General features: G+C 41.2%; 1 protein-coding gene across 1 annotated transcript; it reads left to right on the top strand.

Annotated features, from left to right (window-relative positions):
* Positions 1–29,183: 29,183 nt before the first annotated feature.
* Positions 29,184–49,648, top strand: LOC127236384 (contactin-associated protein like 5-3-like). Its single transcript, XM_051204009.1, has 3 exons — positions 29,184–29,214; positions 32,626–32,730; positions 49,414–49,648. The coding sequence occupies exons 1-3, from the start codon at positions 29,184–29,186 to the stop codon at positions 49,632–49,634; spliced, it is 357 nt and encodes a 118-aa protein (XP_051059966.1). The 3' UTR covers positions 49,635–49,648.
* The last annotated feature ends 22,441 nt before the right edge of the window (positions 49,649–72,089 follow it).

The raw sequence follows: 72,089 nt of genomic DNA, 5'->3' as shown, positions 1-72,089 counted from the left end.
TAAAGGTGTCTCATTCCTTGCTACTCTCAATGCTCACCTTCCACTTTGTCTTGACGTTTTCTGTTTCTCGGCATGATGGTTTGCTAGTGTACATAGTGCATTATATCACTCATTGTGTTTGTGTTAGTATATCACTCAGCACCCTTGAATTAGTTACTTTTCTCCTTGCTATGAAAAGATTCCTTTCAGGCTCAGTTATGGGAGGGAAGGGTGGGAAACGTGTGAAGCATCTGGGCACATTGCATCCATATTCAAGAATCATGAGCTGCTGTTCAACTCACTGTGTCTTTATCCATTAAGACCCCAGAACACGGAATAGTGCTGCCTATATTTAGGATGGGTCTTCTTGCCTTAATTAACCCAGTCGAGAAGATCCCTCATAGATACACGCAGAAGTTTGTCTCCTGAAAATTTTAGATGTTGGGTTGAGAGCCAACATTAGCTACCACACTAAAATGTATCTCTCTCTCCCTTCCCCCCTTCCCGTGTTACAAGAAGTTTTCCCGCCAGCCTGGACCCACAGCCATGTCAGTGCCAAATAACATACAAAGACATCTCCCATCTTTCCCTTCTTCCTTCTCTTCTGTGTGTGTGTGTGTGTGTGTGTGTGTGAGAGAGAGAGAGAGAGAGAGAGAGAGAGAGAGAAAGGTATATGTATGACTATATGTTCTTGTATTTGAGCAATTGTATTTGTATATGTATATACCTAAACAACAGATGTCAACATAGTGTGTCATTCTCAATAACTCATCATATTACTTGCGTGGTAGGTCACCAATTCAGCTAGACTTATAAATCACCCATTCAGATGTTCATCAAGCCCCAAGAATCAATCCTGTCTTTCCCTCCAATGTTAGGATTATAGATGAGCAATGCCAGGCCTGGCTTTAATGTGGATGTTAGGAGTTGAAGCAAAGACTTCATGTTTATGTAATAAGCATCTCAACTACTGAGCCAGTTAAGGACAAGCATATGTCTTTGAAGGTCACATTGAACCTATGGCATGTAGGTGATATGTTTATAGATCCACTATTACACTGTATCTCAAAGGCAAAGTGGGGATTTTTAAGAAGGAATTTCTGCTTTCTTTAGCATTGTTGTGTTTAAGCATGCAGGGTTGTTTGGGGAAGAAAAGGGTTCAAAATAGGCATTTTGTGAATGGAAGGAAAGTCTGAGTAACAGGCTATTGTTAGAATTAATGTGACAAGAAATTCTACTCAACACAAGGATGATGCCTCAGACTCTCTGGCTCCACTCTCGAAAAGCAAACATGTTAAGATTTTGAAGGACACCAAACTAGCCTTTCACCTGACAAATAATTTCTCACTGGATACTTTGGAATCTATGTTATATTTTAATGATGTCTCTTCTCTATTTCACAGTTTAACCATAAATGTAATTTTTGAATTTGTTTCATTCATTTTATATTCCAACCACAGTTTCTTCTCCCTCTTCTCTCCTACCCCCAACCCACAGTTCAGGTCATCTGTCTCTGTGAGTTTTCCTGTCATGCTCTTGACCCTAATCCTTCCTCCCTTCTTTCAACTGGACTCCTGGAGCTGGTGCTTGACTGTGAATGGCTGCATCTGCTTCCATCAGTTACTGGATGAAGGTTCTATGATGTCACCAATCTGATCGCCATACAGGCACCCTTCCCACTATTGCTGGCGTCTGCTCTGGGGTCATCCTTCTGGATCCCTGGTAATTTCCCCTTGCACCAGGCTTCTCCCTAATCCCATAATGGCTCCCTCTATCAAGATATGTCTTTCAAAACACTCCCACTCCATCACGCCCCCAACTCCACCATCTGGTTTCCTTATGTTCCCCTCTCCCAACCCCTCCCCTTTACCACCCCACACTCTCCAGTTCACCATTCTCAGGGAAGTCCATATGCCCCTCTTAGGGTTCACCCTGTTACCTAGTGTAAGGATTCAGTACAGGCATCATGCTGGCCTGCCCCTGTCACCTGGCAAAATGCACTCAGGCGAGTACCCTGGTCAGCATGCAGGTGCAAAGGACCCCTTTAAAAGAAAGACCCCTGCCAACTTATGCTCTCTTTCACACTGCCTTTTGCACTGTTCTTCCGGGGCAGACTGGACTTTCCCTGTCTCCCTCTTCTGTCCTCTCTCTCTCTGCATGACAGGTTTGTTCCTCCGCTCCAGTCACCCTCACCTGCCATTGGATCCAGCAAGGTTTCTCAAGCTTTATCATAGTACCTAACTTCTCTGGAGCTGGGGATTGTAGCCTGGTTTCCTTTGCATCATATCTAGTACTTAATGAGTGAATACATACCATGTTTGTCTTTGTGGGACTGGGTTACTTCACTCAGGATGATTTGTTTTTCCTAGTTCCATCTATTTGACTGAAAATGGCATGGTGCCATTGCTTTTTTACAGCTTAGTAATACTCCATTGTGTAAATGTACCACATTTTCCTTTATTCATTGTTTGGTTGAGGGGCATCTCAGTGGGTTCCAGGTTCTGGATATTATGAATAATTCTGCTATGAACATAGTTAAATTCCTGTAGTATGGATTGAGAATCCTTTAGGTATATGCCCAAGAGTGGTATTGCTGGGTTTTGAGGTAGATTAATCTCCAATTTTTCTCATAATTGCCAAACAGATTTCCCAAGTGCCTGTACAAGATTGCATTCCCAGCATCAGTGGAGGAGTGTTCCCCTTACTTAATATCCTCTACAACATAGGCGGCCAGCAGTGTTTTTGATCTTAGCCATTTGGACAAGTATAAGATGATATCTCCGAGTTGTTTTGAGTTGTATTTTTCTATAACTAAGGATGCTGAGCAATTTTTTAAATGTCTTTTGGTCTGGTGAGAGGTCTCTATTTAGATCCATAGCCCCATTTTTAATTGGCTTATTTGATATTTTGATATCTAGTTCCATGAGTTCTTTATTTTGGGGATCAGCTCTCTGTCACATGTGGCATTGGCGAATGTCTTTTCCCATTCTTAGCCTGCCATTACTTACTGTGTCGTCTGCCTTACAGAAGCTTTTCAATTTCAGGAGGTCCCATTTATTGATTGTTGCTCTGAGTGTCTGTGCTACTGGTGTTATATTTAGGAAGTGGTTGCCTGTGCCCATGCACTCAAGGCTACTTCACACTTTCTCTTCTATCAGCTCCAGTGTACTTGGATTTATGTTGAGGTTAGAGTTGAGTTTTGTTCAAGGGTAATAGATATGTCCATAAATTTTAAATCTTAATTTATTTTCAACTAATCCTTGTCAATTTTCTGATGTCTAGGCCAGACAGTTTAGTAGATGTTTGATATGTACCTTGGAGACGAAGCAAGAGTAGACTAAGAAGAGAGGTGACCCTGAACCCTGAGTCAGTCCATCAGAAAGCAAAATGAGACTCATCATGTCCATGGGTGATCCTGAGCTCAGAGCATGGGTGATCAATATAGTCTGTATCTTTCTGATAATGGCTGTGTACCTGATCACTGCCAGAGTTCTGTCTACTTCTCACTCACCCTGGGTCTTGGTGGTTGCCTGCCTAACTTTGTGGGTTCCAGAATCTACATGATACAGTACCTCTTCATTTCAAACAACCTTCCAGACATACTCAGAATGATTTGTTCAGTAGAAAGTCAACATTCATTCTACCCTTTTCTTAAATGAATGCGCTGAATCCCATATCCAAGCAGGGCAGTTATGGAAGAAGACAAATAGAAGCATGTACCTGCTATGCACATTAAAGCCCTCCAGTGTATGGGTTACTGTCAGAAATTAGGTGCCATGTACAGTAAGGTATGTGTTTAGATAGCTCAGCCTTCTCCTCTAAGTCAGATGGTGATTTGATAAGAATATATTCAGTGGTCTCTCTAGTTGCTTTTGAGGATGAAAATCATTACAAATATTGCCCAATACTTTCCTCTTTATTCAAATCAGTAAGCCCAATTTCTAGGTTGCTACAGATTAATAATTTCACATTAATAATATAATAATATAACTTATTATTCTAACATATTTTTATAATTTATTCTTTTAAATTTCATTTTATATTACAACCACAATTTTCCCTCCAACATCTCTTCCCACCTCTCTTGCCTCCCCACCAGCCCACCCCCAGTCCACTCCACCCCATGGGTAAGAACTCCCATGAGAAATCAACAAAATCTGGCATAACAGGATGGGGCAGCGCCAAGCCCCTCTCTCATGCAATAAGACTAAACATGGCATCCCACCATAGGGAATGGGCTCCAACAAGCTAGCTCATGTACCATGTTTGTATAGAGGTCCTGCTGCCAGAGGCCCCTCAGATAGTCCAAGTTCAGAACTCTCTCCCACATACAGAGGGACTAGTTTAGTCCCCTAGCGTCTCCACAGCTATCAATCCTGAGTTGGTGCGTTTCCACAATCTTGGTTTCATTATCTCTCTAGATGTCCCCATTTTGATCTTGACCTCTGTTGGTCATATATTCCCTCCTCCCTCTCTTCAGATATATTCTGGAACTCTGCCTGGTGCTTGGCTGTGGATCTCTGTGTCTGGTTCCATCAATTCCTGGATGAGGGCTCTATGATGATAGTTGAAGTATTAACCAATCTGATTACAGAGGAAGGCCAGTTCAGGCATCCTCTTCCCTATTGCTAGCAGTTTTAGCTGGGGTCCCCCTTGTGAGTTCTTGAGAACTACCATAGCACCAGTTTTCTCCCTAACCCCATCGTGGCTCTCTCTATTAAGATATCTCTTTCATTGCTCTTCTACTGCATCCCTTTCCCACTTCGACCATCACATTCCCTCATGTTGTCATTTCCCCTCCTCCCACCCTTACTACCCCCTATCCCCAGTTTACCCACTAGATCTCATCTGATTTCTCTTCCCAGTGTGATCCATGCATCCCTCTTAGGGCCCTGCTTATTGCCTAGCTTCCCTGAATCTGTAGATTGTAGTCTGGTTATCCCTTGCTTTGCGTTTAATATCCACTTATGAGTGGACATGTACAGTGTTTGTCTTTCTGAGTCTGGGTTATTTCACTCAAGATGGTTTTGTCTAGTTCCATCCATTTGCCTACAAATTTCATGAGGTCATCATTTTCCAGAGCTGAGTAGTACTCTATCATGTAAATGTACCACATTTTCCTTATCCATTCTTGGTTTGAGGGGCATCTAAGTTATTCATTTTCAGGTTCTGGTTATTACTAATAAAGCTCCTATGAACATTGTATTGCAACACACCTTATGGAACATTGTACCATAATAGTATTCTAAACTTAACACAACCTACAATCACCCAAGAACAAAGTTTCAATTGAGGAACTCTACAGATCATGGGGAGGTTGACTTGATTATTCATTGTGGTAGAAGGATCCAGCCCATGTGGGAGCCACATTTTCCTGGTTTCAGGCTCTGGAGTAAGAGTGTGGAGGTATGGCTGAGCACTTACAGCTGACAACAGGCGGTGATCTGACTGTGTGTGATGTGATACTCTGAGTTCTTGCCTTGACTTCCCCAAATAAGGGACAATAACCTGGGATTATAAGCCAAATAGTGTTCTTTCAGAGTATTCAGCACAGTAACAGAAATGAAACTAGGACAAGAACTTCCTCAATTTTGGACACAAATGAGAAGAAATTAATTGATGGGTCACAGAAAAGCAGGTTATTCTTAGTGTTCTAATTCAGAAGGGATGGCTTATAAACTATAGACACAGTCCAAAAGCCTTAAATAATGACTGAAAATGTACAGCCACACTGAAAGACAAATGAGCAAGTGACCCCAAAGCATTTCCAGGAAAAAAAAAACTCAAAATGTATAAAAATAATGTTAAAAGTACTCAGTCATACTGAAAATCAATAGTGTATATTTAAACAGTGACGAGAATTTGTTTGCCATTTATTACGCTGGCATGAAGCACAGAACTGTATAAGATCAGTGATGGGCATTACTGGAGAGCCAGATGGCAGACAGTGTCAGAGACTAAAACTTCCTGCTTGAATGAGCAGGGAGCTGATAGGACACTAAAAGAGTTCCTCATGGGAACACATTTGGGAATGGTGCAAGCAGTTCCTTTGTGGCTTTAGACAGGCTTAAGTTATGGGCCCACGTACTCTATTTGTGAGCAGGGATTGCCCAGTAAAGATCCCAGAAGTAAGAACTGGCAGGCAGGAGGTACTGTCTGTCTCACTGTTAATTCACACTGCCCCAGATTGTTGAAAGTAGCCTTATAGACCAGATGCAAAGGAGGGGATCATAATGAAGTAATGAAGTTACAGGGCTAGAGAGATGGCTCAGTGCTTAAACTCTTAAACGTTGCTCATCGGGAAGACCTGAGTTCCTTCCCACCACCCATATTAGGCAACTCATGCCTTTAACTCCAGCTCTAATGGATCTAGTGCCCTCTTCTGGATACCACAGGTATCTGCCCACAGATATGCACATATACAAGAAAACACACACACACACACACACACACACACACACACACACACACACTATTTAAAAATCTTTAAAACAAAATCTTAAAAATAAGAAGTGGGCTGGTTTGGTTCAAGCTATTATTTCTTCTTTGCCTGTTGCTCTACAATTTGTTCAAAAATTCAATTTTTCAGGTTAAATATTAGCAATGTGAGTGTAAAATACATATGGGACTTATAGGGGTTATCATCATTATCCATAGAGAAGAGAATGGAATTACTACAAGAATAATAAACAATAGCAAAGAAGATCATGAAGAAACTGAGCCTGGTGATCACACCATTCAGTTATACACCTATGTTCAGGTTTACTTATGTGTATGAGGTGTGTGTGTGTGTGTGTGTGTGTGTGTGTGTGTGTGTGTGAGATTTGTATATGTGTGTGCTTGTATGTATTTATGTACACATATTTTTAGGTCTGTCTATGTGACATATGCAGGTATGTGTGTTGGTGCTAGTGCCTATGCACACTACAGTGGCTAGAGAGGGAAAGGTCTTCAAGTGTCCTGCTCTATAAGTCACTTTGTCCCTTAGTCACTTGAGACAGTCTCTCACTGAGCTAGCAGCTAGGCTGGCAGGCAGCATCTCTCAGTGATCCTCCTGTTTCTTCTCACCACAGTGCTTCCATCCCAGGCAAGCACGTGGCCATACCGGCTATACTCTGCTTAATATATGGTGCTAGAGATTCAAATTTGGAATTATGCTTGAACGGTAAGTGCTCTTACCCACTCAGCCAATCTCTTCAGCCCTCACTTACTGATTTTCTTAAGATAGGGCACAAAAAGCTATGATTATTTTTATAAGAACCTTTAATTTTCTCAAAAATTTCAGGAACTGAATTTTTACATGAATTATAGCCAACCATCCCAGGTTGCCACGAAACACAGGGCTTTGAGAGAGTAGATGGAATCTTAGTTCTTTTCAGTGTCTTAATGCCAATCCCTTCTTAACATGAACATACTTCAAAAAAATAGTGGCATTTATCTTTTCTTGATCAGAAAATAATGACTTGTATGATGCCCAAGGGAAGGATGCCCAAACTACATGTATATTATCTTACAGTGTTGAAGACATTACCTCTGGTGATGAGGAAACAGAGGTCTGCCTTATGAGAGACCCTGTTGCTCATGTATGAATGGATAAAAGATGTATCTGCTGCAATGAGGAAGAAGAGAATACATTAGATTTAGGGAATTACACCTTCTCACTCCCTAGCTAATGCATCATCCTTTGTCAGCCTCAGTTTTCATGTTTTACAGTCACTATGATAATTGCCATGTTAAGGGGCTAAAGTAAGGTCTTGTGACTCAATTTGTGGGACAGGGTGAGTGCACAATTGCTCCCAATTGTGACTGTCCTGCCACACATTTATGTGACAACGACTTCCTAAGTACTGCTCTCTGTATCAGTTACTTTTCTCACTGTTGTAACCTGACAAAGGCAACTAAGGAAGAAAGGGTTTGTTCTGGCTTACAGATGTGGGAAAGACACAGCATCAGGACCATGGGACAGCTGGCCACATCATATCTCCAGGCAGGAAACAGAGACAGATGAGCGCTGGTGCTCAGCTCATTTCCCCCTGTCTGTGCATTCCAGGACACTGGCTATAGGATGGTAAGGCACACATTGAAGCTAAGCCTTCCCAGTTCACTCAATCAAAGATAAAAATCTCTCACAGGCATGACTGTGAATTGATATCCTGTCAAGTTAGCAATCAATATTAGCTATCACACCCACCAAATTTCCAGGTTAAGACTACATGTCTATTCACAGTGCTAACAAACAAAAGAAAGTCAGCTGTCACAAAACCATGTTTAATGGACTGCCATCGGGGTTGTCTTGACACGCCAAGCTTCTGAGCAGCATCTGCAGTTCCCATCAAAAAACAGTCACAAAGCATCTTAAAAGATAAGACATATAAAGAAAAGGTGATGGTAACAAATTAGTAAATGACTGAATTAACATCTTATCAGAGAAGGACTTCGGAGTAAATCTATTAAAATATCTAACAAAATTATAAAACACTTTAGAAAGACCATTTCAACAGGCTAAAGTATGGAGAGAAATACAAAATTACAAGTGACATACCATAATGGCACAAGGTCATATAGCATGGACTACACAAAATTCTTTAGACTATCAGCTACTACAAGAACCTGTGAGATGTTGACATATGTAATCCCTTCCCAGACACCATGCTCCAGAGATAATATTGTCTGAACAAGATTTCTGCCCTAATTCTTTGCACAGATTTCTCTGTGAAAGAGATGTTGGACATACAAACTCCTCCTACAAATCATACTGTAGGCAGAATGGTAGGTAGAGTGACTTTCTGTAGGTCTGATTGAATGACAGCTAGCTAGAACTTCAGATTTCAAGTCAGTTCGTAAGCACCCACATATTTCTTTTCTGAGTGTTAACATGTGTGCAGGAGCATGCCTGTCTGGGTACACATTGAAGTGGGTGTGTGTCTTTACACATCATGTGAGGGCTCCACTTCTTCATCCCTCCCTCTTACATCCTATACACATACAAATGTGTATATTTAATCAATACTGGAACATTTACCTTTCTGATTCTGGATTATTCCACTCATCACAATGATTTCCAGTTCCATCTGTTTTCATGTCAATCATCTAATTCCATTTTCTTCACAGCTGAATAGAACTCTGCTGTGTATATGGGCCCCATTTTCTCCACCTATTCTTTTGTTGGTAAATATTCAAGCTGCTTCCAAGTCTTGCCCATTATAAATAGTAACTTTCTACAGATGGCAACTTTGATTCCTTTGGAGTTTTCCCTAGTAACTGAATCTTATGATAGTCATACTGTTACCTGTATGAAGGACCTCCATGGTGACTTCCAGAGTGGTTATAACTGTCAATATTCCTGCCAATACTGTGTAAAGACAACTTTCTCACATTCTTACTAGTGCAGGCAGAGTTTCCTGTCTTACAGCAACTCTCAAATAAACACACCAATGCTTACATTAGTTATAAATGCTTGGTTAATAGCTCATGTTATTAGTAACCAGCTCTAACATTTTTTAAGTAATATTTCTTATACAAATGCTAGTAATAATACCTGGCTTTTTCTAGAGGGTTCTGGGGCGTCAAACTCCCGTTCTCATGTTTTTGAGGCAAGCACTTTACTGACTGAGATGTTTCTCACAGTTTCTCACAGTTCTGCACACCCCAAATGGGTTGTGAATCACAGGCAAGAGGAATAATTTACATAGTAGCTTATGTCATTTCTACTCAATTGTGTGCATGCTGACCCTGAACCTTTCCTCAAACTCTCACTGACCTTTCTGTCTGGCCCACAAGTTTTTAAGAGTCAGTTACTATACACCAGAAAAATGTGGAATGTCTCCCATTCCCTCCCTTCCTCAGCCTGAGTTCCAGAGTTGACTAGCAGTGTGTGTGGAATCAATCCAGGCATTCATCATTTTCAAAGTTCACTCAAGTGTGTTATACCAGAAAGAACTTGGAACATCTGAATTACTTGTGGGTCAGTCCATCCTCACAGACTGAAGGACTGTCAGCTATGCTTATCTCATTTAAAGGAGAAAATCGTACCAAAGAGCATCAATTTCTAAGGGTTATAGACATTGTATCTGTCTGACTTGTAACAAAAATGTATTCAACATGATGGACATTTGAAAAAGAAAGTGACAGATTGCTCACAGGACTCGGAGCATCTGCTTGGTCCCTTATGTGTCATCCCATTTAATCCTCTCACAAGCAGTACTGCAAAGGAAGGCTTGTGTCCTCATTTTTACCACAGAGAACAAAGTTCAGAGAAGGTAAATAGATTACTTGGTCGTCTTCATCCAAAACTTTGCTCTTTTCCCTTGACACCAGCCCCCTCGTGAGACTTGGCATCTGGAGCATCGAATAATGCTTCTATCACCTATTGGGACTCCACCTCGTGGGAGATACAGACAGCAAGGATAAATGGGAGCAATAAGGGATGGGCTGTAGTGATTTAATGGAAGGACCACAACCAGGCAAGTGAGGAATGAATGGAAAGCAAAAGTAGTACTTGACTTCATCTAGGGCAGTGCTTTGGTCTCCTTTCTGTTATTGTGGTGAAACATTCTTATAAAAAGCAACTTAAGGGAGAAAAGGATTTTTTAAGCTTATGCTTCCATGTCACAATCTGTTAGTAATGAAGGGCAGGGCAGGCACTAAAGGAGAAAGCATGTAGGATTACCCTTTGGCTTGCTGGCTAGCTCCCAGGTACCACTTGCTGGCTAGCTCCCAGGTACCACTTGCTTGCTAGATCCCAGGTAACACTTGCTGGCTAGTTCCCAGGTTTAGGAACACTACTTGCTGGCTAACTCACTGGTTTGTGCTTGGCTAGATTTCTTATCCATCCCAGGACCACCTACCTGCCCAGGGATTTGCAATCACAGTGAGATCTCCTGCATCAATTCCCCCTCAAGGCAATTGCCTGAGATATGCATGCCCACAGGCCAATCAGATCTAGGCAGTCCCTCATGTGAGGCTCTTCTCTGGTGACTCCGGGCTGTGTCAAGTTGACAATTAAGGCTATGCAAGAAAGGCATGAATTTTATATACTTAGATTTGTTCTCAAATATCTTTGAAAGTACAAAGTGATATTTTAAGATGCACTATAAACTCAAATTAGTAATTCATCTTAGACATGAAAAACAGCCCAGAATTATTTGATTTTACTTTTGCTCTATTTCAGAGCTTGCATTATTGAGCTCTAAGCCAACTGTAGATCTTTCTGCAAAGGAGCTCTTGAGCCATGTGTTAATGATGTCTGTTTTAAGATAAAATAATCTGCTGTTAACTCACTTGTGTATATAATTCTTGTGCATGCTCTAAGTCTCTAGAGAGAATAAAGTGTGTGTAGAAATCATCTCTAATTTTCAAGTATTGAGATTGACCCCTGATTGTCAGCAGATGATTAAAGGGACCGATCTAGTGTCTAGGTGAAATTCTTCACAACAGTAACCAAGGACAATAAAGATAACCAAAGACCATGGACTGATCTGGAGCTTATCCCAGCTTTGTGACCTGGAACAAGTCATTGAATACTGGAAAGCTTAATTTGTTTATAAAACCAGGATGATAATGTTTCATTCAGTGGTGACTGGGGTTACCTGTGACAGTGGCCCATTGTCTGAATTCAGTAGCTGGAGCATGCTGTCATAATTAGGGTGGGTGTAAATGAGGGAAAGTCAGATATGGATCATCGTTTTGAGATTGAATGGGATAATTTGATTTTTCCATAAGGAAAATGTGACATACAACTTCTTTTCATGAACCATGCCTTTTCTCTCCAGCACAGGGATGAAATATATTTGCCCAGGTCTCTGGTGCCATCCCCAGGGGTTGGCAGGTGCCACAGGTCTGAATCAGTGTGTAATCATCCTTTCAAGAAGAGATAAGTTAGAAGAAAACTGGAGAAAAAAAAGACCACCAGTATCCTTGGGCCTTGTACATCCAAGTGTAATTCATGAAACAGCTTCATCAGAGGCAGCTGGGAACTCAACATGAAGCCAGAATCTGTTTATTACCATGTCCAGTATTCATGACAAATATGCTTCCTGTCAATCAGTAGCCATCCCTATCTTCCCTGTCTGTATCTACTATATTGACTTCTAACCTGAAGTTTCATTTAAAGAAAACATACCCACACCTAAGTCCAGCGCTACACAGCAGTGGGGTAAGGATGAGAAGGCAAGCTCCAGTCTCTGTGAAGGACCCCATCTCAAAATCTAAGCTAGGAAACAATTCAGGAAGATATCTGATGCTGACTGTTGGCCTCAAAGTGAAGTGCACCCAGGTGCAAATGCATGTAAGTGTGCATGTGTTAGTATGCGCACACACACACACACACACACACACACACACACACACACACACACAGACACACACGCACTTGCATGGCCTTGTAAATGAAGAAGCTAGATTTCATTCTGAACACATTTCACAGACTCTGAAGAAGTAGCCTGTGACCTAGTTATTCTGGTTGTACTCAGACTCCTCACAAGAAGGTGAAGCAGCAAGCTTGTTTTTTCCTTTTCTTTTTCTTTCTTTCTTTCTTTCTTTCTTTCTTTCTTTCTTTCTTTCTTTTTTCACTCTGCTTTTTCTCCTTCAAACCGCTGACTTAAGCACCTGAGACAGAGCTGATGCTACTGGAGAAAATACCTTGTCTTCATTCTTAGAGGAAGTGCTTGGCAGGAGATTTTTGAACTATTGTTCCATCAAAGCTAAACTTAACCTTGCTTGAGGTGGGGGTGGGGATGAGGGAACTCTTAACTGGGTCAGGAAGATGGCTCAGTGGATAAAGCACTTGTCATGCAAGTGTGGGGACAGTAGTTCAGATCACTAGAATCTGTAAAAACCTGAGTCCCTTCCAATCTCAGCAATGCAGAGTTGCAGACAGAGGCATCCAGGGTCTACACGGGGCAGCTAGATGAGAAAATGAGCAAACCCTCAATTTCTGGGCTCAATGAGAGGTCCCAGCACAACAACTACATTAACAGCTAACATCACATCTGAGCCTCCATAAGTACAGGTGCACAAGTGCACAGAGACATATGAACATACAAACATGTGCAAACACACCACGTACATGCACAAAAAAATAAAATAGAAAGAGCTCATTATTTTCAAATCAACTTCTTGTCAGAACAATTCATCTCATAAAATACAATGTTAGAAATGTTTAGAGAAAGGAAGAAAGAAACCAGCAATATGTGTGATTATGTCTGACATTACTGAGGACTGGCTCATCATATCTCACATTTTGTGAGGACATCATGGGGACTCCTTGCTTCTCAGCCATTTCTCCCTCCACAGATCTCAGCTCACCAGTCTCTGTGTTGGGCAATGACATGTCATTTCCCCAGAGTGATAATTGCTTTTCAGTATGCCTTTTCTTTCCTTCATGTTATTTAAGTGCTAAAGAATTTCTCAAAAAATGGATGGTATTTAGTGAACACAGTGAAGGGTGCTTTCCTGCTGTTTCTGTTTAATCTGTTCATGCAAAATTGGAGAGGTTAGAGGAGGGGATAAAACTAAGGTTGAATTCACCTGCCCATAACTCTGCTAACTTAAACTTTATTGGTGATTTCAAATTACTAGAGAATCCCTAGGCCCGTCCATGTGACATTAACATTTATAACATTTTATTTTCTCATAGATTCTGCGAGCATTTGCTCAAGAATCACAGTTGTGATTTAGGACAAGCAAGGAGAACATTTTACAAGGAAAAGTAGAACATGCTGAAGCATTTTGCCAGGAACAAGCTTTTTATTTTTAGTCTGTCCCCAAAAAATCATTATCTAGAGTCCGGAAATGCCTCAAAAATCATTACATTTGAAAACAGCAGGTCATTCCAGAGAGCTTGCAGAATGTATGCCATAGGATGGCTGTGTTCTCCATACCAGACAGTTTTCTCTACAATGGATGGGCGTAATCTGGGACCAGGTTGCCCAGATAACCCTCTGTCATCCAGCATGCTGTCCAGCTCCATACTCTGGCCCAGGAAATCTGTGGAGGGTTTTGACTGATTTGTTATTAAGAAACTAATACTTCCACAAATGAAATCTGTTTGGCTTCCTCATTAAGCTTTAATGGGAGATGCCATTCTATAATTATGTTTCTCTTATTGGTTAATGAATAAAGCACTGTTGGCCAATTGGAAAGCAAGATAGGAGGGACTAGGCCAATAGGAAAGCAAGATAGGCGGGACTAGGAGACAAGGAGAATTCAGGGAAGGTAGGAGGAGATTCAACATGAAAGACCGAGATAACAGAACTGTGGACCTCTCTCTGGTAAGATAAGACCTTGTAGAAGTACTTAGATTGATAAAAATGGATTAATATTTGAGACAGAGCTAGCCGATAAGAAACACTAGTAACAGGACGACAACATTATACGTAATCCAATGTCTCTGTGTGTTATTTGGGGCTGGCGCGGCTGAGGGACCAGGCCCGCGGGAAAAACCGCCCCTAACAAAATGGTGCTGAAACTTGAACCGAAGAACTTTAACCTGAAACTTGACAAGAGTTTGGGGGGGGGGGGGTTAAAAACAAAAGAACAGAGACAAGCAAGGTTTCTTGGTAGCAACATTTTTCTCAGTTGGACTCTGTTTTGCTAGAGAGGAACAGAGCTTGCGCGGCTCCTTTAAGGGAGGTTTCCTGACTCGGCATAAGCAGAAAAAAAAAAAAAAAAACCACAGCCTTTTAAGAAGGGCTGCTAACAATTCAATGGTGTGTATTAGCAACTGGTTTTAAAACAAAAATAAAAAGAAAAAACATAGCTGGGACATTGGTGGCACACGCCTTTAATTCCAACACTTGGGAGGCAGAGGCAAGCGGATCTCTGTGATTTCGAAGTAAACCTGGTGTACAGAGTGAATTCCAAGGCAGGCAAAGTTACACAGAGAAAGCCTGTCTCAAAAAGTAAAAGGATATAATTTTAAAAAATAGAGGAATAATAAAGCCACATAAAGATAGAAAACACAAAGAGACTTTGGATACTTTATGCTATTCTGTTGTCTTTATATTGTTTGACTGCAAAAGAAATAACAACTGTTAAAGAAATGCTGCTAGATTAATCAAATTTATACATTTTAAAAATGCTTTGACTCGAAAATTTAAGTCTAAGGACACGTTACTGGGGAAAAGAATTTCTAGTTTTATTTCCACAAAAAGTAAAAAGCTGTAGATTCTTTCCAGACTAACATGGTTTGATCAAGCAAGACCCCCTAAAACAATGTCCCAGATGATCCAGCATTCAAAACAGCTGGGACAAGGCAACCTTACAAACCTGCTGATACCAAGGCTTAGATATGTTTTTAAAACAATAGATATGAAAGGATACAAACACCAATAGGGATGTAAACTCTGCCCTGTCTCCTTTACAGTAAGAAAATGATCTTCCAGGGGCTTGGGGAGATGGTTCCATGCGCCATGAGCATGCAGATATGAGTTAGATTCCCTAACAGTTCCATAAGAGCTAAGTCAGGCAGGGTATGGCCCTGTAGGTCTGGAGGATGCCCAGGGACAGTAAACCTGACCAACCAACAGAGCTACATAGTGAGTTTTGGGACAAGTGAGAGACTCTCAGAAAGAGAAATTGAGAAACAATTTCAGGAAAACAAGCTTCTGCTTGATCTTGCATGGGTGTGCACACCCACATGCAGCAAACAAACATGCATGCACACATAAATAACAGCATTAACAAAATATCTTTCCAGATGAAAATAAATACTTAGTTTGGAAACACATATACATTGGAACCAGAGAAGGGGTGGGAGAGATAACTGAGGTTGGAATGTGAAATGAAAGTCTTAAAAAGTAAACAAAATATATTATTTAATAACAGAAACCAAATATCCATGCAGTGATGCCCAATTGTAATCCCAGCACTGGCTGGGAAGGAAAACAGGTAGCCTAGTAAAATCAGTGCACCACAGTGAGAACCCCTGTCTCAGAAAACAATCTGTAAGGTGATGAAAGCAACACCTCAGGTCATCCTCTGGTCCCCATGAGGATAGGAACACAGGGCACACCAACACACACATATACCTGTGTGTACACACACACACAGAGACCTACATACATGTACACGAAGAGACACATACACACAGAGAGACCTGCTCAGTATCTAGACTTTTGGTTCTAATTTAAGACGGCCTTCAGCATATCTAAAACAAACTTTGTCTTTGTTCTTGTTTTTATTACTTTTTTTAATAATTTTTAAAATTTAAATTTGAAACAAGCTTGTTTTACATTACCTGTCAATCCCAGTTCCTCCCATCCTCCCCTGTCCCCCACCAACCCCCATCCCATCCCCTTTCTGCTCCCCAAGGAGGTTGAGGCCTTCCATGGGGAGTTTTCAAAGTCTGTCATATCATTTGGGGCAGGGCCTAGGCCCTCCCCCATGTGGCTATGCTGAAAGAGTATCCTTCTATGGAATGGGCTCCCAAAATCCATTTGTATACTAGGGATAAATACTTATCTACTACTAGAGGCCCCAAAGGCTGCCCAGTCCTCCCAACTAACACCACATTCAGGGAATCTGGGTCTGTCCTATGCTGGTTTCCCAGCTATCTGACTGGAGTCCATGAGCTCCTCCTTGTTCAGGTCAGCTGATTCTGTGGGTTTCGCCAGCCTGGTCTTGACCCCTTTGCTCATCATTACTCCCTGTCTGCAACTGGATTCCAGGAGTGTGGCCAGTGTTTAGCTGTGGGTATCTGCTTCTGTTTCCATTAGTTACTAGATGAAGACTCTAGGATGACATAAAGGACATGATGTCATTATCCGGAAGGGCATTTAAGGTAGCCTCACCACTATTTTTATATTGTTAGTTGAGGGTCATTGTAGATCTTTGGACATTCCATACATGTATACATTGTGTCTTGCTTACATTTACACACACACACCCCTCAGTAGGTGTGTTTATTAGTGTAACAGTGGTGAGGCGGTTTATGGATGTAACCAACTGATCTCTTTATTGCTTTTAAAAACTGCTCAATAGGGAATAATTCGTGCCTGGTTCTGCAAATTCTGCTGTGGAAGTATAGTCCCTAGGGGAGAGCCTGTTGAAGTTTTTGATAAATGGTCATGTTGTCAAGAGCAACATTTATATAGATCAGTGTCTCTTTTATCCAGTATAGTATTTTTCTAATTTCAAGCTTAGTATCTAAAACACAAACATGACAGACCCTACTTAAAGTAAATCATATGTTAATATTACACATAGATACAGTCATGTCCTTGTGTATGTGCAAGTATGTATGTTTAAAAATATAAAAAGGGCTTAAACAAAATAATAGGATATCAATCAATGGGCTGGACATTTTATGATTTTCTCTTTGTTATATCACAAGACAATGCATAGTATCCAATCCCTTTATACACCGAGTTAAAAATAATTTCCTAAGTTCCTGTAGGTTAGATACTAAACTATAGAGCTGGAAAATGTATTTATCCTGTTGTGTGTGTGTTCCAAACTATCGGACTCTTTGCAAATATACAACAGTATCTATCACAAACACACAAATACATGCATGCCTACTCACATGCATACTCATGCACACATATTCATAAACATATATAAATATATGCATACACATATGCACCCACATGCATTCATGCATTCACACACATGCACAGTCCACACATGGGTGCAGGCACACATATACATACATGTGCATACATATGCCTACATTACACACACATGCACACATACACAAGAAAGAAAGCCAATTTAGGACCTGGAAAGGAAAGGTATATTTTACTGGGCAATATTTGTTCAAAATCCCAAGATAAGCTTCCTTCATCCACAAGAGAACCATTAAGGTTAAGCTGTCTTGTGTGCTACTAGACACCTGGCCAGCTGTCAGCTCTAGGTTAGGATTCGAATCAGGCATTTTTCTGATTCCCACTTAGCAGAAGGAAGGCACACAGACTGCAGTGTTCCTCTTGGGAACACTTGTACCTCACACATGTGAACTGAAATGGCCTTATAGGTGTGCATACACTGATTGAGCAGCACTTTTCCATCATGGTTTCCTGAGTAACCAAGGTTTTCAGTGTAATTTTCAGCTACTCAATGGGAGATCATGATTAGCTAGTGGAGGTTTAACCCCATTGTATTTAAAAAAGAGAGGACAGGTTCCCACTGAGAAAAGTGCAATTCTGGAAGAGAAACTCCCAGCTCTGAGGAGAACTGGATTGAAAGAAACACTGTTCTGAAAATGCTTTTCCTCTTTATATTTTACACATAATCATTTGACCACGATCCTTTTTAAAGTAGGAATACATCAGTTCTACTTGCAATATTTTACCTTCCAAATTTTCCCACTCCCCAAATCTTATCATCTTATAGGACACCATCCATTCACATATTGAACATGCTTATAAATGAAAATATCTGAACTTGAACTTCTCTGTGTGTATGTACATATGCATGTTTGCATGCACTCGTACAGGTGTAGATATAGTATAAGATACTGATAAATGGGAACATAGAGAATTACATGATGTGTGTTTGTATTTAGGAAATATTTATAAAGATTTATTTTATTTTAAGTAAGTGGTGTTTGTGTATGTGCATGCATGCATACACGCACACACACACACACACACACACAAATGTGTATGAGTACATGTGCAAATTAAGCTCCCCTCACGGACCAGAATCATTGGATTCCCTGAAAATGGAGTTACTGTCATCTGTTTGCAACCTACATTAGATGCTGGAAACAAACTTCAGGTGTTGTGGAAGAACAGAACTCATTTGTAATTATGGTGCCATCCCTACAGTCAAGGGGGAGAAAGAGTAAATAAAATTCTATTCCTTCAAAGATTAGTTTTTCTAAACAGTCTTTCTGAAAACTGTCTAAATCCACATCTTCTATCCCAACATGAGGAAGCCTGAAGCAAAAGGATCCCTCCCTGTAAGTTAGGCTAAATATTAAGACCTTGGCTCAGAAACCAAACTAATCAAATAAAACCTTACAAAGTAATCTAACCTCTACTCCTGAATGCTAGTACTCCAAAATCTTTGAATAATTTTTCTGTGACTTTTATAGTATACATCTTTATAATAAAAGAACCCCATGCCTTCTATCCAATTCAATTAAAATGAAGGCTCATTAATAACCCCAGTCACTCAATAGTGTCATATTTAACTTTATACAGCTCCAGAGATTTGTTTTTTAAGGTCACGGTTCCCAGGCATCTTCCCAAACAGGCCTAGGGCTCCTGACCTTTGACTGTTGGGTCTCACTTTCACCCATTAACCAAAACACAATGACATCAATAAAACTGGGAGCTATGATGCCAATTTAATATGTCTGTCTATGATTCAACACTTTTTTTTCTTGTAGTTTTCTGTGTTGTTCCTTTGTTTTATAGTTTTGATATTTTGCTGGTAAGTGCATCATGGGAGGTCCTTTTACAATCATAGCCATTCTGGTTAGTACATCATGTAGCGGCCCTTTCAAGACCCTGGCTGTTATGGTTAGTGTATCATGTGGAGGTCCTTTCATGACCATGGGCATTGGAGGATCTGATGCTTCCTGTGCCTGTGCAACCATGTCTAGAAGCAATCTTAGCTTACATATCAAACCCCAATTCCCTCTCCCTCCAACCCACCCATACCCATGTGGATCCCCCAACCCACTCCCACCCACTCCCCAAGGATAGAGAGGCTTTCCACGGGGGGATCATCAAAGTCTTCCACATCATTTAGAGGAGGGTCTAGGTGCTCCTCTATGTATCTGGGCTGAGAGAGTATTTCTCCATAGGGAATGGGCTTCCAAAGTCCATTTGTGCACTAGGGATAAGTACTGGTTCCACAGTTAGAGGTCCCATAGACTGCCCAGGACAACTAACTGGCACCAGTTCAGTTTTTATTTTGCCCCCTTCTCTACTCCATGGGGTTTTAGGTTTGATGTATTACTCATGTCTCAAAGATCTTGGATTTTGCTGTCATATTGCCATTTATTGTTATACTTATTTGTCTTTAGTGACACCTAAATGTAGTATTTTGTTGACCTTATTTTCTATCCCTGATAGCATTCGTTTTGCTTTATCATGCCTACTTGTTATGTTTTCTACTATTTTTCTTTTATGAATCATTGAGGGTTTTTTTTTTTTCATTTTCCAACATACATGTTTGTTACTTTTTAATGTCTTCCCTTTCTCTTCTATGTTGTTGACTCTCTTATGTGTGCACTGGGTTGATTTCTTTTCTTTATTCATCAGCTTGTTTGCTTTCCCCTTAATGTCACTGATAACTTTGGAAGTGGGTTTTTAAATTCACTGCCTTTTCAATATCTTTGGATTGTAATGGAGGAAGCATGATATCTTGAGGGTATAACTTTACCTTGCTTTGTCATAGTATGTATGATGCTTTGCTGAGGTTGGTTACTGGCTTCATACAGATAGCTCATCTTGTTTTATTTAAGGATTTCCTCAGTAATTAGTCTTTCCTTAGATATTCTGTACCCAGTGCCTCTCAGAATAGAAAATGCAAACCGAGAGTAATACCACCAAATTAAACATGATTAGGAATCACACCAAAATAAACTACAACACAGAAAATTTACCAGCAGGTACAATGGAACAGTAAAATGGCAAAACTTGTTTCAATTCTATTATGAAATTAAAATGTATTGAAGTTAAACATGAAAATAGTAAATGAGCTGGGTGGTGGTAACTTTAGTCTAACCACTCTGAAAGCAGAGGTAGATGAATCTCTGTGAGTCTGAGGCCAGCCTGATCTACAAAGCAAGTTCCAGGACATCCAGGACTGTTACATAGAAAAACCCTGCCTAGAAAAACCAAGAGAAAGAGAGAGAATAGTAAATGAATGAAATAAAGGAGCACAAAAGAGGGAAAACAATGGAGCAAATAGCAGGGTTAAGTAAAAGAAAGGGAAGCAGAAAAAGGGATTAGAATTTTTTGAAGAGGAGAGAAAGGAACAAGAGGAAAATAGAAGTAAATTAATGGCTATATTAAAAAAAACTGTAAGCAAAACTACACAAATATAGGAAGTATGACATCTAGTAAAGCTTTTTAGAAATTGAAATTAAAATGTAATAAAATTGTAATTCAAAAGAAGAAATGCAAATGCAAGCCAAAAAGCAGGGACAAGGGAGCATTGATGTAGCTTCTTTCTGGTTCCTCTAGAGTGTGAGGGGAGAGGAGGCTAGGAGAACCCTGCAGTACATACACTCTGCTTCCTGTTGCATGTAGTCTGCTCATGAGCCGGGGCAGGATGAATGTCAAGTATCCAGGAGAGCTGCCATCCTGTTAATACCTCCTCTTCTTTGTGTGCCATGACCCTTGGAGGCCCACATTTAGCCTTGCAGCTCCTGAATTGAACAGATCCTCTCTGTCCTTTATTTCTCAGTCATGCATCCTATAACAGCTCATGTTCTAGCTAAAGGGTCTCCCAAGCATAATGAGACTGGGAAAAGCAACCCAGATACTGAGATACATACAAGGGGATCAACTATCATGGTGTTATGAAGGAATAGCAGTTAAACACTCAGACTGTGCTTTTAGAGTTCTCTGTCCTACTAGCAATAAGCCTTGGGACAGATAGATTGCTCCAAAAGTTTTACCAAAACCAAACCTTAGCCTCAGAGTTACTAGTATCTAAGATATATGTAGATTATAATGTCAGCTCTTTCAAACTGAGAGTTTGGTCACTAGCCATCATAGCCCTCACTACCAAAACTAAATCTCCTGTCACCTAAACTGCATAGGAGTATGCTTATTGCTAGGGTTTAATTAACATGATATTTTCAGTTCATTACATCTGTCCTTTGGCATACACGCGTGTGTGCACGTGCGCGCGCGCGCACACACACACACACACACACACACACACACACACACACATTGCATTCTGTTTACTCTCCCTAGTCTTTAACCCTACCACTGATAGAGAGCAGCATGTTCCCTGTGTTGAGTGGCTATTTGCTAAATCACACTGCTCTGCACACTTCTCAGGATGGGATCTGTCACATCCCTGTGGTTTCTGGTGCTATTCCAGTCATTCTTGTAGAATAAAGTCTGTTGTTTGAAGTCTTGATTCTTTCATTCACCATGCCACACATCAGTCCCTAACTTTACACTTTAGAAAACATCCTGAAGGAAACATGCAAAGAAACTTGTGTTGAATTCAATGAAGCCACTGATAAGTCAGATTTAAGGACATCGAAGAAAATAAAGTGCTACAGTTTGAAGAGAAGAAAATATTCCTTGGGAAGGAAACAAAAGTCAAAACCATCAATAGGACTCTGAGACAGGAAATGGCTATTGCACACATCATCTTGCTGTAGCTTTGCTAATATGGAACAAGATCTGTACAAGATCAAGCCAGTCAAAATTCTAGCAAATGGGGAGGGGAGGACCCGAGGCTCCACCCTTATTCCTAAGGGTGCCACAGTCACACTCATTTGGGGATACAGGTTCGGGTATGTTATTCTTGCCACAGTGAATGGCACCAAACCCACGTACATATAGGGGACAGTCACTGGACTGGGGGTTATAAACAACAACAACCAAAACAGGAAGTGAGTATGAAACTGGGAGAGTGATTGTGTGGAGTTCAAGGGAGTAGAGGAAAATAGTAGCAGATGGATGCGATAATATACATTGTACAATGGTAGAGAACATTCCAATAATAAAAAATAAAAACCGACAGCACTATGAAAACATATCTGGGCTGGGGTTATAATCTGATAAGAAAACACTTTATGGCTGGAATTGTACAATATCAATTGGCAGTCTGAGAAACGAAGGGCTACACTCAGAAGAGGTGTTCCGTTCTCCAGGCTCAGTAGCCACCTTAGTGCTGAGGGGCAGCTACAGGAAAAACAGTAGACACAGACCCACATTGACCCTTGTCAAAGGTTTACAAACCACGCACACATGCACAGTCATCCTACGCATTCATGGTGGTCATTACCAGTTCCTAACCTTCATGACAGCCTCCTGTTCTATTTCTACTGTTATTCCTGACATCTCAGAACTCTATTGTTGACCAACCAGAGGGCTCCTTCCCATTGATCCCTCCACCAGACAGAGCGCTCACCCAGCAGCCTGGGAACTGCTCCCTTGTGGGCCCTAGAGAGCTGGAGCACTGCAGTCCCCAGAAGGAGAGCTGCAACACTGCAGACTCCAGACAGAGCTGCAGCACAGCCGACTACAGATAGACCTACTCCAGGAGCCTCTCAATGCGCCCTTCTGCTTCCTGGATCTAATTCTGATGCAGCCCCAGGAGCTTCTTTGGGAGGAATTTTACTAACTCCAGAGCAAGTTTTCCCCACCAGCTGGATGGGATTGCTTGAAAAGCCCTCTTGTTTGCACTGAGATGGGACTGGGCTATCTGCAGCCCACTGTGGACCCATTAGTCTGTCACCAACGACAGGCTCAGTTCAATGAGAGGTTCTGTGTTCATCTCTAGCATTTTGGAGAGATTCTCCATACTTATCAAAGTCTGACAGAAACTCTGATGTCTATATGGACTCAAATGTGTTGATGAGGCAGAAGACAGGAGTAACTTACCCTTTTACAGCTCAGGGTCCTACAACAGAGAAACAGGAAGTGACCTAGTATTTACAATGTCCAAGGAGAAGGCAGAGGACCCTGGATCTCAGGCCGTGTCCTTTCAGTTTTCTGTGCAATTGCGCCTAAGCACAAATTCCCAAGCTTATTTTTTATTTTAAACAATGGTTGGATTTGGTGGTAGGAATTGAACCCAGGGACTTTATGCCTGCTAACCAATTGTTCTACCCCTGAGGTACCTTTTGCTACAACCGAAGATCTGCTGGTTGACCCCAGGTTTCTGTTTGAGACCACTGCCTTCCTGTAGCCAATAGTCTGCCCCTGACTGCCCACAATACAATGCAAAAAGAGCCCTTGTAGTCGTGTGGAGATTGAGAGCTGGACACAGAAGGAGAGGTGAACTTCAGAGATCTGTTGTGTTTTGGTCTGCTTATAATAAAGTCATTTGTCCTTGGGTTTTATGGTGGAGACAGGAGACTGGGTCAGATTTAGGAGCAAAACCACAGTTTTTGCAGTTTATTCTCCTTGTTTGCTAAGTTAAATTATAGGTAGCAACGGGAAAAATAAAGGAAGGTAGAATCCTGAGTTATTGCCTCTAAGTACCCGTAAAGACATGCTACAGAGTTCATACTTTAAGCAAAGTAGGTCATTACGTGTTCAAAGCTGAGAGGAATTTTATCTTGCCGATAAATGCAAGTGAATCTCTTTAGCTCTAAATCCCCATATGCAGACAATTTACTGTAGTAATCAAGATGATACACACAATTTCACTTCAGTACCATCTGTAATTCTATTGGTATTTTAATAATAATGAATAAAAATATATGTTGGCAACCAAAAAAAAATGTTACTTAAAGCAGCGGGATCTTAGACATTGAGCAGTAACTTCTAAGAAGCTGTGCTAATGTGGGATTTACTCCATGTTCCCTGTGCACTGTTCTGTGCTGGGAAAAAGCATCCTTGCAATGTGGAGCTCATAAGAGCAAAGAGAAAGTCAAGCCCACCCCAACGGTGCTAAGTGTCAACTTTCTTAGGATTCCATGCAGACACTCAGAAACAGAAATATGCCATTTCTTTGGATGTTCTCTTCTTACCTGTTCATCTGTCCGTTGTCCTTCTTCCCCTCTGGAGAGGGAGGGTCAGAAATGCATCTGAAGGGAGAAATCGGGAAGCAATGCAAATGTAAGCAACTGTTATTTGTCAAGGCTTTCCATGAAGAAACAGCTTTCTTTTAGCAATAAGATACATTAATAAACATAAATGGTGCTTCCTGTCTTAGCTATATCACTCATCATTGTGATAAATTGCATCGTTTCCAGTGTCAGGAAACTCAGGATGAATAGGATGTGAGGTGAGCTGCATCACCCCAAGATGTGTCTCCTGTGGTCCATTTCTTCCAAGGAGGCTTCACCAGATGAAGGTTCCACAGCTTTCCACACACCACCACCACAAAGAATTCAAGCACATGATTTTCTGGAGACAGTTCTCATTGAACACACAAGGCACATTGAATAAATTGTTATGAGTATTATAAATAATCGTGGCCTGCCTCACATAGAAGAGGAACTTAACCAGAGGTCACCAGTGTGATGTGGGATAATGTTCTTTTTCACTGTAACGATTTGTCAGTCATATTGGTTTAACAAAAATGCTGATTGTCCAGTAGCCAGGCAGGAAGTATAGGTAGAGCTATCAGACTAAGAGAATGCTGGAAAGAGGAAGGCTGGGGGAAAGTCACTAGCCAGATGCAAAGGAAGCAGGACAACTGTGTCTCACTGAGAAAAGGTACCAAGCCACGTGGCTAAAACATAGATAAGAATTACAGGTTAATCTAAGTCGTGAGTGTTTGTTATTAATATCCCTGAACAATAAGCCAAACAGTTTATAATTAATATAAGCCTTTGTGTGTTTATTTGGGACTGAACAGCTGCAGGATGGGGCAGGACAGAAACTTCTGCCTACCAGTACGCAGTCTTATACCTATGTCTTGATCCAAGCTGGTCCAGTAACAGTTCTAGATGGATCTTACCATCTCTTTTGACCCAAATCTTTTCATTTATAAAGAGAATTCAAATGTTTGTGTGGTTCCAATAATATTTGGTTATTAGAATATGTTGTTTGTAGATAGGTTACAGGTTGTGTCATTAGCTTCTGAACTATAAAAGCAAATGAGCTTTTGGTCCCACTAGGCAGACTTGGATTCTTATTGACATACTGATGGAGTATAGCAAGCATTTCTTTTTTAAGTTTTAAGTTTTTAAGTTATCAAACAGTAGAAGTTTAGAGAGATGGATCAGCAGTCTGCAGTGTTTATTGCTCTTGCAAAGAACCTGGGTTCAGTTCCTAGCTCTCAAGTCAGGCAATCCACAACAGCTCATACCTCCTGCTTCAGGGACGTAGAACCCAACCACACGGGCACACACACACACACACACAGAGAGAGAGAGAGAGAGAGAGAGAGAGAGAGAGAGAGAGAGAGAGAGAGAGAGAGAGACTTATCGATAAATAAAAATAAAATTAATGTTAAAAACAAATAAAACAGAAAAGATGATCCCTTGTAATAAATGGTTCTTTTTTCTTTTGTCCCAGGTGATCCCGCAGCCCTTAAGCCCCTAATAAACACATGAACCCTGTATTAATTACAAATTCATTATAATTGGGCTTCTTATTGGCTAGCTCTGTCTCAATTATTAACCCATTTTCATTAATCTATGTATTTCCATGTGGTCTTGGCTTACTTGAGAGCACCCCATGCGTTCTCTCTTTTTTTGGAGGGGGCTCTACATGATGACTTTGTCTGCCTATGTTTCCTAGAATTATTCTCATCTCCTAGCCCTGCCTATACTTCCTGCCTGGCTAGTCAGCCAATAAGTGTTTTATTCATCAAACAATAAGAGAAACATATATACAGTAGGACTTCCCCCCAGCAATCTCTTGCTAAAATGATGGTCATTTGCAAAAGAAAAATAATCATACCCACTTTAATTAGGGCTTGGATTTCAAATTGCAATTTGGAAAGAATGTCTCAGGAAGGGGAATTTTGAGATCTCATTCTGGAAGTAGTTTGTTGTGCATTTGATGATGTCTACTTCACAATTGCTGGAGAATCCTAGTATATCTCAGAATAATGCACTGGAAGTGGGTATAAGGAAAACATGATGTTTACTCCCTGTCCTGGTCAGGGAACTCTGTAGAAACAGAAGGCAGAATGCACATATATTAAAGTAGGACTAATCAAATTGATTGATACTACAGTCTGGGTAAGTGCCAATGGCTGTTTTCACACTGGAGAAGCTGAGAACCTGTATCTTCTCAGACAAGAGGCTGGAGGCTTCACCCCCTCTCTGCCCTGCAATATAGTACAGAAGGTGATATGCTTTAGCTTTGTCCATCTAGTACTGACAGCATGAAGGATCCCTGGAGAACTGTTGGACTTCAGTCCACACTGGATGACCAAAGGGACTAAGTCATGATGTCAGTGAAGGGTGTCACCAGTAGTGTTAACAGGAGCAACAAAGTAAATCTCTTTCCGTTTTCTTTTTATTTATACTATTTTTAAAATTTTATATATTGACCCCAGTTCCCTCTCACTCTGATCCTCCCATCCCTTGTCACCCCAACCCATCCCATTTCCCATCCACTCCCCAGGGAGGGTGAGGCAAGGGGCAATCATCAAAATCTGTCAAGTCATTTGGAGTAGGGTCTAAGCCCTCCCTCATGTCTCTAGGCTAAGGGAGTATTCCTCCATGGGGAATGTGCTCCTGAAGTCCTTTCATGAGCCAGGGATACATCCTGATTTCACTGTCAGAGGTTCCTCAGACTGTTCAGGCCTTCTAACTGAGACCCACGTTCAGAGGGTCTGGGACTGTCCTATGCTGGTTTCCCAGCTATCATTCTCAGGTCCACCAGTTCCCCCTTTTTCAGGCCAGGGGTCTCTGTGGGTTTCTGCAGCCTGATTCTTACCCCTCTGCTCATCACTTCTCCTAGTATATCTCAGAATAATGCATTGGAAGTGGGTGTAAGGAAAACATGATGTTTACTCCCTGTCCTGGTCAGGGAACTCTGTAGAAACAGAATGTAGAATGCAACTGGATTCCAGGAGTTCAGCTCAGTGTTTAGCCATGGGTGTCTGCTTCTGTTCCCATCAGCTACTGGATGAAGGCTCTAGGATGTCATACAAGGAAGTTATCAATCTCATTATTGGGGCTTCTCGACTATTGCTTAGATTGTTAGCTGGGGTCATCCTTATAGATCTCTGGACATTTCCCTAGTGACAGATTTCTCTTCAAACTTATAATGGCTCCCTCTATTATGGTATTTCTTTTCTTGCTCTCCACTAAAACTCTTTACAAGGGTAGATGAACCTGTTGGTAAGATGCTAAGAAAAGCAAGGAAAAGAAGCAAAAGCTTTTCCTTTGTACTGTCTTCTTTCTAGGTGCTACCAGAAGGCACTGCCCACATTCGCAGTGAGTGTTCCCGCTTCAACTAACCTAATTAACAAAATCCCTGGTCCCTGTGCCAAGAGACTCCCTCTTAGTTGATTCTAAATTCAGTCAAGTTGACAACTGAGATTCACCAGCACGGGTTCTCAAGAATTTTTTTCCAAACTGAAAACACTTCCCTCTGCATCAGAATGCCTGCTACCCTTGATGTTGGGGCAGGAGGATTGCAAATTGGAGACTATTGTCTATGTAGACATAGTCTCACAAACATACCCTCCCTCCAGATCAGGGTTCTTTACTCTTTTCCCTTCCTACACACACACACACACACACACACACACACACACACACACACACGATGACAACAGCATGGTGGTGAGAGGGGGATTCACAATTTGTGAAAACATGGTAGGAAACTGAGGAAGTAAAGGAGCCGAAATCTGAGAGTCAATGTGGTAGGAAGCCTGTAGGAGTGATATAGCAGATGGAATTTCCTTTTCTTTCTTTCCAGACATGTGCTGGGTGTGAAGTCAAGCCAGCCTTTACCAGGATGCCCAGCTGTATGTTGAACACACCCTGTGATCTCCTCCTCACACATCTTCATCCTTTTCTCTTCTGTACTTCTCCTGTGTCCTTGGCTCACAGTGAGCCCTTACCATCGAAGAGCCACCTTCAGTACCACTTCTTTGGAGCATGTCAGAACAAGGGGGAATGATCCTAGGAATGATAGGTCTCCTCCTGGATGGCCGCAGGTATCCCAGAAGTCCATGCTGCTATCTGCTCTCATGTGGACTTCATGTTATAGCTTTATTTCCTCATGACCTTATTCCATCAGAGTTTATGACCGGATATGGTGCAGATCCCTCTCTGCTTGGCAGATGAAAACACGGCCTGATACACTTACCTAGTTTGTATTCAGACACCATGGCAGGGGAAGAAACAAATCTATGATTTGGGACCTCCAAATTCTTATGGTCCAGTCTTTTCTCTCCCGGGGTTATTGGGTAAACATGAAGACACCTCCTTATGCTAGGTGAAGTCAGGATGACCTCTCTTCCCTTCTGATTTGAAATTCTCCCACTTTTATCATTGTTTCCAGACAGGAGATCAGAAGTTTAGATGGATTCTTAAGAACCCATTCTTTACGTATACCAGGTGTATGAGACCAAGACACTTAACGTTCTCCCCTGGGCCTGTCCTTTGGACAGGGTCATTGTTCATAGGTTTGATGATGCCCAAACATGTCAGCAAAAAGGTCCGAGGTGAGACTAGTAGGGGACCTGGCTATTGTTGCTGTGAGGCTGATGGGTTCTTGAAGCTCAAGTCCTCCTAAAGCTGTTGCCAGGGGAGCATAGACAGGTGTACAAGGATGAGGGATTTTGAGCCCCGCTAAACTTTAGTGAATGTGCCTAAGCTTTCCCTGCAGTTCACCTGTTTATGTGCTTGTATCTGTGAGCAGTCTGTGAGCAACCTGAGGTATATGATTGTGGTAATGGATCTGCTCTGTGGTGTATAGCTCTATTTTGTCCAGATCTATCCATAGTGCTCATGTGAGGATAGGCACAAATAGAACTTAAAATACATGGGATAACTTAAATTCCAATGATCAGGACATAATGTTGCAGGCATTTTAACAACTTGCATGTGTACACAAGGGCTACTACTAAAAGGAGCTGTTTTCTAAGTGATATGTGATTTGAACTGTCTTTAGAGTTTATTTTTTAAAAGTATGTTCAGTTCCCTTAGAATGCAATACTACCATGTTTAGAAACAAAAGATTCACTGTTCTATAAAACCTGATGAGAAAGGCTTATGAGAAAGACCAGATCCAGGAGCACAGTACTTGTAAAGGTTATCCACAGCACGTGGAAAAGTTATCAGAGTCTAATAAGGGTAGCTTGTGTGTTTGCATGTGTGTTTATGCTGTAGTGTTTGGGTGCACAAGTATTCGGTTGCACATGTGTGCAGGAGCATATGCAGTCTGGTACATGTCTGTGTGTCTGTGGAAGCCAGAGAACAATAGAGTATCTCCTCTCAGGACACTTCCCACCTGTCTTTTAAGGCAGGGTCTCTCACTGGACTGGAACTCACAAAATAGGTTATTCAGGCTAGCAAGCAATCCCCAAAGATTCACTTGTCTCTCCCTCCCCAGTGCTGGTATTAAAGAACATTGCACAGCACTCAAGTTTTTACCTGGGCAGTTGAACGCTGGTCCTTTAGGTGGCAACTTGCAAAATTGAGCTATCCCATCAGCTGTATCTGATGTTCTGAGTTATTTTGATAACAAAAGGACCACAAGCAAATGAAATTTATGCCTTGCATCTGTGTGTGTGTGCACGCATGTACGCGTGTGTGCACTGAAAGAGAGAGCGACAGAGAAGGAGAGGGGAGAGAGAGAGAGAGAGATATCATACAGTGCTTTTTGGTATGCATGTAGCTCTCCAGCCTGCTTTCTGTTTAGGAGTAAAACAGCCACATGTTCCATGTTCCCCTGCTCTATGCCCCCAGACCACTGAGTTGCCATTGCTGTGTTTCTGATATTTTCCTGTCCAGTTGGTATATGCCTCTGTTCCATCCCTGCAAACAATGTTTAAGCATTTGCATTTGGAAGAAACCCAAAACACCATTTATTAGGTAATTTTTAAACACACTTAACAAACAAAAATTTAATCCTTACATTTCTAATTATTTTTCCTGCAATTACCTGAAACACAGCTTTGTTAGAATTGGTTGGATAAACTAGTATGATCCTATGTAAATGTTCTTTTCAAATGTCAGATCAGTTCCTCCCAAGTGCCTGCATACCAGAAAATTTACCTTGAGTGGCACATTTCAAATCTGTTTTGAATAAGGTCTGTATAGATTTTATGAAGTCGTTTTTCAATGTCCCAGACAATCAATTATGTAGAAAATGGAAAAATGTGGAAAGAATGTTGGCTTTGTGAGGTGAGCTAATTGGTTGATTGATTGGTCCTTTCTCTTGTCCCTGCCATCATTATTCACCATCACACTCTTTCCACACACATTTACTTGAATATTATTATGCAGCAGATTCCTTGCTAGAGACATACAAGATCATGGAGCACCTAGCAGATGATTCAGGAAAATGCATCACTCTGGTACATTGATGACTAAGTTCCCTAACCTGTCATGTGCTACTCTAACAGAATACCAGAGAGAGGTCATTGATAAGGGTGACATTTCTGCATGATGGGGAATCTAGTATCAAGGTGTCAGTGTGCAGCAAGGCCAAATCACCGAGCCACCAAGTGACAGGAGGGAAAAAGCTGAGAAACTGTAGTTCTGAAACACTAAACTCATAAGGAGAATGGAACTCTTATGGCTAAATCATCTCTTAAAGATCCTTCTTCTTATTTCAGATGAATGGTAATTAAATCTCAGTGCTCATTTTGGTGAGCACAAATGTTTAAAAAACCAGTTATGTATTGGTATGTGCTAAGTGTGAAGACCAAGTTCCTCCCTGTGAAATCCAGTGACTATGGATTAGTGTGAGCTTGGAGGAACATAACCATGTTACCAACGCATGTCTCCTTAATGGCCCCTTTGACACAATGGCCCATATTTGTTTATTTAGTACTATCAAAGCAGCCTTAGAAAGTACCTCATCAGGGAAGGCTGGAAAGTTAGTTACTGGTGCTACTATCCAGCTCAAGATTGCACATCTGCAACTACTCCCTTTTAGGTCCTAAACATAAGTGAGCTATTAGGTAAGTAGCATGTATGAGATAGTCCTTTTGTGGCACTGACCACACCCATTGGGGGGTGGAGCCATGGGCGGAAGTGACCTGTGGAAGGAGGTCGGAGGGGGCCAGGAAAGGCGCTCTCTTGCTGGCGTGACTCGGACAGGAGAGGATCGGGTTGAATTTCCTGGTGTTCATCTGTCTAGGTTGTAAGTTATTTCTCCCTGAATAAACATCTATTCGGCCTATTTGTTTATCCTGATCCTTATTTAACCGCGATAGTAGCACATTTCTCAGTGGCTCACCCACAAATCGTAGTAAGAAATTCAAAATTATCCTGTTGGGACAGACACATTTATTGCAAGGGAGGCTGAAGATGGGAGATAGACAATAGCATTCTCTAAGAGTCTCCCTTCTCATGGACTAAACACAGACATGTGAGGCTTTGCTCAAATGCTTAACTAAATGATGGATTGGGAGCGAAGTTTTTTTTCCCTTATTTATTTATTTTTCTTATTATACATATCGATCCTTGTTCCTTCTTCTTCCCTCCCTCCCTCTCTTCTACCCTCTCATGTCCCCCGACCACCCTCCCATCCCATTCCACTCCCACACTTCACATATAGGGTGAAACCTTCCTGGAAGTGTCATCTAAATCTGTCAAGTCATTTGGAGTAGGGACTAGGCCCTCCCTCCTGCCTCTAGATTAAGGGAGTACCCCTCCATGGAGAACGTGGGGAGCTAGATTTTTGACTCAAACAAATATTGCTGAGAGTTTTGGTTATGCTACTTACTAGCCTTTATTTTCTTCATCTATGAAAGGAAGTCATATGTACGATGTTTGAAGACTATAAGCAATAACACATCCTGAAATAATAACACATCTTTTCCAAAGTAGATAACTAGTAAATGAGACGGCCTAGTCTTCTTGCCAATTGAATCTGATCTCTCCTGCTCTCCCTGTCTTTTCAGACAACTGTGATGACCCATTGGCCTCCTTCCTCTCAACAAAGGCTTTCTCCAGCTCCTCGGATCTCACTGGAAGTTCCAGCCAGGCTCAACTCAACTGGAGAATGGGTAAGTATAATGAGTAAACCCTTAATACTTGTGTTAGATGAAGACATAGTGAGTGATAAGGAGAAAAAAGTACTGTGTCTATATTGGGGGCACAGTTACTGTCACACTCGTGATGAAAATCTGGAGGTTAAGTCCATAACAAAAAATTTTCCCATCATGTAATAGATAGTCAACACACACTGAATCATATTCCTCCAGTCCAAAGACCCACCAGGAAGCTCTTTGGGTTTTGTTTTTCTTGAGGTACTACCCCTGGAAACCATGGCCCCAGGCATTTTAGGGAAGTACTCTCTCATAGAAACACGTGGCCACATTGTGAAATTCTTTCTATATATTTGTATATATGAATTACTTCTTTGAGTACAGAAAAATATCATATGAGTATATATGCAGGCACACAAGAATGCAGTGTGCTGGAGAAGAGACAGAGGCCAACTATGAGTGATGTTTCTTACATGCTATCTGCTCTTTTATGAGGAAGGGTGTCTCGTTGGCCTGAAGCTTGAAGGTTAACTTGTCTGGCCTTCTGTCTCTGCCTGATTACAAACATGCACCACCATGCCTATTTCTTTTCTTTTCTTTTCTTTTCTTTTTTTTTTTTAACATGGGTCCTGTAGGATCAAAATCAGATCTTCATGCTTGTATGTAAGCACTTCATCCACTTAGCCATCCCCAAAAGTTGTGTATTCCTCTTGGGGCCATCATAAGAAGTATTGGGGAAGATTATTTTTTTAAATAGTTGCTTTATTATGTACATTTCATGTCAGCATAAATACTCACCAAAGAATGCTTCATGATAAGTTAATGGAATGTTTATTAAAATATTTCAATACAACAGGTCTATTGTGAGAATAATATTACCATTTTAGAGCATATATTAAATGTACTTAATTAAAGGTTGAAACACAAATACCAGATAGAGGGTGCTGTGGGTTATTACTTGGTCTGGTAAAACTAGAGTAGTTACATTTGACTAATGTTTAATGCATTAACCAACAAGAGGGTGAATAGTTAGCTATGTTTTAATCATATTTTGATATTGGTATTGTGATATATAGACATGGATATAGAGAACTAAATGATTTCTTTTTTATATATCTTAACATATAAAATTCTAAAATCTGATTAGCATTATAAATTTGTTCTTGGTTCAAAAATAGTTGAGTGCCAGGGCTGATGTTTGATGGAAGATGGCACAGTGCATAAACCACTTACCTCACAAGCATAAAGGCAGGAGTTCAGATCCCCAGAAGCCATGTAAATGCCAGAGGGTGCAGCAGCTGCCTGCAGTCCTACCATTCATGAGACAGAGGCAGGCCATGCCTAGAGCAAACCTGGCTAGCGAGACTAGTGAGTTTCTTGTTGGCAAAAGAGTTTACTCCAACATGTAATGTGGAGAGCAATTGAGGAAGACCTACTACAGTTTCCTTTCTATTTCTGTGATAAAACACTCAGACAAAAAGCAGCTTAGAAAACAAGAGCTTATTCAAGCTTCTGGATTATAGTTCATCAGTGAAGGAAGCCTTGGCAGGCATCGAAACAGGAATCTGAAAGCAGGCCTGCTTGCTGTTACATTACATCTGACCAAAGATCTCACTCACCATGAAGGAAGTGTGGTGTAAACCTTGGAGGAACAGAATTCTGCTTGATGATTTTCTCATAGGTTCATGCCTAGAAAGCTTTTGATACAGTCTGGGACAGCAGGTCCAGTAGTAGATGATGTTGTCCACAATGCACATCTACTAACAATCAAGAGAGTCTCCTTAAACATGCTGGGGCAGGGGGAAAGCATACTAGTGTGGGGGTTCCAGAGCCAGTGTGATCTTTTCCCCTATGTAGTAGTCCTTCGCTCCCTCATATTCTCAGGCACAATCTGGTCAATCACTCAAGAATCTTTTCCTAGGTGTCTCTAGGCTATGGCAAGTTGATAGTTAAAGCTATTTAGGGGAACACTGATGTCAACTTTGGGCATCTTTACACATAAACAAGTGCATGTACATCCACATACACCCAAGCACACATTAGCGCGCGTGTGCACACACACACACACACACACAAACACACACACACATATGTATATATATAATTTTGTGTTCAAGTGCAGCATATCCATTGACCTTTTCTTATTCATGCCAATTCCTCTTAACTGTGTATTAGGCAGACTAGCTTATATTTTTCCATTGTGATTTACCTTTGCATTCTGGAATAAATTTTAGTTGGTTATGGAATTATTGATATTTTAACCCTCAATGGATTTATTTAATTTGTTAACACTTTATGATTTTGAATCTCTATCAGTTCTGATTCATAAGTCTGTTTATACTCTCGCAGTGTATTTCACACCGTGTGTTTCAAGCTCACAGTTATAATGGTTATCAGCAGCCAAAAAGTCAGTCATAATTTACTTGAGAAAGCCATTTAAGAATACAGATGAATCTCCCTATTCATTGGGTGGAAACAATAGGAAAATTCCCTTTATACTGAACATGAATGTTTTTTCTGACATTGCTCCCTAAACAACACTGTACAGCAGTTATTTTTTTAGCATTTACAACACATTGGACACTGAAGAGAATCACTATTCTATTATTTTATACCAAAAACTGTGTAGGTTATACAGAAGATTCTGAAACTGCGTCTTTGAGGATGCCAAAGGGCTGTACTATTCTAAATGGAAAAAAAAAATCCAAAACATTCCAACATAGAACAGTGAGGAAACTATTCATTGTTTGCTTTAACACTTGACTAATCTTATAAACAGTAAGTCTTATTAATTGTTTTCTTATATTATCATATTAACCCATAGCAAAACTATTATGTGGTATTAATTATAACCTTTTCCAACCAAATATCGTTTCTGAACTTCAGGGAAATGGCATGGTTTGCCAAACATCTCATAGCAAGGAAAGGGAAACACTTGATTTCAAACTGAACTCAACTGAATTCAGGATTCATGATGAGCTATGATAGCAGCTTGATTTTTTTTTTTTAAACAGAAGTGGGAAAGGATAGGCCAGAAAGAAGAATGGCTTGGGAACTGACCAGCCAGAGCTCATGTGGCAGCTGTGACACTGTGGTGTCCCATGGGCATCAGCAAGCCTCTCGGTATGCTTTCATTTATGTCCTTGGCATCTGTGGATGATGCGCATCTTGCAATATTACCTGGAGAACCAGGCTAGAGGCCATGTTGAGAAGAACTTTGCCGCTGCAGAACAGAAAGCTGGGAGTCAAACAAGGAGACCCCATTTTTATTTCAGGAAGAAACTCAGGATGAAACACTTTAATATAGAGTCTGTAAGTGCTTCCAAGACAACTAATCTCATCTCCACTAAAATTGTGTGGTACCAGGCCCACACTACCGAAGAAGTCCTTATCCACTTCTGGGGAAGCTGCAGGTCTAATTGTAGGTCACTTAACCTCTCTAAGAAACAGATACTGACTGGAGACCATGTCTCTGTAATGGCTAATTATACCTGTCCATTTCTGGCTTGGTGCAATCCTGGTAACTTCCACCTCAGACCAGTGTGTGAGAAACGAGACTGAAGTCATGCCTCTCTTCGTTGGAGTCTAAACTGAGAAGGCTAAGCAGAAGCAATAATCTTAAATTTGGAATGCAAAGAATAGAACTCCCTGCTCTATCCCAGTGCGCAATGTACTGGCAGGACTCTCCATTCACAGGGCCTCGTCTTCCCTTAGGGATTCACAACCCCCCCCCCAGGCTCAAGGGAAACTGGAACCCTTGCTCTCACTCTCTGTCTGAATCACCTGGGCACCTTCAACAGTGACATTGACCAACCCATAGCCCAGATGTTTTGTATGGAGATTGATTAAGTGAAAGCATGGAAGGTTTCTAGGAGGTTTTAAAATGCAAGCAGAGTTACAAGCTAAGGAATTGGAGGCAATTCTTCTGTAACTATTCATGTGTATTTCTTATGTGTGCTAGAAGCTTCACCCATGATTGACCAAAACATGTAGGAATACTATTTACAAAGAGGTCACAGTTTGAGGAGACAACTCAGTTGACTAAGTGCTCGCTTCACAAACATGAGACCCTCTCAGTTCATCATCCACACATAATATACACAGTAACCCAAGCATTGTGAGGAGTGCATAGAATCAGGAGGATCCCTGGGACATGCTGGGCACCTGGTCTATTCAAATAGGCGAACTGCTAGATCAGTGAGAGACCCTGACTCAAAAGAACAAACAAAAAATGTGGTGAAGAGGCTGGAGAGGTGGTTCAGTGGTTAAAAGTGTTTGCTTGCTTTTCCTGAGGACCCAAGTTTGCTTGCCAGCTGTCATGAGTGGCTCGCAACTCCAGCTTCCAAGGCTGTGTTGCTGTCTTCTGGCCTCCACAGGCATGCTGCTCACATGTCCACACACAGACACATAAAGTAAAATAACAACAAAAATAAATAGTTTTAAAAATTAGTTTGCTCTGGGAATGTAAGCACAAATCCCAAGAATTCAGTCTAGAATATATGCACATAAGAATGGATAAAATAATGAATATGTGTATATGCAAATATAGTCTACATAGGGGATGTATGTACATACATTATGATTATATTAGTATGTATAAAACATTTAAGTATGCTAACATTTCCTGTGAATGAACAGGCAAGTATAAAATTTAGCAATCTAAAAAAGAAACCATGTAGCATTAATTGATATTGAAAACTGCAAAAGAGTGATGATTTATTTTTCTTCTTCTAAGACTAGATTTATGTCCTATCTATAAACTATCAAGGCCCAAAGAAATCAGAGACTGAATATCCTTTTTCTACATGGAGTCCTTTAAATTTACCTTATCATTTTGTGAATGGACAGAGATCAAATATACCCCCATAGGTATGAAATGCTAGATACTCTGATAGCCACAAAGATATCAAAGAGTTTCTCCCTTAGTATTGGGTCGTGTATCTGGAAATTCAGTCTTGTTACAAGCTTATGTAACATAGAACTGAAAATTTCACAAGAGCAACATGCTTGCTGCTTCACCTCATAGTACATTAACCACTTTTCAAGGAGGAATCACCCTCATCCCCATTTCCATGGTGATAGAGCTTCAGCACAGGGAGAAATAACAAGGGCACACTATACATTCACCAAGGACTCTCCTACATCCTCACTCGCATCCAGGGACACCCTCCCCATGTCTCTGTCCAGAAGAGCCTCATAACTTCAGCAATGTACAGGGAAGTAGATGTGCACTATTCTTATTAGCACAATGATTTCTCCCATGGTGTTACTGAACCATACATGACAAATTAATTGTATATGTTAAAGTATATCATGCGATCATGTGACATGTGTGTTCATTATAAAATGCTTAGCACAATTAAGTGAACTGATACAGCCTTCTCATTCCCATACTCCCTTTGGGTGTTGGTATTTGCTCTACTGTTCATAGGATTTCAAGTGAACAGTAGAGGATTATCATTAATAAGTCACCACACGGTGCCATTGGAGCCTCAGAATTCATTCATCTGTTGTTTCCGCAACTGGTCATCAGTTCAGGCTGCTCTGGAAGTCAATTTACAGCGGAAGAGGACCTTGAACTTCTAGTCCCCACTTCTGTCTCCTCAGTGCTATGGTTACAGGCTTATATGGCCATACCTGAGTTATGCAATACTGGGAACAAGCCTCGAGCAAGCACTGTACCAACTGAGCTGCATCCCCAGTACTTCTAATGTAGTATTTCCCATAGCAGCACACAATGGTAGCGTTCTTTTCTTCCATGTCCCCACCCAACACAAAGTCACTGCCCCTTCTAAATATCCATTCACCAATTTTGACACATGCATCTATATATACAAGCAGGTACACTAAAACATGGCCATTTGTCTTTAAACTCGATTTAAACTCTTATAGATTGGGGATTAAGACACACATACAGTTTTGTGTTTGTGTTTGTTTGTTTTTTATTTCCAAGGACATGACTTAAAATTGCTAAGCAGTAAATGTCTGTCAGAGTATGACATTTGGATAATTAAAGCCCTGGGCCTCATGTAAATGTACAGAGAACACATCAAGGAATATCCCACTCATTAATAAGGGAAGCAAGAAGACTGAAAAGATGTTCAAGGAGTGTGAAGTCATTTGAAGAATTGAAGGGAAAGTGGAATGTTATAATAAAATTGCAAGTAGATGCAAGAGAAGTTAATGTCCATATTCATTAAGATTTTCTAGAGAGATTGAAAAATATGTATATATGCTTGCATGTATTTATTTATAGATGCATGTGGGCATACACATGAAGAGATACAATGAGCAGTTAGGCATGTAATGGATGGATGATACAGACATGTAGGAAGAAGTTCATTGTGTCTTGTGGTCATGGAGCTGAAAAGGACCCCAGTGCACTTTCTACACTCTAGAGAACCAGGGAAGCTGATGCATCCCTGTGAGCCCAGAGCTCTGAGAACAGACAGGGCTGATGGATGGAATAACTCTTGAGCTAAAGCTTGAGAATGTGTGACTATCTCTAACTCTCTGAGCTCAGAGATGTTTGAGCCTGGAAGCCAGCGGGCTACGAACAGGTGATAGTAAGGTGTCTCAGCCCCAGAAGAGGGACAAGTGCACCTCATCTGATCCTTCCAGGGATTGCATGGTGTCTTCTTACATGGATGAGACTTGCTGCCCCACTAAGTGCAGTGATTTAAATGCCAGTCTCTCCCAGAGACTTGTCACAGAGACAATATTTTACCGCCTGTCTGGGAGTCCCTTAACCAAGTCAGACTGACACTGGTAACTGATCATCATCAGAACTTAAGTGAGAATAAAACTCTACAGGGCAGACATTCATAACTCTAGCATGTACCTTTCTGGTATCTGCATTTAATCAGTTAGCAAATAGAAAAACTTGTGATCTGCAAAGACAGCTAACTTGGTCTGAACAACTACATAACCACAAAGTGGGTGTGTTACAAGGAGCCAGAGAGCTCCTGACAACACAGATCTAACAGGATTTCTCAGGTTTGTTTAGATTTTCTTAACAAAGTCAATTAGTCAATTCATTCACTTGTGTTTCTGTCACAGTAATTAACAAATTCCTTCTGCATTGGGCCATCCAGCTTTCCATACAAGGGGTAGGGTCTATCCATTATTTTCCTGAAGATGGAATCCCAGTTTTAATAAATTTCATTCCCATCAATAGAATCCCATTCTAAAGGCCTGCAGATGCTCAGTGGTGGTGACTGCCATTTGCTACAAAGATATGAAAAACATCTGTGCACCATAACAGGGTACTAATAACATTCCAAGGAAGGAGGATCAGGTCTAGCTCAGTGAACCACTTCGTTTCTTGGGGTTCCTTGCAGGTTTGTGGGTGAGAGGTCTCTTACAGGAGCATGGAAAGACTCATTACCAGGGAAGCACTCTAGAGCCCAGCTGCATCCCTCAGTAGCTCAGCTGAGTCCAGCCTCCCCTCTCTCCAAACTATTACTGTTGTTACAACATCTGCGAGAGGTCTTGAAAATAGTGTAGGTTTCCAGATCTCACGAGACTTTCAGTTTTGTTTACTTCTTGAGTCTCCAAGGCCTTCTTCCTATATCCAAGGAAGATACTTTAATTCGGTGAAAATTTCTATTCAATAAGCTGTATCCTTGCATGCAGTCCTGCTGAACCATTTTACACAGAGGAAGGACTTTCCCTGCAAGCCTTGGACATGATTTAAAGTTGTTGAATCCCCTGTGAACCACACAAAATCCACCATGCACTGAACGTGGATAACAGCAGAGTTGAGTATTCTCAAGTGTGGCTACACTGGAGAAGAAAGTGCACAGCTGGTAAGTGTGCACCAGCAAGACAATGGCTATCCAAAGTGAGAGGGAGGATCCAGGAAGGCTGTGCTCCACTCCCAACCAGTACCGCTATAACGAGTCTCATCAGGGACAAACTAATTTATTAACACATAAAAATAAAATGAAATAAAAATAGCACCTCTGGTACAGCTATTGTATCAATCAAGATCTGACAACCCAGCCCTGGAGCTAAGGAATGTTGGGCATTGCTGTCTCATCACTGGAGGGGATTTGCTGAATGAATGTGGTGTTCTCCTTCCATGGCCCCTCTAACCTTCATTGGGTCTCACACAAGGAAATTGAGAAGCAAGAAAGAGCACTAATCACTCCTGAAAAGGCCTGGAAACTGCGCTGAGCTGAGGTCAGTGGCCGTTAACTTAGGCGGCCACGTAATTCGCTGTAATTACAGCTTAGGGAGAACCTCTGAGTGTCACATGAGATGTGTTTTGTGGTGAGAATGCCTCAGAGCTGGGGGATTAAGTCAGATGGGCTTTCACAGTGGGAACAGAAAATCCAGCCGCTGCTGGCCAAGTATCAAACGCCAGATGTGATCTACATGAGGGGAAGAATTTAAGTTACCATGTGTGATTAAAACACACATAATCATAAAGGCTTTAGTAGCCACAAGAGGAAAAATTTTCATGGCTCTCTTCCCTGTAAAAGAGAATTCACAAATAACTGTTTAACATTACCCCTTGGAATGTTACGTCTTTTTCCTTACTTGAATATATATTTTTGAGATGCTTGCATTTAGAAGTTCAGATCATATACCTCTGCCATGACAATTTTGATTACATGGAGAAATTGGATCTTTTACATCAATTGACTGTTACAGAGTTCATGGATGAATGAAAAGGCTTTGAGTTCATCGCTTTTTAGACTTTATATTTTGGCACAGAATACAAGCCCCACACAAAAAAAATCACATTTTCACATACCACACGATATATGCAACATAGCATACACTACATACCCACATATCTACCATACTGTGCACATACACACACAGAAACTCACACACTACAGACATAGCACATATCCCAGACCACATCACACACACACACACACACACACACACACACACACACACACACACTATACACACACGCACCAGACATGGCACATACACCAGACTACACCACACATACCACACACACTCATACACACACCACCTTTCTCAGGCTGCACTAGTCACTAAGAATCCATGGAGGTCTTTGGTAGTTACTTTTCGTTTTGAATCATTGATTATGAGGAGGTGAGATCGGAAAGAATTTAGGAATGAGAGTTTATTAGTGTGATTAGCCTTATGTGTTAAATAAGAACACCGAGGACCCCATAATGCTAGTGCCATCCTATCTGCTTGCTTAATGACAACTCCAGGCTCCCATATACACTGCCTGAGGTTGCATGATGTGGATTTAATGTGTTTCAGCAGGTTCAGGGCTGGGGATGCAGCTTAGTTGGTAGAGTACTTGTAATGTGCAGAAAGGGCAGTGTTCACTTCCCAGCACTGAATGACAGAGGTGTGGTAGTACACGTGTGTTTCTGAGACACAAAATGGGAGTGGAAGCTAGAGGAACAGAGGATCTAGGCCCTCCCCAACAACATAGACAATCTGGGGAAAGGTTGGGCTAGAGATCCTGCCTCAAAAACTAACAAACAAAAGGAGAATGCTCTAAATCAGACTTATAGAGAGTTCCTTTTCCTGTGTTCATTTCCTTTCATCTCCATGAATGCAGGGTATCAACAGCCTAAGGGCTGCCTCTGTTTACCAGATGATAGTTTTTTAGTTTAAAAAAGCTGACTAAAGTGCAAGATAGAAAAGAACAGTACTGTTATACACTACTGTTTGTCTGGAAGTTTACTATTTGTCACTATCAGAAAGAAAACAGAGACAGTCCTGTGCCTCTTAAAATGTCATGTACTGTGAAAAGTGCCTGTACTTCCCTCTCCCAGTGAACACACAGCACCTTTTATTGTTTGTCATATAATTGCACCAGCATATCCCACAGAGGCAACCTAATGATTTGTTATGGCAAGCATTGCTTTTGTGATGTTATCACATGTGTGTGTGTGTGTGTGTATGTGTGTCCATCTAGGGACATGAACCTAGGATCTCATGCATGCATGCTAGACAAACACTCTAGGCTCAGCTACACCTCAGCCCTATTTGTGCAATATTTATTGTTGTTACATCTGTAGGAGTTTTTTTTTTTCTTCAGTGTAAAATTAAAATGTTTTTCCCTATATAAACAAAGTACTCAATGCAGCCAGGCCTGTATAGAGAGACAGACCAGTAGAGTATCAACATCTTCCTGTCCACCTCTTTCAGAAGCTAATAAATCTACTCAGACTCTCAAATACAGCAGTGCTCCCCAAAGCACAAAACAAAGTTCCCACATCTTGCTGGTGTGCATGTGTGCTCGTATGTGTGTGTTGGTGTGTGTGTGTATGTGTGTGTGTGTGCTTGTATGCACAAGAAAGCGTGTGCACATGCATTGGAGGCCACAAAACAACCTGAGGAGTCATTCTTCCTGGGGCATCCTCCTTATTTTTTAAGACAGGGTCTCTCACTGAACTGGAACTTAATAAATTGGCTAGCCAGACAAATCCTAAGAATTTTCCTGTCTCCACCTCCCCAGCTTTGGGATTATAAATTCGTGTCATGACTCCCTGCTTTTTAAATGTGCATTGTGCAGCAAGCATGCCACAAACTGATTTAACTTCCAAGACTTCATCATAATATTAACACAGAGGCAGGGAAATTATTTGTCCCAAGTTCCAAATGTGAAATGTAATCGTTTTAACCAAAAAAAAAAAAAAACAGACTTTTAAAAGAAATTACACAAGAAAACATGTTTACTGCACTCTAGTATAAAAGTTGTTGGCAATTGGCTAACAATTTAAGTGTAATGTCAATAAGATTTGGCATTTCTGCTGACTAAGGTTTCATATCTCCATCTTCCTTTTAAAGACATTTAGAGCTGGAATTATTGTTCTTATATACACCCCAAGTCAGGAATCCTATCTTACTATGTTGTTAAATCTTCTACACTGACTTACTTATGGATGGAACTCAATTATTATAAATAAATCCAATAAGTTATAAATAAGTCAATAAAAACCACCAAAAAATTCCTCAAGCCTGAGCAGTACATATTATCTAGTATAGTGATTTACCAAATTAAAATGGACCTAAGCACTCACTGTATGAGAAAAATTCGAGAGCAACTGTTTTTGATAGAAACTTCTTCCAATTCAGAAGTGTCATAATTGTGTCATAGAGTCAGTCTTCATATAAAGAAGTTGAGTATTGTGTCTGGGAGATAGTTCATTTGATAAAATGTCTGTTTTGCAAGCTTAAGACCCTATGTTACTACCACAGAGCCCATGTAAAAAGCCGAGTATGGTAGAGCATTTAGGTAATCCTAGAACTGGAGCGTTGGAAACAGGAGGAACTTTTGAGATTGCAGGCTCCCCAGAATAGACAAATGAGTGATCAATGAGAGACCATGTGTCCAAAACAAGGACAGCTTCTGAGAAATGCTGGGCACCCAGTTGACCACTGATCTCCATAGAGGTGTGCATACATGTACCTGTAAACACACACACACACACACACACACACACACACACACACACACACACACACACACGAAAAGAGAGAGAGACAGAGAGAGAATGAACATTGAGGTATAGCTGACTTCATTAAGGAAGTCCAGGCAGTTTTATTTAATTTAAATTTGGAATTCAGGATATGCATGATCTCCAGACACATTTCTATAAATGACTGGCTATTTTATGTGTGCATAAAGTGATCCTGGTTCTGCATAGGGAACAAATAGAGGCATTAGAACTAAACTGGAAATCTTTTGAGCCTCAATTAATTATTGGTTCATCATGTCACATGTAACTTCTGGCATCAGTCTTTCATAGGCGAAAATCCTTAGTTTGGGGTGGGATATTGAAGCAGATTGCCCTTTGGGGTAATACTTTTCCTAGAAGAAGTGTTGATGCTCTAGACAGCAGTGTGGTGGGGTTCTGAGAAAGTTCCGTTTCACATGGCAAAACAGGAGTCTTCTTACAGGTTTAGAAGGAGGAGGATGTGTCAGTTATGTGTTTGATATGATTTCCTTAGCACAGCCCACAGCCAGACTGTCCCTGATTCCTAGGAAGCAGGAAGTGAGGGGTCCTGTGTTGTAGGATATGAACACAACTCTGAGGATGTAACAGAAGTGTTGACGATGGGCACATCTAGTAAAGTTACTCGTTACCTCATCAGCCATTATCAGTGCTTTACTCTTTAAGTAGATTTGTCCATAGAGCAATTTTGAACCTTGCCTTAGAGGGTGTCATAACTGAGTCTGCAGCTCATACTTCCTGTTAGCTCCTGGTTCATTCATAGGGAAATGTTTGTTGTTCATAGGGCTTCTGTGTGATGTGTGGGGAGACACAGGCCTGGGAAACATGTTTCCTTATAAGACTTATTGTGAGGATCAAACAGCAGTCAAGAGCTGGTGAGATAGCTCAGTTGGCAGAGTGCTTACTGCAGAAGCATAGAGACTTGTGATGGGATTCTTGGCATCATCTAAGAGCCAGGCATGGAGTGGTATGTCTGCAATTCCAGCACTGGCAAGGGGGAGAAAAGCTAAGCCTGGCTTTCACTTGTCTAGCGTAGCTAGTGAGCTCCAATGTTTGAGTTTGCTTTCTGTTGCTGTGATGAAACACTCTGATCAAGGTTCCACTGTTTCATTTGGGTTCCACTTCCAAGTCACTTCAATTTTTGAGGGAAGTCAGGGCAGGCACTCAAGTATGAACCTGGTGGCAGAAACCACAGGCCTTGCTGGCTTAATCTTAGGCTTCTACTTTGTGGTTTCTTATTAAACCCATGATCACCTGTCCAAGCAAGGGTGTTGCCCATGGTGGACCTGGCCCTCCACCTCAATTGATGATCCAGATAACTCCTCCCCTATGGATTTATCCAAGCAACCTTTCAATTGACTAAGAGCCTAGATGACTCTAGGATATATCAAATTAGAGCTAACTAGGTCTTCCATGTTCAGGGAGACACCCTGTCTCAAAAAAAAATATGAAGAGAATATAGGAAGACAGTCAACACTGGTCTCTTACTTTCACACAAATGTGTACAAGCATCCAAATGAACGCATGAACATGTAAATGCACTGTGCACACATACACACACACACACACAAACACACACACACACAAAATAAAACAATAAGATAAAATAAGCCAATCTGTGTGCTAAAAACACCCTAAGTATTAAAGTATTGTATGTCCCATCTAATTATTTCAGCTGGTCTTGTACAGGCAGAGTCTGTTTTGGAATGTGTGCTATTAAATATCTCTGAAAAGAATCCATGCTGTGCCAGTTCCAATGTGTGGCATCCATCAATTCTCATTTCCATTCCTGAGATGAAAACGGAAATAGGCAGAAATGGAGGAAGTTCTACACTTCCCCACATGATGTTCTGGGTCACACCCTGAGTCTATTACACTCTATATTCAAGCTGGCTATCATATCGGCACTGTGGCATAAAAGGCAGAAAGAGAGATTTACAAGGGTGAAGAGACACCGCTTCTTTGCCTTATCTATTGTTTGATTATAATTCTACAGATGAGTCTTTCATCTTGCTCTTAAAACTTAGTCCCCGTAAAAACCTGACAGACAAACCTGAATGCAGAAGAACTGAGTAAAAGTCTCTATTACAACCTCTAGAGCAGCTCTGGGACCAGTTTATTATTCCCTGACACACAGGAATTAAAATACCAATCTTAGGAGCTTGGGAGGTGTGCCTTAGTTAGGTATTTTATTGTAAGGAGACACCATCACCACACAACTCTTATAATGGAAAACATTTAATCGAGACTGGCTTACAGTTTCAGAGATTTAGTTCATTATGGTGTGTAGAGAGACATGGTGCTGGAGAAGGAGCTGAGAGTTCTACATCTTGATCCTGAGGCATCAGAAGCAAACTGTTTCTCACTGAACACAGCTTGAAAAAAGGAGACCTCAAAGCCCACCACCACAGTGACATAGTTTTTCCAACAAGGCCACACCTACTCCAACAAGGCCACACCTTTTCTAACAAGGCCACACTTCCTGATAGTGCCATTCCCTCTCTGGGACATTTTTTTTTTTTTTTCAAACCACGACAGGATAGTACAGTGGGTAAATGGTACCAGCTGCCAAGCCTCAGGGCCTGAGTTCAATCTCTATGCTTTACATGATGGAAGGATAGAATCAACTCCCACAAGTTGTCCTCTGACCTATAGATATACCCACTTACCACGCGCATGCACATGCACATACACACTATTACTGTAAATTATGTTTTCAAAGGAAGAACAATTACTGATTTCCATGAAAATCTAGAGAGACACTGGAGAGAGGGTGAAGTGTGATTTGTGGCTCAGTGGGAACAGGGAAGATGAGTGAAAGAAAAAGGTGACTGCTAGTGCTTTGGAGCAAAACACTCTGGTGCTAGACACTGGGTGTCTGAACTGAAATCCCCTGCTTAGTCAATTATAGGTCATACCTGGTAGGAGAAGCTGCCTGACTCCCTTGGTGCTATGACTAAGTACAATTGGGAGTACCTTCTTAAACCTAACCTAGGAAGGAGATCTGGCTACCAGAGCAGGCTTCTAGTTTTTGTAGTTGCACCACATTTTCTGAAAAAAATAATAATAATAATAAACCAAAACAAAAAAGCCTGAAGTTAGCAGTCTAGCTAATATAATATGCACCAAGCCCTGGTTAGATTCCCAACATTACCCCTATAATCACAGCACTCATGTGTAGGCCTGAGAATCTGGAGTTCAAGGTCATACTCAGCTACTTAAGGAGTTTGGGGCCAGCCTGGGCTTCATGGGACCTTAGTCAAGAGTACAGGATGCAGCGAATGAGGTTCGTTAGTTGGTAGCTGGAAATGAAATTAGACATAATCTTAAGATTATCCCTGGTTTTATGTTTTGGAAAAGTATAACTGAATTCTGAATATTTACTCTGAATGTTACATATTTACAGTGAGATCATTTTTTTTTCCATTTCCAACTTAAAAGATGGTTCATTAGCCTACTTTCAAGGCTAACAACCTGAACTAAAGCTTGGGACCCACATGATGGATTTGCATGAGTACTGGGATCCAAACCCAGCTCTTACACCTCATGCACATCATTCAAAAGGGCCAAAGTCCTGCATTATTCTGTCCATTCTTAAAGTTTTGTGTGTATTAGTTTATAATTTTATCCTTTCCCTTATATATTTTATAAGTTTATCCAATAGATGTACTTAAAGGAAATGTTACATGCAAAAACCACAAGTATACAAATCAACCTTTCTTTACTACAGCACTACATAGTCTTTATCCAATGATGTAGAAAGGTGAGAACAAATGGCAGAGGGTAGCCAGAAATCCACTTACAACTTTTCTTCTTGAGAACTTGGTCTTGGGGTTATAGTTGTAATAATATAGAAAGCTAAATGATACAGTTACTCAACTTACCCCCCCCCATACATGTGCAGCCCTCTTCCTACAGAAAGGGGGGAAGTACTCAGTGTACCACAGACCTGTCTTCGTGGTGTCATACCCAACACTCATACCCATTTCAGAGTAAATAGCAATCACATGTCATTCTTCTTCCCTGCTTTGACGCTTATTAATAATAATAGAAGAAATAAAATTATAATGATAATGAAAAGAAGCGTATAAAACAAGAATATTAGAGACGATCTGATGCTGAAAGATAGTCCTCACATCCTACACATGTCTTAAGATCAGAATGAGTTTTGCCTTACTTCCACCAGTTTCTGTATTTAGTCAGATGTGGTGAGGAACTTTGGGTACCAGGACACAGAAACTGCCTGAGCTGCCAAGCCATGGGGTGAGTGAATACTAGAGCATTATGGGACCAAGCGTGTATTCTGAGTGAAATGGCTTATTTTTCACCACATTCCTCCCCATCTCGTTGACTCTGTGATGCTCCTTTACCCAGGTTCCACAGGACTTGAGATTCAATATCCACTAAAAGTTCATACTGATTTTTTTTTTCCTTCTTGAAATGGAGACAAAAACTTAAGCCACGAGTCTTCCAATTCCAGGAGAATGAATATTTATTATATACAAACTTTAAATTTCATGAGGAGTCTATGAACAAAGCAGCTGTTGCCAAGTCTGTGTGTGTCTTGGTGCAGCAGGCTACATATGAAATGCACATGCTTCCTCATGAACTGAGATGGTGCATACACCATTCCTTCCTCGTTCCCTGTGCATTAAGTGGCTGCATAACTGTCTACTTCCCACCCTTTCCAGGCATGGTATGCTGGCCTCAGGTGTCAGCTTTCCGGTCTCTGTTTGGAAGGCCCTTTTGAACACCTTCTAAAATAGTCTGTCCCCTGGGCCACTATTGTAACTTCTGTCTTTCTCTTGGGGAGGTTTCTCGCATGCTTTCATCAAATTTTTCTTTCCCCTTTACCCAGCATACTCCTCATGAAGAATAAATGTTAGATGAATAAATGATGGTGGCGAAGTGGTCTGTTAATGTCTTCTTTCACCTTTGTATCCACAGGGAGATTTAGGTCACCTGGCAGTCTCCTAGTACAAATTCAGACAGAGAAAAGTAAGAAGTGAAAGACAGGGGAATGGAAGAATGAAGGGGAAGGGAAAGGAAGGAGACACTGCCTTTGCAAAGAACCTGGAGCCCCGAGTTACAGGACAGAAATCTAGTTCTGAAAGTAGTAAGAGTTTTAGAGACAGAGTACAAAGGTACCTTAGCCAACATAGCTTCATTGGTCTTGGACATACGAATGGTGGCTTTCTAAGGCATTATTACAAGTCTCTCTTTCATCCTATCCCAGGAACTGGTGGTTGGTCCCCAGCAGATTCCAATGCCCAACAGTGGCTCCAGGTGGACCTGGGCAACAGAGTGGAGATTACAGCGGTGGCCACGCAGGGAAGACACGGGAGCTCTGACTGGGTGACAAGCTATCGCCTGATGTTCAGCGACACAGGGCACAACTGGCAACAGTACAAGCAAGAGGACAGCACCTGGGTAGGAAATGCTTTCGTCTTCCAGTGAATAAAGATGAGATTTGCTAACATTTACCAGTGAGTGTTTCTGGCATCTTGCAGTATCCAGACTATGGAGGCTTAATCACTGTCCAGTACCCATTCCGAAATAATGAAATCACATCTGGACCCTGCTTCCAGGGTAACTCCATCCCAAGGGAAATCAGAGTGTCAGCTGGAGAAAGTTCAGTGTGTTCCTCCCTTTCTTGCAATTTTGATAGTTTTTTTTTTCTTGAAAGAATTTGTTATGCCATCTATAAAAATAGGGAAACGCGCTGCAAACTCTGATTGTCAGTAAGACGGTGTCATCAGCTATCTTATTGTCTTTCCTTTATGCTGCTGTATAAAATTCCACCAGCAGCAGCAACGTGAGAAAGTACATATTTTGGATTCGAGTTCAAGGTTACTCTCTGTCGGAAGCTGTCTTTGTGGGGCTGCCATCAGAAACAGCCGAGCAGCCCCAAGTTAGAACCTGAGTGGGGGGGGGGGCGTGTGGATTAGGGAAAGGCTAGCTATACATGATAAAGAAAAGAGAGATTCAGAATAAAAGTCAGGAGGGCAGATTCAGTTAATACAGAATTGCCATGGGTTTATTTCTCACTACTCTTACATACCTTAACCAAAAGGAGGAACACGGTATCATGTGTATGGAACAAACAGACTTTTCTTCCTTCTTTCTCTAAAGGCTCAGTAGCCACACTTTAGACCAGGCCTGTTGTTACTTAGAATAAGACAGACAAATACCCTGCTGTAGCCCCACCTTTCACCTTTAGGTCTTAGGACTTGCTGAGGACAGTTTTGAACTCTATGTCCTTGTGCCAAGATGGAGTGCAGCCATCTTTATGGATGGTGTGCATCCACCTTTATGGACACCAACAACTATCCATCGTGGAAAGGAAGTCATGGTAGCAGGTGCTCGAGGGACCTCCGTCACATGGCATCCATAATCATAAGGGTCAATGAATGCTATGCTAGTGCTCAGGTCATATTCTCTGCTGTGATACAGTCCTGGATCCTAGCCATGGAATTCTGCTCCCCACAGTGGAAAGATTTCCCATCTAAATTAGCACAATCAATGAGCACTACAGACATGCTCAGAAGCTCATCTCTCAGCTGGCTCTAGATTCTGTCATCATCATATTGATTGAGGATATATGTCTACTTATTTGTTTACATATATATATGTATATACACATACATATATATATATATATATATATATATATATATATATATATATCAGACACTTTACATAACTTGTCCAAATAACTGAACTGTGTTACTTGTCAAATTTTGCTAAGTGTGGAATTTGCCCTGGGGAATCTGTACTCTAGTCTGTGTTGTACAGCCACCATTCAAGGTTCTAAAAACATTCAAAAATAGACAAGATGGAAGAGTTTAGACTTATCCTAGCAATGTAATTATCAGTATGGGAGTAATACACCTGCTCTAAGGTATAAAGCATGGCTTTCTTCCCTGCTGCAGCCCCCACACACGTGGCCTTCTTGTCAGCCAAAGGTTGTCTAGAGACCACAAGGAAAAAAAAAAAAAAAAAAAAAAAAAAAAAAAGCAAGGACAAGAAGCCCAGGGTTGTGCTACCTGGAGCTGTCTCTAGAGGCTGGAGTTTGGGGCTTAGGAAGATGGATCAGCATGCACATATGCTCACCATCAAAGGGTGGGGATGAAGTTCAGAACCCCACAAATCACAAGAAAAAAAAAGTGCCAGGTAGATATAACGGCCTCCTTAGAGTCCCCCCAAAGAATGCTGGCTAGCTAGACTCACCAGAAAGATAACAGACACTGCCTACATCGATAGAGTGAGAGGGAAAGATACCCAAAGTCAACCTAAGGCCTTTGCACATTGGGGTCCACATGTGTGAACATGTATGCATACATAAAAATAAACATGCATGTACATATCAAAATAACATAAACAAATGCTGTTTTTAGCTCAGGAGAAAAGCATCCCAATTTTTTCTAACAGAACATAAAATATGAAGACATGGCAAAGGCTAATACATTCTTTTCCTCACAGAACCTCCTTGTCTGCAAGCCTCACTTCAGTTACTCCATCTTTAGGTGTTAGTCCAATGTTGTTGAAGAGAATGTGTTTTAGATGCATTGATATTTGCTGACTATTAACCACCTGGGTCTCTAATTAAGACTGGGTAAACTAAGCATTCTGGTTAATTACTAAGCGGAATAGTGAATATCAGTGCTGTCATCTTTACTTGGGTCACTTATGATATCAGTTGCAATATTATCACAGGCTATGGCTTTTCATTTTGAAAATACTCTTTGGAGGCTCTTCCATTTTGTTTCTCAATATTGAAGTTCTCATCAATTTTTACAGATTTGTGCTTGGTTTGCTGTTCGGCTTGCAGTGAGAAATAAGCAGTCCTTCTGCCCGGGGAACCATTTTAAAATTTTATGTTGACTTTAGAGGGGAAAATAGATGTGGGATTATTTATTTTCTCTGGGGTTTTCAATCAGAACTGGTTGTTTTCAGATGGAGTTGCAGTTTTGAGTCATTTTGTTTCCATCTTAAGAAAACATCCAAGTTTCATTTTCTTCAGCTCCTAAGCTGCCTTCTTTCTGCCACCCTGGGCCTCTGGAAGCATTTCAAGGCTAGGGTCTCTCTGTGTTTGGTAACAGCTGGCAATGGGCTCTTAACCTTGCTGGAGGTATTGGTTCACTTGAGTTTCAAGTGGTTTTAATTTCTTTCAAGGCAGGCGTCTCTCTCTTCTGCTTCCATGGAGAACTAAGCTGTGGCCCACTGGATTAAATTGTGGGCTTTTAGTGAAGAGTTCTGGAATCACCATGGTTCTTAGAGCTGTAGTGTGGAAGGGCAAGCAAGATTGTTGCCAGATGGGAGATGTCATTCTATAAATATGTTTCTCATACTGGTTAATGAATAAAGCACTGCTGGCCAATAGGAAAGCAAGGCGGGACTAGGAGACAAGGAGGAAAGAGGAAGTAGTAGGGAGGAGTCAAGATGAAAGATAGAGAGAGCAGAACGCTGGTGGCCTCTCTCTCCAGTAAGATAAGACCATGTGGAAGTAGATTAGTAGAAATTAGATTAATAGAAATGGGTTAATACTTAAGACATAGCTAGCCAATAATAAACTAGTACCTGGCCAACAGCATTATATTAAATACAGAGTCTCTGTGCGTTAATTGGGGCTGGCGCGGTGGAAGGACAAGACCCGCAGCAGCAGGAAAAACCTTACTCCTTCCAGTTGCCACTGTCCTGTCATCCTCAACAGCCTGGCACAGTCCAGGTCCCATTAGCACCATCAGTCAAAATTGAGCATTATTTCTAAATATACTTGATTGTAAATTAGGGTCTGTTTCTCCTATATTACTCTTTTTTTAATTTTCACAGTTTTGTTTTTTTTCTTTCTTTTCTCACTTGAAATGTGAACCTTGTCAGATTTACTCTGGAAGAATAATACTAAAGCCTACTGTTTAATTCACACACCGCTAAATAAAAAGTAAGAAATCATCAACTATACCTAACTGTACCTTTGTGTCACAAATAGTGTCTAAACTCTGAAATGGTCTAGGAAAGTCTGTCATACTGGTGTTGTACAAATATTTCACAAAAATATGTGAAGTCTCCGTTTTAGCTAATACTGGGAACTTGAGTCAAAACATGCTGTAGTAAACTAGATTGTTTTGGGTATGAGAAATGGCATAGTGAATAGAATGTCTGTTACACAGCCATGAGGATTGGAGTTCCATTGCCCAGTATGTGATACTTTTAAAAAAGAAAAGAAAAAGTAGCACACTTTTCTAACCCTAAGTCTGGGAAGGCAGAGATGGATGATCCCTTTGGCTGATCAGCCAGTCTTGACAAATTGGTGAGTTCCAGGGTTAGTTAGAAAACTTGAGTCAAAAAAATAAGGCATAGAAAAACTAAGGAAGATATGCAATGTTGATCCCTGGCCTCAAAACACAAGCACAAACATACATGCAATTACACACATGGACAAACACAATAGATTACCTTAATATTTCCTTCTGAACTTTTATTTTTAATTTCACTTTAGGGATAAGGTCATAGATTCAACGAATGAAATGGACAAAAGGAGCAATTTTTTTAACACTACTGTCTGAATGGTCATTTGACTTTCCATATAACCTCAATATATAAAGCCATGGATACTGAGTATTGGCTTCAAGGATGCTACCTGGGAGCATCATTTAAGGATTTCTTCCTTCCTTCCTTCCTTCCTTCCTTCCTTCCTTCCTTCCTTCCTTTCTTCCTTTCTTTCTTTCTGTATGTGTATGGCATGTATGAAAATGGGTTCATGCCTACTGATATGAATGTGAATGCATATTTGTGTTCAAATTTTATGTTCCCATGTGTATACATGCGTATTGCAATGTATAGAGTCCCATGGATGGTGTTGAGAACATCTTTGTTGATAGTTCTCTCTCTTATACATTGAGGCAGGGTCTCTCACTGAACTTGAACTCATCATTAAACTAGACTCGCCAGACAGCCTTCTCTAAACAGCTCCCATCTGTGTCTCTTGAACACTGGGATTACAGACAGAATGCCACACTTACTCAGCTTTTTAAGTAAATTCCTGAGATTCAAACTCTGGTCCTCAAGCTTGTACAGCAAGTATTGTCCATGCTGATTCATCTCTGCAACACCGTGTGTGTGTGTGGGGGGGGCTGGGGATGGAACTCACAGCCTAAGGCATGTCAGACAAGTTCTCCCCTAACAATGATGTTCTTGGGCTCATTTTGTTGTTTGCAGAGGCTTGAAGTTTGGTGTGCTTCAGTTTGTAATAGTTTTTAAGTTAGGTATAGAAAACAGCCCAACCAACACACTTAGTGTGGGACATCAATTTGCAAGCACCTAAGAGCTTACTTTTATTTCAAGTTCAGTTCAGGAAAAGAACCTTTAAAAGACACCTTTGCAATAGACAGGAGAAAAATATCCATGCACTAAAAATCCAATTTGTAGAGTTTCTGATCTGGCACTGAGTGGAACATTCATGAATGAGGCCACTGAGCAGCCACTTAGCAATGCCTCATGATTTATTAACAAGCTGAGTTCCTGGCCACTAAATGATCAGGCGTGAAGGTCTCGGGAACACATTTTCAACGATTTTTAAAATTCTAGTGGTTCTGAAGTCTCTCCATAGTGTAGTCTCCATGGTGTAGACATATCAGAGAAAGCAAAGGTTAAAATTCTAACTCTGATCAGCAGCCTGAGCCAGTGTGATTTACTTGATGTGTGTTGGTGGGGTGTATGTGTAAGGTAGATGTCAAACTCCAGAAGTCTATTCTCTTCCACTCCGTATGTTCCAGGTATTGACCCCAGGTCATCAGACTAGAGGAAAGAATCTGTACCCATTGAGCCAGCTCCCCAGCTCAGCACCTAGGTTTTTACTGAGGCATGGTAAATAAAACACTCGACTTTGCAGCCTGCTTTCACACATGCATCAAAAAGTTATAAACCTATTTCTGTGATCCAACTCATGTCCTTCCTATTTGAAGACTTTCAAGTCACCTAAAATCTTTGATGATACCAGCACTGCTGCCCCTTCTTTGTGATCACAAAGAAAACACAAAGGAAGAAACAGCCAACTGGCATGAGCCATGGTGTCTAAAATACCTCTTCCTCCCAATCACTTGCTTTCCCTTTTCAAATCCAGTCCCCACACTGCAAATCGTGACCCATAACTCTTTGTGATAATTTGCTCCTTTTTTCTTTTTGCAAATACACTCCAAGGAGCAACTTTCAGGGGCAAACTGCAGGCAAGCTGGTAGTTCCTTTTGTGTGGATGCTGCAGACTTTACGTTCACCCTATTTAGCTGACCTGTCTACTCATACCTTCCAGAATGCCATCCAGTCTGTCCTCTAAGATGGACACCCTGCATTTGATGCAGGTTAGTTTTCCTAAGATGGGAGAGCTCTGAGCCTTCTTTTTGTGATATCATGAACACTCTTTTCTGAAGGATGCAGACACCATGAATAAGGTCCCTGAGGAGAAAAAGAAACGTGAATAGTTATGTATGAGAAGAAACAAGGATGCTTGCGAGGCTGTGCCTATGTAGTTGATGGTCTTTCCTCAGAAGATAACCTCCCAGAGTTGAGCGTGACTTCCCCGGGTATCTGACCCCAGAACACACACTTCTGTGCAGCAGATAATCTTCCGCCAGAACTCTATGCACCTGGGCGCTCTGCTAAGAGGAGGGAGATGCCATTTCACCTTTTATTGAAATCTAATTGGTTGCTTCAATTTACAGAACAAAATGAAATTTCAAAAGGTCGAGGGAGCTGGGCTATACCAGCTATGATAAAGTTACAGAGCCAGTTTATAAACTCAGCTCTGGTGGCATCTAAACACATAAACCACAATGTAATGCAGTAGCCTGAACGCATTGGCATTTAGGAACTGGTAAGGAAGGAGATGAAGTAGCTTGCACCACGATTTCAGAACACAATGCTCAGCAAAATTCAGGTGGCAAGTCAAGCTTCCTTGGAGAAGTCCAGTATATAGTAGTTGATGGTTTTGTGGGAAGATGCTTAGTCTGTTCCTACTCTGCTTCCCGACTGCAGCTACAATGCGAACAGACATCAGTTCCTGCAGCCATGTACCCATGAGGAATTAGATCCCCTCAAACTGAAAAGCAGAGGAAATTATTTGCCCTAAAGTTGCTTCCTGTCAGCTATTTGTCACAACAACCAGAAAATCAGCAAATGCACTGGACTTTTACTTTCCTCCAGATACCTTGCAGTTTCTTCATATTCATTTCCGCATTTCATTTTTGCGCAGACCTATATCCTTTTACCAAACACATGAGCCATCAGGTGCTTGACGGGGGTAGGGGGGATCCTTCAGCCTGTGTGATGTGATGTTTCGTGACTGCTTACCTTTCTGGAGTCTGTGTGCACATAAAAGGCTTTCATTGGTTACCCGGCACTTTTTACCCCGAGGTCAATTGAAACAATGGATTGCACATTTCAGTCATCAGTTCACCAATTTCACCCTTGAGAAACTCCCAAATTTTCTGGGAGATGCTCTCCTATCTTCTTGATTTACACACATTTATTCGGCCAATTTTGCCTAGCATGTCCCAAGTATTGATCACTGTTTGATATACTATTTTAAGCCTACCAATTTCAGAAAACAATCTGAGAGAAAGAAGCTCATTACTATCAACATATATCTTTTAAGCTCTCATTATATGCCTAGCACCCAGCTAGATACATGAATGGAGACTTAAAGATGCAGTCTCTTCCTCCCCTGGATGCCCAGAACCATGAAGAGAATAAAACATGCTCTGTGGCGTGGCCCACTTCTTATGTGAGTATATGTATGTGTGTATCCTAGACTAAAACATGGTTCTCTTATAACATGGCCCACTTCTGATGAGAGATTAAAACATGGCTGCCCTGTAACATGGTCCATGTTCCTATTCGAGTGTATGCAGGCGTGTATCCTATGTCTGCATGAGACTAAAACACAGCTCCTCTGTAACATGGTCCACATTCTTCTTTGAGTGTGTGTATGTGCTGTACATATCTGTGCTCTTAGGAAATAAAGGCAGATGTTGTGTATTCTGTCCTGTCACTTTGTGATTTAGTCCCTTGAGACAAGTCCTCTCAGTGAAACTGGAGCTAGGCTGGCAGCCAGCAAGTCCCGGTGATCCCCCTGTCTCTGTACCTGTTGGCCCTGGGGCTACAGATAGGCATGTTGTCAAATCCAGGATTTGTTTGTTTGTTTTAGAGTTCAAGGATCCATTTTAAAATCTTCATGCTTTTCTAGAAATTACTCTTTCCCATTGCATCATCACCACAACCCTTGATTTAACATCTTTAAAATAATGAGACTATATAAAATAACATCCCATCAGAGACATTTGCCAGCATCTTTGTGGTCTGGAACTCACAGTGTTGGCCAGGCTGGCTATGAGCTCACTATGGTTGCCAGTCTCTGCCTCCAGAGTGCTAGGATTAAAGGAACTGGCTACCATAGCAGGCAACTGACATGATTTTAAAGGTATTTTCTCATTTGTTTTCTCACACATGTATACTTAGAAGTGAACACTATGGGTATTAGTTTTTGAGTTCAACATTATTTAAAAGAGGGGGAGGGATAAATAACATGAGGTGTGTTTGAAAGGACCCTAAGGAATTATAGTATTTTATGTTTATTTAAAATTACATATAACATGTTTGTTATATACAAATATCAATTATATTATTTGGAATGACAATGAACCCCACACACACACATATAATCCATTAACTACCTAACAAAAATCCCAGCAGACATGGGAAAACTTTTAAGTTGTTGGTCAGGGGAGTCCAAGAGACCCCAAACAGTATAGGCTATTGCTCTTGTTCTTGGTACTAGAAAAAGAAAGCTAAACCCTACTGCTGGAGACACCACAAACTCTGGAACCAGGACTTGGAGGAATAAATCTGGATCTGAGCTGGAAGCCTCCACCTTCCTGAGGACTAACTCTAATAGTGTTGAAAGGAGCCATGAAGACAGCCATGGGGGAGGAGCAATCAACATCCCCACTCAGCTAAAATGCCTGCACACCACAACAATGACCAGTATGGCAAGATGTCCCTAAAGGTGCAAGAGTGCTTTTAGTAACCTGGAACTAATCAACATGCTTGGACTTAAGTACTGCTCAGTAGGAGGGAATTCATGCCTGCTGCTGTCAACCTAGCCAACTACCCATGACAGGAGAGGCCATGGAGTCTATAGGAGAACTTCTGCAGCCACTTTCCTAAAGAGCAGTGTAGTCTCTGAGTGCATGCTGAATACCTATCTGTATACCCACAGATCTGTGCAACTACTACCCTTCATCAAAGGACCTTCTTCCCTTCTTCTCCTCCTCCTCCTTCTCCTCCTCTTCATCCTTCTCCTCCTCCTGCTTCTTTTTCTTTTCCTGTCTCTTTTTTTTTCTGCTTCTTCTTACCTTCATCCTCCTCCTCCTCCTTCTCCTCCCCCTCCTTTTTCCTTCTTCTTTTTTTGTAGCAGACAAAGATCATTACAGAAGCCATGACTCCTCAAAATGCAGTATCACATGACCACAGGATCAATACAGTTATAATACCCACCAACAACACCTACAATTCAGAGAACATTGCAGATGAGGTGGTAAAAATACTGTAAGAGCCAAAGGACCAGGACACCTGCTGTGAGATAGTGTCCTCTAAAAAGAACAAGAAAAATAAAAGAAGTGGGTGATTAGGGATAAGGATTGGATCTGGAAGGATTTGGGGTAAGAAATGAGACGTGAATGTAATCAAGACACATTATATGAAATTCTCAGAGTTCAAAAGCATAAATGAATACATTTATACAGGTACATGAACTTTATTCAATAAAATTCCCAAGGAACTAATATAAGCTGGGGGGGGGGGGTAGTTGTTGTTTTAAGAAGTCAAGGAAGAACTGTGTAGGTTCAGGCTGTCAATTTAACAGGGACCACCATGCAGCAGATTGGGTCCCAGCTGTGCCACTGGATAGAAATGTAACTTGACACACACACACACACACACACACACACACACACACACACACACACACCCCCCCCCCCCCCCCCCCCCCCCCCCCCCCCGCCCCCAGCACACCTTTGGCAGCAGCCTTGGCAGCTGTAGATGTACCTGCGTTGTGACCCCGGTTTGTGTTTCTCCACATTTCCTGCTCAGACACTTTGGTCTACAGATTGCCTTGCTTGTGGTAGTAGGTAGTATGTGGAAACGAAGCCCTATCTTCACATCAATCCAGCTTTAAATCACCAAGGACAGACTGCTGAAGCTCAGTGTTTGCTCTCCTTGAGATGCCTGTGCCGCTGTCTGTGGTCCTCACCCTCCTGAGGTTCTCTGAAGGCCAATGGAACATTGTTGAAATGGGAGGAAGGAGCAAGTGGTCCAATGGACAGCTGCTGCTTGCTCCAGCCTCAGCAGGGTTCTCTCTAGCCCTCTGGCTTCATACTTAGTCCTATGACTTCCTGACTGATGTCCATCTGTTTTTCCTACTGAATGTGAAAATTTGCTGTGATGTTTCTGGGCGCATCCCTGTGTGGGGTCTAGCCTCTTCAGGAAGCTGATGCTTTCCCACATTTACACGGTAGCATTTAAACATATTCCGCAGACAGGGAATCAGCGTTTAGTCTTCAGGATTAGTATTCATATGGACACTGCCTATGAAAGAGCAGATGACTGCAGTCCCCACCCTTGTCATATCTGTAGTGGGATAGGATCCAGCAGTTATATCAAAGGACTGGGATGATCTGCTTAAAATTAATTCTTTTAAATCCACTTCTATGAAATTAATCTTGTTGTCAAAGTACTCCATGTTTCCCAGGAAGTTCCAACTCATAATCGTATTTTCAATAGATATAAACCAATTAGGTTCTGGAGAGTTTTTTCATGAAAATAGAAGAAATCAGAATTACTATCTCAATTTTAATATAGTTTTCGTTTCTTTACATTTATAGAATTGTATTAAGTATAGTGCCAAGAAAGGGAGCTGTTTTTAATTGTCTTCTCTTTACTGAGGGTTTTTATTGTTGTTCTTCCTTTCTATTGTTCCTCTCTCTCTCTCTCTCTCTCTCTCTCTCTCTCTCTCTCTGTGTGTGTGTGTGTGTGTGTGTGCGGGTATTCATGCACATGCGCATGCATGCATGTGGAGGACAGACCTCAAATTTAGCTGTCCTTCCTCCAGGTATTTTTGGAGAAAGGTTCTCAGGGTAGCCTGGATCTCTTGAAATTTGGTCCTGCTGCTTAGCCAAGAGACCTCAGGAGTCCACTTGTCTCTACCCATCCAATGCTGGGATTGGAAATGCATGCTGTCACTCCTGACTTCTCACCTGGACTCTGTGGTTTGGACTCAGATGCTCATTTTGCACACCAAGCACTTCAGCAACCAAGACATCTCTACCCCTATTACTGAGCATTTCACTACTGCACATGCAATTTGTGTTTCATCGTTAAGCTGTTGTTTTCTTCAATATTTCGTCTCTGCTTTGAAGTTTAAAATAATCTGTGTTCTCTGAAATATAACTAAATCCCTAGGAGGCTTAGCTTCCTCCCTTATAAAGCAAGTGTAATGGGGATGCTGACCTCATATGACCTGTGAAAGGGGGGCTTCACAAATGAGCATGCCTCAACCTGTCCCATGAGGCTTGTTACTAAGGCACAGTGTGCTAAGCTCTGCTTGTAGAACATTTGACCCGATAGGCCAGAGTTGGGTTAGGAATTTACATTTCTAAAACATTATCAAGTGAATGTGGCGCAGCTGCTCGGGACCTCACTTTGTGAAGTTCTGTGTGAACCATAAGTATCTTCACATACTTGATGAGCTTTGACCAGAGGTAAAATGGTGAAAACTATGCCTATTATTAAAGCAGGCATGTGCCTTCCTCTTGGTTAAGGTACCCAAAGGACACCAGCTCTCAGTTTCCTTAATTTGAGCTTTGTGTACAAAAGAAAGAAGAAGCCTAGGCTATCAGCACTTTTTTGAGTAAACGGAAAGCTCTAGGGGAAAGGTAAGCTTTCCGTGGGTTACCCAGCAAGCTCATTAAAGGCAATTAGCTCAGAGGCCTCTCAGAAGACTGAGAAGCTGGAGGAAGAGCTTGGGGGAGTTGCTGATTCCCAAAGAAAAGGACTCTAGGCCAAAATCAGAAGCCCCAGGTGTCCATTTGGCTGGAAGTCAAATGTAAAGCTTCCAGGCCTGGACAGGGCTCCTGGAAACAAAGACTCTCCCCATCTTTTAAAAAAGAAAAGGAGTTCAAAGGAAATTCATTTTCAATAAGATGTCTAAGCCCATTATCACACTAGCAGTCAGAGTTAAGGAGAGAAATGCGATTTAAAAACCACAAGGCACTATTGCTGCTAAGGAGGGCTGTGCTGTTGTAGCCTGGGTGTGGGCTGCAAGCAAAGGGGGTTAATGGAAAGTTGATGATGCAGGGTGATAACAAAAGCGGATCAACAGAACAAGCCAAATAAGGAGGCATGCAGATATGATGTGTTTTTGGTCTATGACCAGTTTCGATGGTCCATGTGGAGAAAACCCTTCCCTCTCTCTTAGAGGCTACAGATGCTTTTAATGTCATCCTGAACTACCCTAAAATTCCAAATGGGGCAAACACATGTGTCTGGCATTCCCAAGTGGTCTTGAAAATAATTATTTTATCCTTTAAACTGACATTGTATAAGAATCTAAGCTACCGCCTATAGAGGAAGGTAATAATGATATTTTTTTTTCCTTCCAAAGTAGCACAGAGAAGTCCCCAGGGATGAACTGGCTACTCATCAGTTAAGAGTATGTAATGCTCTTCCAGAGACCAGAGTTCAGTTCCCAGTATCTGTGTGTGGTGGGTCACAAACACCTGTATCTCCAGCTCCAGCAGGTCCAACTTCTATGACCTCTGAAAGCACCACACTCATTCACATACACACAAACATAATCATACTAAAAACTAAAACTACTTTTTTTTAAAAAAGCAGTTAGAATTATGCTGGAGTTATCAAAGGATCTTGGATCCCTCATCTCTTATCTTCTTTGATTATAATTTAGGGTATAAGTGTTGTAAGACAATAGAGTAGTTGTTTAAAAGAAGGATGCTGTAGTCTCCTATGAGATAGAAGACACATTCATGGAAATGGATACCACAAAGAGCTGTGTGAAGATGTGGAGATATGTATTTCAGGCATGCCAATGGATCAAGTGGTATGGTTATTTTTCCCTAGAAGCAATTTTGACTTTGTAATGATTTGGCTACATTTTTGTGTCATACTTCTTCCTTGATGACAAGGGCCAGACTTCTATTGATGGACAGAAAAACTGAGTATCTAGAAAGAGTAAGGACCAAACAGGCTGGGTTACACACTTTAGCATGACGTTCTAAGCTTCTTGGCTGGCTGTTGGTCAACCTCAGGTGGATATAGAGATATTGAGTACATATAATCCAGGACATGAACCTTCCCCAACTTTCCTCTGAAGTAGCTATGTCTGCATTGTACTGTTATTTCGGACGGATGTTGCATATGAGTCCTCTATGTTTGTGAGAACTAAAGAAGGAAAACACATAGGCTCCCAGGGCTATGTGAGTCCAGAAGAGCAAGAGCACTTACAGCGTCAGCACTAATATGTGAGTTCAAATACCATCACTCACATAAACAGCCAGGTGTGACCATCCACATTAGTAACTCAGAGCTGTGCAGGGCAGAGATGGGAGGATCTCTGAGCTTGCTGGCTGCCAACTTAGCTCCAGGTTCAATCAAAAGCCTATCTCATAGGAATAAGGTAGAGGATGACAGAGCAGATTACCTGATATCTTTCTCTGGACTCTGTACACATGCACAGGGATACATGTACCTGCACACAACACACACACACACACACACACACACACACACATACACACACAAATCAAGAAGCAAAAAGGTGTATACATGCACAGGAGACTAACTGCACATAGCATAAGAGAGGTAGCCCAAGCCACTTTAGAGACTGGAAATAGGGAATACATGCTTGACAAACCAGCTCTACTTAGAGGCCAGTGTCTGGCTGCCCTTTCCATTGAGATGGCTTTCCCCACACCTGGAAATATCCAGGCCGTGTTGCTGGTGCCAATGTGCACATGCAAGTGACTGCACCCCCAGGGATGCCGAAGGGAACACTAGCTACTCTGCCAAGCTCAGTACAGGGTGGCCTCTCTCCTGAACGGGTCCAGGGAAAGGCAGCTGGATCAAGGAGCCCTGGTGTTCTGCTTTCCCTTCCCTGTATTCTAGTTGCAGCTCAGGCATCGTTTATGCACCTCCCTCATCCCACATAATGTGTCAGCTTGTCAGGGTTCTCTTTCTGAGATGGATTTGTCACTTAATAATTTCTGAAACAATTAGATGACAACTCAATAAATGGCTTTGTCAGATCTGTGTAACGCAAAAGCCAAATTATCAGGGAAGAAAATGTGAAATCTTACTTCAAGTGACACTGTGGAAAGATTTTAAAAATAGAGTCGCTTAAAATTTTGAGTTCTTTAAACTTGCAAAATCAAAGTGAATGTTTATAAACCATTTCCCTGGAACCTGAAGTCTTCCAGATGGCTGTACTTAAACGGACAGATGTGAGTGAAACTGCTACTTTCAGAATGTGACCTAGTATTTAATCAAGAGTTGACAGATTCTCTGAACACATAGAGTGTGTGGGTACGTGTGTGTGCATGCACACACATAGAAATATACATGGCATTATTCAAAGATGCATTCATTTACATGCATTAGTTGTTAGGGTATGCAAGCAAACAGTGTCTCGGCAGGTTGAGGCCAAGGTGTGCTGCTAAGAGATTATGTCAAGCAACAGATGAAAGGCAAGAGATTTATTGGGAGAGGGAGGAAAGCAAAAAGCCCTCTCGGGGTGGAGATATGAGAGACAGAGAGGCATGGAGCAGAGAGAAAGCAAGCAAGAGACCTGTGGTGGCAGGCAGGCCCCCTTTAAAGAGTGCTCATGCTACAGAATGGAAATGTGCAACTTTTAGCAACAGTGCAAATGTGATGACATAAGCTGTTGCTGCTGAGTCCCTGAGAGGCAGGCCGTCAGAGCACCAAATTTACAACATTTGTGTTTATAGTTAAATTTATTTCCACGCGTACAATACATCTTAATAGTGTATGTTTTATACCCACATATAAACCTGAATCTTAGCTTGCTGCCCTTTATCCTGACCTAATTTTGTGTCTTTGGGATAGTTATTAAAATGTTGGACACATAATTTTCATTAAAATTTTAATTTTGTAGTGATCTTATGTAAATTGTGACAAAATACTGGAAGATTGTATTGCCCCAAACCAGTATCATGGCAATGGGACACATCAAAGACACAGCGCAGTAATATACACTCCCCCCCCCCCCGTCACACCCATGGCCATTAGCTACAGTCCCAAGCCCCGGTATGTGGGAGCAATGAGGATCTTGTCTCTAACATTGTCCAATGGTGGTGACTTCAACTTTGCCTAGACTTACTTACTTCTATGGCTCTGATAATGTACACTGACGAAAGCAACTTAAAGGAGAATAGATTTACCTTATCTCCCAGTACTAGTCCTTCCCGGTAGGAGAGGCTGGGCAGCAGGAGCAGGTGTCTGGCTGGACACACTGCATCTTCAGTTAAGGAGCAGAGGCTGCAAAAGAAGTGTGCTATAAAACCTCATGGCCCACCCCAGGGGTTCACTTCCTCCCACAAGGCTTCACCTCTGAAAGTTCCACAATCTTCCCTACAGCATCACCAGCTCAGGTCCCCGTGTTCAGACACATGGTCCTAGAGAAGAAATTCACATTCAAACTGGAACAGTCAGTCAAGGACAGGAAAAGGGCCTGAGTTAATTCCTGTCCAGATGAAAGTGTGGGTTGATAAATATGTATTCTGGCTGACCTGTCATTGAATCACAGACACTATTTGGTGTGGTTGCACGTGTTTTATTTCAGTGTCTGTAAGTGCAGATGCATGCCTGTTTGCTGGTGCTTGGGGGTGGCCAGGGCAGAGGACATCCTCACTACTCTTTCTCGGGAGTTATCCATCTTAGCTTTTTTGAGACAGCATCTTTCATTGGCCTGGTAATACTAAGCTAGGCTGACTTGGAAGTCAAGCGCAGAAATCTGCCTTTATATGCACATGCCACTAATCCTGACTTTAAAAACAAACAAAAACAAAACAAATATCTAGAGATTGTAAGTAGGTCCCATTGTCTGCAAGGCAAGACGTTAATCAAATGAACTATCACCCCAGCATGCAAGTAGGTTTTCTTTCTTTGTTTTTGATTGGCTGTTCCCCATCCACATTTGTTCCCTTCAAGCCCGTTAGATGCAATACATAGTAGCTGTCTTCTTTGAGTGACATTTGTGCTGAGTGCTTTTGTAAACTCATCTCAGAGCACAGAAGACATAGTACTCACATAATGATGAGGCAATAAGGAGTGGGACTATAGCTCAGTTGTAAAGAACTAAACATGAGATGTACAGGTCTGTGGGTTCAAACCCTAGTACTTCCAAAAAAAAAAAAGGAACAACCAGGCAGTAAGTTCCTGGAGTGAGTCACAAGCCTAGTCCAGCATGAAGAGCAGGGCTGAGGCTTGGAGAAGAGATATCCAATCTTCATACCTCTGTCTTCCCACTACACAGTGCCTGCTCACAAATCCAGACACCCAGTTACCTTGTTTCAGAATAAAATGCAACAAATGCCAGTTCTTGGAGATAGTCCTAAGCCTTTTCCTATCGCCAAGCTGTCTGATCCTGGGTGAAGGGACATAAAAAGGACTTGTTCATTCTTCCTGATCTAAACAAGAAAAGGGAAACAGAAACTAAATGAGTGTGTTTCCTAAATAACTAGGCACCTCTTACTAAGGTGCATGGCAGAATGTATAGTAATAAGATGGTGGACCAATCCCCAGTTCATTGTTTTCATTCAATCTTGAGCCATCTTTGTTTATCCAGCAGTAGATGAAGTGTGTCTCTAACCTGTGTCTGCCCAGTGGATTAAGATGGGGAGGAGGATTTCTCCCTGAGACTAGAGCAGGATTACACTGTTTCATTTGAATCATTTTAATTGAAAAGTGCTTAGCTGAGCTCCCCTTTGAGCTCTGGTTTTAGACAAATCAGAGTTTGAACTCTGCTATTTGGTAATCGTGTCATTGTGAGCAGAACTTCATAACCCTGAGCCACAGAGCCTGCACCTGCCAGACGTTTATAAAACCTACATCTGCCTCATTGAGCTGTTCTGCATAAACTCCCAGAGTCCCTTACATGGGGGTGCTCAACTCAACAATATTTAAGTATTTATAGAATAATAACCTCTTTGAATCCCCACAGTCAACTTTCTACCCTTACATGTAAAGTGCTAAGAGTGCCTTGAAATTCCCACTGCTTAGTGATAATGAAGTCAGATAAGCACTGGCTTTGCAAGCATAAGGACCTCCACATTGAAAGCTCTGTTTGTGGTGGTGCTCAGTGATAATCTGCATTGAAGAGAAGGACAGGTGGATTCCTGGGGCTCAACCCTGGTCTCCTTTGTGAATCCCAGGCCAGGGAGTGCTCTGCCTCAACAAACAAGGTTGATAATGCCCAAGAAGTGACACCCAAAGCTGATCCTTTTTCCTCCCATGTGCACACAAAGAGGCCCATAAAGTACCCTCTCCCAAGCACAGACTCACTGATGGCTGCTCATGTCCCTGCACCTATTTTCAGAGGAGTGCAGTATTTGCAAATTCCAGACACTAAGCAACATAAGCACATGGTGGTAAAGGACGTGGCTCCTGCATTGTTGACTATACCCCCCACAACACACATACACACACACACACACACACACACACACAGAGAGAGAGAGAGAGAGAGAGAGAGAGAGAGAGAGAGAGAGAGAGAGAGAGAGAGAGATTGCTTCAGGATGGAGAAATGGCCTCCTACTCTGGGGATTTGACACGAGTTCCTAAGTATTATCTGCTAGTGGATGCAACTGGGTCTGGAAGCAAAACAAACCACCTGGTGGGCCAGGAATTTAACAACAGATTGTAAGCCAGTGGCATTTTGTTTAAGTCAGATCCCAGGAAAAGCTTCCCAATGTAACTTTAAAGTAACAGCTGGGGACCGCTGAATCTAGACTGTTAAGCATCTCCCTTGGAGGCATAGAACCCAAAGAATCATATATGAGTCACATGAGGTAATTAATAGCAAAAATAGCAAAGGGATTGTGCATTCCTTTTCAAGTGGGTCAAGTAGCTGTTCAAAAAGACAAAATGCTCATCTGTGACTGGTTTCCAGTGACATGAGCTTGTTTTGCAATAATTTAACTGCTTAGATTAAATTATAAAATACTGCTGTGATAGTAGTAGTAGTATAAAACAAATGTTTCTATCTTTCAACTTGGCCTCAATTTTGCTGTATAGTTTCAGCTGACCTTGAAACTCTGGCCCTCTGTCTCTGTCTTGCAGGATGTTGGTATTGTATGTGCAAACATCATGACAGCCTTGTGCCCTGCTGGGATTGAGCTCAGACTTCAGTGCACACTAGGCAAGCACTCTGCCACTACAGCCTCAGTCTCTTGAGAGAAGTTCTCTAACCCCCTCTCAGAAAATGAAAACACTTTCCAGTAGAGATTTCTATATAAGCAAATGCATTATTACTATTTCTCAGGAAACACTAGACACATAGTCAGAATGTCAACATACCCCCCCCCCAAAGAGAGCTCAAAGAAATAACAGACTCTGGATTTGGGAGGAAACATGAATAAGTGCTCAACAAAGATCTCAGGAGTGTGAAGTCACCATATGTAAAATCGCCACTATTTGCTAAGACCAAAAACAATATCTTTGGACATGTAGAAAAAGCAGTTACTTGGAGTTTGAAATAAGGAGTCTATATTGTGTTGTTGACCATGTCCCCTTTTGGCATATACATTTTCAAACCAGTTAATCTATTTGAGCCTTTCAGGCTGTATCTTAGACAAACATATGCACCTAATCCATGCTCATCGAAGTTATGCAATGAATGTCGACTTTGAAAAATTGTATGTCATTTTTCAGTACATAGCAGCTAAGTTAGTATTATGATAAATCACATGATTGCCTAGTGAGTAATATATGAAATTCCCTTTAACTGCTTTGAAGTTAGAACAAAGGTCATAGGTTTGGTGAACAAAGCACTAGCATTGAAGACCTTAGAGAATTTTATGAATAGCATTACCAGCTGGCAATTTTTCTGAAGAAAATACCATATAGGAACCTATTTTTCTGACATAACTATTAATGGAGAGCCACCTGTCATCACAAAAAAAAAAAAAAAAAAAAAAAAAAACAAGAAAGAAAAAGAAAAACCAAATAGTCTTCATGGAATAGATAGATAGATAGATAGACAGACAGACAGACAAATGGACAGGCAGTTCGGGCAGGAAAATGCTCATTGCACAGAAATTAGGATCTGAATTTGAATCCCCAGCAAATAAAATAAGAAAACACTTGAGCCTACACTTGTGATCAAAGGAATGAGTAGGCAGAGATACAGGGGTCCCAGCCTGTCTCAAAAACTAAAGTAGTTGGCTACTAGGAAAGATTCCGTCCATTTATTATGGCCTACACACACACACATTTCCCTTCAGTGGGATTAGTAGTGGATGTGATAAGGCTAAATCATTTTTTTCACTCATTTATAGGCTCATTGTGATGCATTGAAATGTTTCCCTACAAACTCACGTGTTCCCAGAATTTCAAAATGTGACCTGTTCGGAAACTAGGTGTTTGCTGGTGTAACGATCATTATGGGAACTCTCAGTGGAATTGGAAGAGCCTCTATTATGGTGACTGGTGTCTTTATCAAGAGTAGAATATATGCTAGGTAGGCAACTGCTTAAAGACCTAAGACCTATTCTCAGAGGGCAAGTAAATCATTCTTAGTTTAGCATAATCCTGGTGTGGGGGATGCAGAAATAGGTGGATGCCTATAGCTCAGTGGTCCCAGCTCAGCATACATAGTGAATTCCTTTCAAAACAAGGGGCCTTATCTCAACAAACCATGTCAAGGTAGACAGCGCATAAAGAATCATAGCCAAAGTTGATCTCTGACCTTCACACATACTGCTGTACAGATACATTCCTACAAGGTTTTTGGACAAATGAATGTAAAGTGAGTCATAGACAAAAAGAATCCAGGGACTAGCCTGATGCATTTATAAGGAACACCCATCACTGGCAGGAGGCAGCCAAAGCAGGGAGGAAATAAAGGGAAAACACTCCTTTGGACCTTTCAGAGAACATACAGCCCTATTCCACTTTAATTTATGCAGTTCTGACCTCCAAAATTAGAAATATTCTTGGTGTTATAAATCAGCTAATTAGGAGGAATCTAATGCACTTTTGTCTCCATTTTTTTTTTTTTTTTTTTTTTTTTTTTTTTGCTATGAATCTCATATAACTTGGGCCTCTTATTTGGAATCCAGGTTTCCATCCACTGGTCAGCAAGTCCAATGTAGAGATCAAAGCAGTATTAGTAAAACTGCATGCAACAATGGTAGCTGATGACTGACCTTCACACACACACCTTCGCATACACATGCATTTATTCCAGGGCACCAGGCGTGATGTCCCTGTGACTGCAAAATTCTTCTGCATCATGCTTCCCCTTAAGCTCTTGTTCAAAGTAGCACCATCACTAGACTTCAGTATCAGTTCCCACATGCCCCTCAACATTCATCCCCACCACGGTGAATTTTATGTCTTTGTAGATCCAATTCAAATGAAGTCAGCTATCCTTCTCCTAATTCCCATGTGTGCTCCTTTTCCTATTGAGTCACCCCTTAGGGTTGAAACTACTTCTGATATGTTACTACACTCTCTCCCATTGTTACTGGGTGGCTATGTCTTGTCCATGAAGCTGAGCAGCCTGATTTTGCATCCATCTCTTTGCCTCCCACAAAGCAAATGCCTGATAAAAATTTGCTGAATATTTGCCCTGACTGCCTCATTTCTCGGTGATATAGCTAAAATGTTTTCTAAAATGACTTTGACATCATTATAAATTTGGCTTAAAAGCTGTTCAGTTGATGCATTTGCTGGGGATTATCCTTGCCCCATAGCTCATTAAACCTGTCCCCATATACCACAATATCCATAAGAAGAGCAAAATGTGGGAGAGTGACCTATGTAAATAGTCTACCATGAAATACCTACAGCAGTGTGGATCATATGACCTTTCTGCTGGGAGGCTACAGATTTGGGGTATGGGTGATGAATGAGCTAGAGTAGGAGAGGTAGCCTCTTGTTGCTTAGGGAAAAAAGAAGAGACAAGGCCTCATTAATTTGTACCCAGCAAACAATTTGCGAGGATTACCAAAATCATATTGCTTGTGTAATATGCTCTTTAAAATGACCAAAGAGTCAGGCATGTGAAAATAGTAATTTTTAGCTTGATGATATTGTTTGGGAAATCATGATTATGAATGTTGGCATCCATAAGTTACAAAGCTGTACTGGGCAAAGGCACCGGGTAAATCCAAGAGGACCCTATTTTCAGCCATTGGCTGTCTTAGACATAGGGCATCTTCTCTTACCTTTCAACCCTGAAAGAATATGAAGTGTATTCCAAAGCAAATATTCACACTGGAGCAGCTATATGCTGTGTAACAGCAAAGCTTACTCTCTGGTTGTTATGCAAAACTCCAAGGTGGTATGGGATTGTAAATTTACTATCACCATGTGGTCTTGAAAGCAATTCATTAGATGAAATTCAACACTATAGCAAAGAAGATAGCATGATAATTATGACTACCTTCCAAGACTCACACACCCTCCTATAATTAAACAACAAAAAATGGTTTCATTAGTGGTCATTTGACACTTTTCAACCATTTTGGAATACGTTGCCTTAGTTCCTTTCTATGGCAGGGGCCACAGAAGGGTGCTGATTATAGTCTTACTCAGCTTGTTCAGCTTGTTTTCTTGTAGAATATAGGACCGACTACCTGCCCAGGACTAGCCTCTCCCAAATGGACTGGGTTTTTTTCCTGTCAATCACCAATAACAAAAGAAAAAGAAAAAAGTGTCCCACATGTTTTCCTACAGACAGACCTTTTAGAGGCATTTCCTTTTGGAGGAATTTCCATACTCGGGCGTCCCACCTCTCAGATGACTCTAGCTGTGTCAAGTTGACACAAGACTAAACAACACATACATCATTGAAAGATTAGTTAAAAAAAAAAAAAAAAAAACCAAAACAATAGTCTTTACCAGACTTTATTTCTCAGTCTTTTTAATTGTAGTCAAATTCTCAAACTGGATATTTTTCAGGCCATTGAACAAAGACATATAGATATTTACATGTATGTATATGTATTTGAGTTTACCTAGAGGCAGAATAACACTCATAATATAAACTGTGCTGAAAGCCTGTGGAATTTTATCTCTCTACTTCATTGCACTGCAGTTTCTCTCTATTGCAGTATGTGTCTGCATGTGTTTCCCTTGTGCTCATGGACAGGCATTTCTGAACATCTTTGAGGCCTGTTAGGTTACTGATCAGTTTCTCACCCTGACTAGCTTTTTCTTTGTGCTACAAAGCTACACGGAATATCAGTAACATAGAGCTCATGTAGGTCCCAATTTTACTGGGGTTGCTACAGGTGGAGCCTGTGTCCAGCAACCCTCACAAAGCCAGGCTCATATAGCTTCTGTGTAGGCTGACTAAGCACACAAAATTAATAATGAAAGGTAGACACACTATGTATTTAGTTTGTATAATATTTTACTGATTACTTTTGTTGTTCAACAATTTCATAAATGTATTATGATTATTCTCTCCCCCACCATCTTTTATCCCATCCCTATGAATCCCCTCCCATCTCTATTAGGTACTCTCCCCAATGCATAACTTTCAGTATTGTTTGTAACTCAATTACTTTAACCAGGACCCTCTATGGGACTGTTGTATTG

Source organism: Phodopus roborovskii, unplaced genomic scaffold (genome assembly GCF_943737965.1).
Source record: "Phodopus roborovskii unplaced genomic scaffold, PHOROB, whole genome shotgun sequence".
In the NCBI taxonomy this organism is placed as follows: domain Eukaryota; kingdom Metazoa; phylum Chordata; class Mammalia; order Rodentia; family Cricetidae; genus Phodopus; species Phodopus roborovskii.
This window is presented reverse-complemented; position numbering and strand designations above follow the sequence as displayed.

Excerpts from the sequence above, each read along its gene's own strand:
- LOC127236384 (XM_051204009.1), top strand. The coding sequence starts at position 29,184 with ATGCCCAAACATGTCAGCAAAAAGGTCCGAG. Across the intron at positions 29,215-32,625 it reads TGTCAGCAAAAAGGTCCGAG|ACAACTGTGATGACCCATTG; the intron begins GTGAGACTAGTA and ends CTGTCTTTTCAG. Across the intron at positions 32,731-49,413 it reads TCAACTCAACTGGAGAATGG|GAACTGGTGGTTGGTCCCCA; the intron begins GTAAGTATAATG and ends ATCCTATCCCAG.